The 72015-nt window shown below is 44.9% G+C and overlaps 2 protein-coding genes across 3 annotated transcripts in view; one reads left to right on the top strand and one right to left on the bottom strand.

Annotated features, from left to right (window-relative positions):
* The first annotated feature begins 15641 nt into the window (after positions 1-15641).
* Positions 15642-60700, top strand: VPS26C (VPS26 endosomal protein sorting factor C). 2 transcript variants are annotated; one of them, XM_068270423.1, is made up of 8 exons: positions 15642-15707; positions 32361-32504; positions 40071-40220; positions 44441-44521; positions 45501-45575; positions 49522-49672; positions 53649-53801; positions 57383-60699. In XM_068270423.1, the coding sequence occupies exons 2-8, from the start codon at positions 32388-32390 to the stop codon at positions 57463-57465; spliced, it is 810 nt and encodes a 269-aa protein (XP_068126524.1). In that variant the 5' UTR covers positions 15642-15707; positions 32361-32387; the 3' UTR covers positions 57466-60699. The 2 variants fall into 2 exon arrangements, with proteins under 2 accessions (XP_068126524.1, XP_068126523.1); XM_068270422.1 differs by lacking the exon at positions 15642-15707 and adding an exon at positions 15908-16130 and having other exon boundaries at positions 57383-60700.
* An 8798-nt stretch (positions 60701-69498) lies between these two features.
* The window catches only part of TTC3 (tetratricopeptide repeat domain 3), a 155620-nt gene continuing 153103 nt past the window's right edge, over positions 69499-72015 (bottom strand). Inside the window, 1 exon segment of the mRNA XM_068270424.1 lies at positions 69499-72015. This exon segment is cut by the window's right edge and continues 225 nt beyond it. The gene's annotated coding sequence lies outside the window, so the exon portion shown is untranslated.

Raw genomic sequence — 72015 nt, forward strand, 5'->3', positions numbered from 1 at the left:
TATCAATAGCTGTGAATTAGAGAACCACGATTCTGCCTGTACAGGAAAAGCCTGAGGCTTTAACCCTTTCTGTACTTCTTGAAAGTTAATCCAGTTAAAACTTCAGGTTCTTTTTTAGGATTTTCAGAAACAGAAATCAGGCTGCGTCTAATGCTAGGTACACACCATTCAATTTCCCGGCAGATCGACAGGTTGAAACTATCATTTTCGTCATGTCTGATTAAAAGTTGATTGGAAATAATAATTTCAACCCATCAATCGGCCAGGAAATTGAGTGGTGTGTACCTAGCATATTTTAGAGCAGAGTGGAAGTTCTGAGTTTAGATACACTTTGAAGAGAACCCGAGGTGGGTTTTAAAGGACAACTGAAGAGAGAGGTATATGGAGGCTGCCATGTTTATTTCCTTTTAAGCAATACCAGTTGCCTGGCAGCCCCGATGATCCTCTGCCTCTAATACTATTAGCCATAGCCCTTGAACAAGCATGCAGCTGATCAGGTGTTTCAGACTTTAAAGTCAGATCTAAAAAAGACTATCTGCATGCTTGTGTCTGGTGTAATTCAGATACTACTGCAGAGAAATAGACCAGCAGGGCTGCCAGGCAACTGGTATTGATTAAAAAGAAATAAATATGGCAGCCTCCGTATACCTCTTACTTCAGTTCCCCTTTGAGGAATGCTATTAGGATACAGAGGCTGGTTGTGCATACTATCACCAGCCTCTGTTACTATACTGTGGCCCCCCAGCACTCTGCTGTCCCCCCCCCAAAAAAAACCCGCCGTGCTAGCGACATGCAGCGTGTCGCTAGCAGGCTGTTTGCATCCAGGATGTCACTCTCCGCCACCTCCTCTATAGCGCCGCTCCCCGCCTGCGTCCCTTCCCTCCAATCAGCTTACAGAAGCAGGGAGGGAAGTGACGCAGGCGGGGAGCGGTGCTATAGAGGAGCCGGGGGAAGTGGCAGAGAGGGACATCCTGGATGTTAACAGCCTGCTAGCAACATGCTGCATTTTTTTTTTTGGGGGGGGGGGGGGGACAGCAGAGCGCAGGGGAGGCCTGGGGGAGGGGGGGACGGTATAGTAACAGAGGCTGGTGATAGTATGCACAACCAGCCTCTGTGCCCTACTGGCATTCTTAAAGAGACTCCGTAACAAAAATTGCATCCTGTTTTTTATCATCCTACAAGTTCCAAAAGCTATTCTAATGTGTTCTGGCTAACTGCAGCACTTTATACTATCTTTGTCTCTGTAATAAATCAATGTATCTTTCCCCTGTCAGACTTGTCGGCCTGTGTCTGGAAGGCTGCCAAGTTCTTCAGTGTTGTGGTTCTGATATGAACTCACCCCCAGGCCCCTCTCTGCACACTGCCTGTGTATTATTTAGATTAGAGCAGCTTCTCTCTTCTCTCTTATCTTTTACAAGCTGGATAAATCGTCCTCTGAGCTGGCTGGGCTTTCACATACTGAGTAATTACAAACAAGGGCAAAGCTGTTTGCAGAAAGAAAAGAGCAGCCTGAAACTTCAGTGCATGGGGGAAAGAAACACACAAATGATCTCTTGAGATTCAAAAGGAATGCTGTATACAGCCTGCTTGTGTATGGATGTATTTTTCTATGTGTGGACATACTGTACATCAACCTATTTCCTGTTTTGGTGGCCATTTTGTTTGTTTACAAACAAACTTTTTAAAACTGTTTTTAACCACTTTTAATGCGGCGAGGAGCGGCGAAATTGTGACAGAGGGTAATAGGAGATGTCCCCTAACGCACTGGTATGTTTACTTTTGAGTGATTTTAACAATACAGATTCTCTTTAAAACCCACCTCAGGTTCTCTTTAAATGTGTGCTCTAGTGAGAGTATTGTGTGGTATGACTAAGGAGTGATATGTACTCTGATATACGTGAGCCAATATGCCCAAATTTGCTACAAAATAAAGATTGGACTGTTACTTTCTAGTTCAACAGACTTTCTTCATTTTAGAATCAGTAAAGATTTGGCAACCAACTTAGCACAACTGTTAAACTATTAGGTAGGTAGGCAACTTGCAAAAATCAGCCCTCCATCTTCCATGAAAGAGCAGAGATAGGCCCACAATAGAATGTATCTGAACACCTGTCCCACAATCCCAAACGTCAGATGCCATAGTTCAGACCAAAACTGGCTGCCAGACAACTACAAGATGTCAAACTCAAGAAGTAAATCACTGCACAAAGCCAGTAAATGGCTTGCTTAACCCTCCTGGCGGTTAATTTTTTCTGCCAAATAGGCAGAAATCCATTTTTTTTTGGTTTCATGTAAAGCTACCAGAGTGGTAGCTACATGAAACACCACTAGAGGGCGCATGTGTCCCTCTAGTGCGATCGTCGCTGGCATCAATAGCAAACAGGGGAACACGTATATAACACGTTCCCTTGTTTGGCTTCTCCTGTCGCCATGGCGACGATCGGAATGACGTCATCCGACGTCCTGACGTCAGACGCCTCCGATCCAGCCCATAGCGCTGCCTGGAACTCATTGGTCCGGGCAGCGCAGGGCTCTGACGGGGGCCTCTTCCGCCTCTGCGTGCGGGTGATCGCCGCAGAGCGGTGGCGATCAAGCTGTGCGCGCGGCTAGAAAAGTGCTAGCTGCGTGCACAGCACTTTGAATGGTGCAAATCGCCCCACCAGGGGCTGAGATAGCCTCCTGCGCAGCATAGCTCTAAGCTCAGCTCGGGCTTACCGCCAGGAAGGTTAAAGATGAACTCTAACCAAGGTGTAACGATCGGTGAAGCACAGAGAGGATCTGATTACCAGTGACCTGCAGAATCACTGGGAATACAGATGTATACCAGATTATACGTGATCTGCAGGATCACTGATAATCCGATATACTAGCTAACCTCTGTTCACCTGAGTAGAGTGTAGTGTTAGGTGCAACAATAACACTTAGAGGACTAGGCCTCAGTGCAGCAAGGAGTACTGCACAGATTCCTTCCGCAGACCTGAGCTCTCCAAGACGGGAGGAGTCAGACTGACAGTAGGAAGGACAGACTGAAAGTAACCTTCAGGAGGAAGGATCACTAACAGAGCGAGGAACCGCCTCTAACAGTAAGGTCGGTTCTCGAGGTCGGACAAGCCAGGTCGTACACACACGGACAGATAAAGTACAAGATCAGGAGGCAAAGGCGGAGTCAAAGTACAGGCAGGGTTCAGCAACGGGGTATCAGATATATCGGGGTACAAAATCAGGAGGCAGAAGCAGAGTCAAGGAACGAGCCGGGGTTCGGCAACAGAGTATCAGAAATATCGAGGTACAAGATCAGAGTTCAGGAGGATAGTCAAGGCAGGCAAAAGTCATAACAGATAATCACAATCAAACTAGTACTTTAGCTATCAACAGAATCTAGCTAAGTGTAGGATTACAGCTCCAGCTGGTCCCGGCACACTTGCGGATCTGACTACGGATCTGGGTGCTCCCACATATGTGATCGCACGCCAGACAAAGAGCAAGTGAACAACCAGCAGTATATATACTCTAGGACCTTTCCAGGACCTCCCTAATTGCTGGTCCAATGAGAGCAGTGGAATTTGTCAGCTGACCCAGCTGGTCAGCCGACTCCCTTCTAACTGCTATTTAAACTTTGCCTCTGTGCTCGCGCGCATGTAAGTCTGAATTTTGGTGGACTATCAGTCCCAGCCACACCAGTACTGTCATGCAATGTATCTAGTGCGGGGGCCGCCTCTGATGCGGATTCCGCCGTTACCAATGCGGATTCCGCCGCACTGCCTATGCGGCATGTGGCGTTTTTTCCGCGTTGTGACGCCATGCTGGACGCGGAAACAGCCGCCTCACTTCGAGAGACGGCGGCCTTTCCGCGTTTCCTTACAGTACCCCCCCCCCCCCCCGAGGAGTGGACTCCGGACAACTCCTACCAGGTTTCTCGGGGTGTAAGGCATGAAACTCCCTCCTTAACTCGTCTGCATGCATGCGTGAGCCCGGTACCCATTGCCTCTCTTCAATGCCGTACCCTTTCCAATGTACGAGGTACTGTACCGAGTTTTGTACCGTGCGTGAATCTAACATTTTTTCCACTTCATACTCGGGTTGGGCATCTACCAACACGGGAGGAGGAGGAGTGGGACCCACCTGGACTGCTGGTTTAAGAAGGGACACGTGGAAGGACCTTACCCCCCGCATGCTGGTGGGAAGGTCAACGGTATAAGTGACGTTATTAATCTTTTTTGCTACCGGAAATGGACCGACAAACCTGGGGCCTAATTTATCTGAGAGCTGTTTCAGGGCCAAATGACGTGTGGACACCCAAACCAAGTCTCCTGGCTGGAAGCTCCACTCTACTGAACGTTTTTTGTCAGCTTGACCCTTCTGAGTAAAAAACGCCTTTTGTAAACTATCTCTCACCGTGCGCCAAATGTTTTTAAAAGACCTCTGCCAGGCCTCCAGAGCTGGAAACGGGGTGGAGGCCACTGGCAACGGTGAGAACTTGGGCAATCTTCCAGACACAACCTGAAACGGAGAGAATCCGGTGGAGGAGCTTTTCAAATTGTTTTGTGCGAATTCCGCGAAGGGCAGAAATTTGACCCAATCGCTCTGTGTCTCCGCAACATAGCACCTCAAAAATTGCTCCAATGACTGGTTGATTCTCTCCGTCTGCCCATTGGTCTGTGGGTGGTAGCCCGATGAAAATGACAGCTTCATGCCCATTTGTTGGCAGAATGCCCTCCAGAATCTAGAAACGAACTGGACTCCCCGATCCGACACTATATTTTCCGGAATGCCGTGCAGCCGGAACACGTGTAATAAACAGGTCAGCCAACTCCTGGGCCGAGGGGAGTCCTTTCAAGGGCACGAAATGGGCCATTTTGCTGAAGCGGTCAACTACCACCCAAATGACCGACATACCTTCTGACTTAGGAAGTTCACCCACAAAATCCATGGACAAATGAGTCCATGGTTCACTCGGGGTGGGTAAAGGCTGCAAGGTACCCACAGGTGCCAGCCGGGAGGGTTTACTCTTGGCACAAATTGCACATTCCCTCACGAATTCCTTGCAATCTGCTGCCAAGGACGGCCACCAGGCGCATCTGGCTACCAGATCCTGAGTTCTAGATGCCCCAGGATGCCCAGCATTTTTATGCGCATGGAACATCTCTAGAACCTGGAGACGGAACGGTAGCGGAATGAACAGTACCCCTGCGGGCTTCCCTTCCGGGATGTCTTGTTGAAAGGGAATTAAAGTCCCCTTCAAATCCCCCCAAGTCTCAGTTGCGGCTAGTACCAACCTCTGGGGAATAATAGTCTCTGGAATAGAGGGCTGTGCTGTCTCTGACTCGAAGCACCGGGATAAAGCATCCGCCTTGACATTTTTGCTACCCGGGGTGTACGTAATAATGAAAGAGAACCTGGAGAAAAATAATGACCAACGGGCCTGACGGGGGCTCAACCTCTTAGCCCATCAATGTACTCTAGGTTCTTGTGGTCAGTGTAGACCGTGACCTTATGCTCCGCTCCTTCTAACCAATGTTGCCATTCCTCGAAAGCTAACTTAATGGCTAAAAGCTCTCTGTTGCCAATATCGTAGTTCCTTTCCGCAGGGGAGAACCTACGGGAGAAGTAAGCACACGGGTGCATTCTACCCTGCAAGCCAGTTTGCTGAGACAGCACAGCCCCCACCCCGACCTCCGAGGCATCCACCTCAACAATAAATGGAAAAGACGTATCCACATGTCTGAGGATGGGTGCAGAACAAAATAGGCCCTTCAGGGTGGCAAAAGCCTGTAACGCCTCAGGAGACCAGTGAGTGGTATCTGCCCCTTTCTTGGTGAGACTGGTAAGTGGAGAAATGACCGTAGAGTACCCCTTTATGAATCTCCTATAATAATTGGCGAAGCCAAGAAACCGCTGAAGGGATTTCAAGCCTACCGGCTGAGGCCATTCCAGAACAGCGGAAACCTTGGCAGGATCCATAGACAAGCCTGTGGTGGAAATTATGTACCCCAGGAAGGCGACAGATGTTACTTCAAAGATACACTTTTCTATTTTTGCGTACAATAGGTTCTGCCCTAGCTTGTTCAAAACAAACCTCACATGGGTCCTATGTTCAGAGAGATTGTTGGAGAAGATCAGAATATCGTCTAGGTAGACTAGAACAAATTTCCCCAACACCTCTCTGAAGACCTCGTTGATGAGTTCCTGGAAAACGGCCGGGGCATTACACAACCCGAAGGGCATCACCAGGTACTCGTAATGCCCGTCCGGTGTATTGAAGGCCGTTTTCCACTCATCGCCCTCTCTTATGCGTACCAGGTTGTACGCACCCCATAAATCCAGCTTAGAAAAAATCTGGGCGCTCGTGATCTGAGTGAACAAATCGTCTATCAGGGGTAGCGGATAGCGATTCTTTACTGTAATCTTGTTGAGACCGCGGTAATCGATGCAAGGTCGCAGGCCTCCGTCTTTCTTTTTTACAAAAAAGAAGCCTGCCCCAGCAGGCGACCGGGACGGGCGAATGAAACCTTTGGCCAGATTCTCCCTGATGTACTCTTGCATAGCCAATTTCTCGGGCCCCGACAAATTGTACAAATGGCCCCGAGGAGGTACACAACCAGAACGGAGATCAATGGGACAATCGAAAGGGCGATGTAATTTATCGGCTGCTTTGGGGCAGAATACATCCGAATATTCAGCATACTGGTCTGGTACACCTCCCACCTGAACTCTGGTTTGCCCCAATGTTAATTTCCCCAAACACTGTTGAAAACATTGAGGAGACCAGGAGGTTAACTGACCCGTGGCCCAGTCTATTTGTGGTGAATGGATCTGCAACCACGGCATGCCTAAGATAATGGAAGTTGACATGTGTAACACAAAAAATTGCAACTGTTCCCCATGCAATACCCCTATGGTGAGCTTCACCACCGGAGTCTGCGACAGAGCACGATTCCGTTGCAGAGGGGAATCGTCCACTGCCGTGACCTGAATGGGGGGTGTCACAGGAGTGAGCGGAATACCCAACTCCTGAGCAAACTTAAAGTTCATAAAATTGGCCGCTGAGCCTCAGTCAATGAAAGCCTCAGTGGCCACAGATTTCTTCTCCCATGTAACTGTACAAGGGAGAAGCAATTTCTTTTCTTTAAGGGGTGCAAGTGGCGTGCCTAGGGTGTCACCCCCCACTACTCCTAGGCAAATTCGTTTCCCGACTTGTTCGGGCAATTGATCCGTCATTCTCCGCCTTCGCTCCACCTGGGTCAATTTCGAACAACCAATCTGCATTGGTTCGGGTGGAGGCAAGGCCGGAGGAGATGAGACAGACAGAGATGGCGTTACTAAGGGTGCAGCGGAGGGTGCCACATATGATGTTACCCTGGCACGGTGACTGCCCCGAATCTGCCTCTGATGGCGTAATCGACGGTCGACTCGAATGGCCGATGTGATGGCCTCATCGACTGTCCTGGGCTCGGGCAAGGTTAGCATTAAATCGGAGACCTCCTCCGACAACCCAGACAAGAAGTAATCCATGAGGGCAAAATTATCAAATCTGGCCGTGACTGACCATCTGCGAAATTCTGCCGCGTAATCCTCGACTGAACCCCTGTCTTGCCGCAAAAGTTTGAGCTTCCGCTCAGAGGTTGCCGCAAGGTCAGGGTCGTCGTAAATTACGGCCATGGCCTTAAAGAATTCCTCTACCGAGGTCAGAGCAGTATCGGTAGGAGGCAGGTTGTATGCCCATGACTGGGAGTCACCAGTCAACAAAGTTTTAATAAAGGTGACCCGTTGGGTCTCAGTCCCCGAGGATCAGGGTCTCAACTCGAAGTACGATAACACTCTACTCTTAAAATTCCGGAAGTCAGACTTGTGGCCGGAAAATTTATCTGGTACGGGCATACGTATGTCAGCACTAGGAGGAGATCGCACTGAATCAACTGACGTCTGGAGGGTTCGCACAGAGCCTGATAGGACATCAATCATAGTCTTGTGGCTACCCAGCACTTGGTTGATGTTTTCCACCGAAGTGGCAAGTGCGCCCAGACGGTCAGTGTGTGCGTCCATTTGCATTTTTTGGTCTGGCGTTCTGTAACGATCGGTGAAGCACAGAGAGGATCTGATTACCAGTGATCTGCAGAATCACTGGGAATACAGATGTATACCAGATTATACGTGATCTGCAGTATCACTGATAATCCGATATACTAGCTAACCTCTGTTCACCTGAGTAGAGTGTAGTGTTAGGTGCAACAATAACACTTAGAGGACTAGGCCTCAGTGCAGCAAGGAGTACTGCACAGATTCCTTCCGCAGACCTGAGCTCTCCAAGACGGGAGGAGTCAGACTGACAGTAGGAAGGACAGACTGAAAGTAACCTTCAGGAGGAAGGATCACTAACAGAGCACTAACGCTGAAAAGCTGAAAGCTCTGCCTCCAGGAGCAGTAAAATCTACGACCAAGTTGGTCGTGGATTTTGCAGGGGGGATTTGGGGGGTAAAGACCCCTCGTTCTGCCACGGGAGAGCAGCGTTTTAGCAGGGGCAAACATGCCCATGTAGAATATAAGGTAAAAAGCTGTTTTAAAAGTCGCTTCAGAGTCTCTTTAAGCCCCAATAGAATCAGAATCAGAATCATTTTATTTCGCCAAGTACAACGGGGGTTGTATCCGGAATTATTTTTGGCTCATACAGGGTCGGAGATGGTACAAACACATACATGCAATCCAACACATACAATCAGGTACAGTATCCAAGTAAGCATATACCTATAAATACATACAGCACATAACTGTAGTGAGGGACGCGTGGGGGAGTCTGGGGTGCTATGTAAGGGGAGCAGCCTGCCATCTACGGGTGGCGCTCACTCAGCTCCGTAGCAGTTCCAGGTGCCCCGCAGTGTGTCCTGGAAAAGAGTGGATAGAGAAAGAGAGAGAGAGAAGAGATAGCTAAAGAGAGACTGAGGAAGAAAGAGACAGAGCCAAGGCAAGAGGAGAAAGACAGAGGCAGAGTCCTTTTAGGGCTGCAGATTTAATAAACCCCTGGGTCCGACAATCAGTCCGAGAAGGGTCCATGCCTGTGGTCCGGTTCCGGTGTTGGCAGGTGGGCAGCTGATCTTCAGGGCTGGGTGGTGGTGCAGGCTGGCTCGGTCCTCAGCTGTGGCAGAGTTAGGCACTGGGTGGCCGAGCAGGCTGGAGGCTGCGGATGGTGGTGGAGACCCTCTCTGGAGCTCAGCTGAGGATCTCTTCCACGTGGGAGGTCCCGCAGGAAGCGGTGACTATGCGACCCGCACCACGTGGACGCTGAGCTCTGTGTCGGGAGCTCTCCCGTGAGCCTGCTTAGGTGTGGGGTCCTGCAGTCTCTGAAGCCTCCTGTTGTGGCGGTGGCTGGCTCGGGGCAGTAAACGGGGATCAGTGGCCTGCTGTGTGCGCGTAAAAAGGCAGACGCTGATCCAGGACCCGGCAGCAGCGGTGGAGAGCTGCTAGTGTGGCTCCAGTGTGGTATGAAGCTCCAGCAGGCTCCAGCAGTGGCAGGCTACACAGTTCCCCTCAGCAGTCCGGGCAGCGGCGGTGGAGTTTCAATCAGAGCACGTGGGCCCCGATCAGCTGGCATGCCACTGCCGTCATGCGGCTGATGGTTCGCGCTGTGGAGAGCTCTCCCGTGTCCCCACATCCTCCTCAGTGGACTAGGGAGGGGGGCCTGGGAGGTGTCGCAGATGGTCGCCGATGGTCCGGGGGCAGCGGCGGCAGATCAGCAGAGCTCCGTGCTGCCTCTCCATGCCTGCGCACTGCACGTGGGCCACCCGAGCAGCTGATCCTCTCGCCGTCATGTGCCGGTCCGTGGCGATGCAGAGCCGGACCGGCAGTACCCATGTCCTCCGCCTCCTACCTTAGCAAGAGGTGAAGCTCAGAGGTGAGTGGAGGAGAGATTTCCTCCTAAAAAAGCAAAAAAGGCCAGAGCCCTGTGGCCGAGGCGTCCGAGTCCGGCGCCATCTTGTTGAATAGCATGTTTGTACTGGACATTCATATTCAACCTTCTTTAGGCAACAGTATCATCACAATGGGAGCAGGTAAACTCAGATGGGTGAGGAAGAGCAACCAAAACATCAGGAAACAAATAAACCAGTTCTAAAGACAGAAAAGTAAAACTTTATTGAAAGAGACCAGCAAATGAAAAAGGGGGTTGTCTTGACATAAAGAGTGGGCAGAGCTCCACCTACACATGCTTATAAGTATCGGAAGCAGTGGCGTAGCTAAGGAGCTTTGGGCCCTGATGCAAGTTTTTACAATGGGGCCCCCCAAGCACTCTATATATAACAATTGATACGGTACACTAAAACCTGCCAATGGCATCTACAGTGTCAGAGGTGCAAGAAGGGGATGGGGAACAGTGTGTTAATGATTACCACTATTCAAAGTATCTATAGAAGTGATTATTATGAGCACAGGACCAATAGAGAGCTAATACTGTAGTTGAGGGAGGACTCTTCGGGGCCCCTCTGGCCCAAAGGCCCCGATGCGATTGCAACCTCTGCAACCCCTATTCAGGGCCAGCCTTAGGTTTCACAGCACCCTGAGCATAACCAGATTTTGGTGCCCCCCACATTCATCCTCTTCGTGTGTGAGCGCACCACACACACATACACTATTGGGGAGGGGGGTCGGGGGATCTGCTGCCTAAATACACTAAAAGGGGATCTGCGACTGCAAGACTAGTAGCCTAAGCCTATATACACTAAAGGGGGGATCTACCTACATATACAAGACTAGTAGCCTATATACACTAAGGGGGTGATCTGCCAGATCCCCCCTTTAGTGTATATAGGCTGAGGCTACTAGTCTCGCAGTCGCAGATCCCCTTTTAGTGTATTTAGTCAAGACGATGATGGAGGCTGGCACATCCAGATAAAAGCTCTTTATTATGAAAACATTAAAAGCAGTGGTAATACAGCGACAGCCCGCTGTTTCAGGTGTCAGCCCTTTCTCAAGCTGAGAAAGGGCTGACACCTGAAACAGCGGGCTGTCGCTGTATTACCACTGCTTTTAATGTTTTCATAATAAAGAGCTTTTATCTGGATGTGCCAGCCTCCATCATCCTCTTGACTTCTGGATAGGATTCCTGGATGCGAGGATCCATTGAGGCTTGGGCACCCATTCCTCCAGCCAAGAGTGCCACTCTTTTTACCAGTGTATTGGGCTTTTAGTGTATTTAGGCAGCAGATCCCCCCCCCCCCCATTAGTGTATCTAGCAGCATAAGCATATTCCCCCTTTAGCGTAGGGAGGTTGGGGAGCCTTACTTCTTGCTGGTCAGTCTTCTCTTCTCACTGTCTGCAGAGCAGTCTGCAGACTTAGTGCCAGTGTAGGTGCCAGGATTCTGGGAGCAGGAGAGAAGGACTCGTTGTCACTCAGGACATTGTCACAGGGCTGAGTGGCACACGTGCTGCGCGCTTCTCTGCAGCAGCCTGAGGCTCAGCGCGCCTCCGTCCATCCTGATTCCTGACATATAGCTATAAGTCCCCCCAGTATAGGTTGCCAGGCATAGGTGACCCAGTAAATGTAGCCAGCTATAGATCCCCCAGTATAGGTTAGCCAGGTAGGTGCCCCCAGTATAGGTAGCCAGTATACTTGCCCCAGTATAGGTTAGATAGGCATTTGTCCCAGCTACAGGTTAGATACAGTAGCTTGCAAAAGTATTCGGCCCCCTTGAAGTTTTCCACATTTTTTCACATTACTGCCACAAACATGAATCAATTTTATTGGAATTCCACATGAAAGACCAATACAAAGTGGTGTACACGTGAGAAGTGGAACAAAAATCATACATCATTCCAAACATTTTTTACAAATCAATAACTGCAAAGTGGAGTGTGCGTAATTATTCGGCCCCCTTTGGTCTGAGTGCAGTCAGTTGCCCATAGACATTGCCTGATGAGTGCTAATGACTAAATAGAGTGCACCTGTGTGCAATCTAATGTCAGTACAAATACAGCTGCTCTGTGACGGCCTCAGTGGTTGTCTAAGAGAATCTTGGGAGCAACAACACCATGAAGTCCAAAGAACACACCAGACAGGTCAAGGATAAAGTTATTGAGAAATTTAAAGCAGGCTTAGGCTACAAAAAGATTTCCAAAGCCTTGAACATCCCACGGAGCACTGTTCAAGCGATTATTCAGAAATGGAAGGAGTATGGCACAACTGTAAACCTACCAAGACAAGGCCGTCCACCTAAACTCATAGGCCGAACAAGGAGAGCGCTAATCAGAAATGCAGTCAAGAGGCCCGTGGTGACTCTGGACGACCTGCAGAGATCTACAGCTCAGGTGCAGGAATCTGTTCATAGGACAACTATTAGTCATGCACTGCACAAAGTTGGCTCTTATGGAAGAGTGACAAGAAGAAAGCCATTGTTAACAGAAAAGCATAAGAAGTCTCGTTTGCAGTTTGCCACAAGCCATGTGGGGGACACAGCAAACATGTGGAAGAAGGTGCTCTGGTCGGATTAGACCAAAACTGAACTTTTTGGCCAAAATGCAAAACGCTATGTGTGGCAGAAAACTAACACTGCATATCACTCAGAACACACCATCCCCACTGTCAAATATGGTGGTGGCAGCATCATGCTCTAGCAGGGACAGGGAAGCTGGTCAGAGTTGATGGGAAGATGGATGGAGCCAAATACAAGGCAATCTTGGAAGAAAACCTCTTGGAGTCTGCAAAAGACTTGAGACTGGGGCGGAGATTCACCTTCCAGCAGGACAACAACCGTAAACATAAAGCCAGGGCAACAATGGAATGGTTTAAAACAAAACATATCCATGTGTTAGAATGGCCCAGTCAAAGTCCAGATCTAAATCCAATCGAGAATCGGTGGCAACTGGCAAGATCTGAAAACTGCTGTTCACAAGCGCTGTCCATCTAATCTGACTGAGCTGGAGCTGTTTTGCAAAGAAGAATGGGCAAGGATTTCAGTCTCTAGATGTGCAAAGCTGGTAGACACATACCCTAAAGACTGGCAGCTGTAATTGTAGCAAAAGGTGATTCTACAAAGTATTGACTCAGGGGGCTGAATAATTACGCACACATCAGGTCCTGACGATGCGCCACAGTATATAGAGGCGCGAAACAGCTGTCGACCTCCCCACCAGCCTAGTACCTCTCTCTCAGTATTGTACTGGATGTAATGTATGCCGTTTTAAATTTTGTACATTAAAAGTGAAGTTTTATAAGGGATGTGCAAAGCCCCTTTTTCTCTACCTACTGGATTTGCTACTTGTGTACTGGGAATTTGCACTCCTGCAGTGATAATTTTTCAGCCTTCCTGTGCATGTTTTTTCTTTTTCTTCATATTATCAGCATTACACCCCACTTTGCAGTTATAGATTTGTAAAAAACGTTTGGAATCATGTATGATTATCATTCCACTTCTCACGTGTACACCACTTTGTATTGGTCTTGCACGTGGAATTCCAATAAAATTGATTCATGTTTGTGGCAGTAATGTGACAAAATGTGGAAAACTTCAAGGGGGCCGAATACTTTTGCAAGCCACTGTAGGTAGGTGCCCCCAGTACAGGTTAGATAGGTAGCTGCCCCCAGTGTATAGGTTAGATAGGTAGGTACCTGCAATATAGGTTAGATAGGTAGCTGCCCCAGTATAGGTTAGATAGGTAGGTACCCGCAATATAGGTTAGATAGGTAGCTGCCCCCAGTATAGATTAGATAGGTAGCTGCCCCCAGTATAGGTTAGATAGGTAGGTGCCACCAGTATAGATTAGATAGGTAGCTGCCCCCAGTATAGGTTAGATAGGTAGGTGCCCCCAGTATAGTTAGATAGGTAGGTGCCCCCAGTATAGGTTAGATAGGTAGGTGCCCCCAGTATTGGCTAGATAGGTAGCTGCCCCCCCAGTATAGGTTAGATAGGTAGGTGCCCCCAGTATTGGCTAGATAGGTAGCTGCCCCCAGTATAGATTAGATAGGTAGCTGCCCCCAGTATAGATTAGATAGGTAGCTGCCCCCCATTATAGATTAGATAGGTAGCTGCCCCCTAGTATTGGTTAAATAGGTAGGTGCCCCCAGTATTGGCTAGATAGGTAGCTGCCCCCAGTATAGATTAGGTAGGTACCTCCCCTCATAGTGGATGGGGAGCCGTGGGGAGGGCAGCCCGACCTCTCCGGGCCACCCTCTGTGCTCCCCCCTCTGATGCAGACTGCAGCAATGCAGAGAGAACAACTCACCTCCCTGGTTCAGATCGCCGGCGCCGCTCATATGCCGCTGGTAGCCTCTTCTACATAGTCGCTGATACACACTAAACTTCCTGTTAAGCAGGAAGTTTAGTGTAGTGTGTATCAGCGACTATGTAGAAAAGGCGACCAGTGGCAAGTGAGTGGCACTGGCGATCGGAACCAGGGAGGTGAGTTGTTCTCTCTGCATTGCTGCAATCTGCATCGGAGGGGGGAGCACAGAGGAAGGGAGGGAGAGGTCGGGCTGCCCTCCCCACGGCTCCCCCCTCCATCACGGCGGCCGCACGGGCATGTTTGCCCCCCTTCACCTCCAGCAGCGGCACCAGGGGGCAAAGCGAGACGGACCCAGTCGGGGCCCGCAGCAGCCACATGCAGCCAGGCGGCAGGAGCGCCCCCCTGGAAGCCGGCGCCCTGAGCGATCGCTCTGGTCAAAGGCCGGCCCTGCCCCTATTGCTACGCCCCTGATTGAAAGCTAAGCTGCGACCTAGGGGTACTTTCTGGGTCGCTGCTCAACTTCCGCTTGGAGGAAGCTAGCGGTGAAGATGCTTCTGTGTCCTATTAAGATTTTCAAAAATTCTGCCTAGGGTCGCTTTAACTGTCCCTGCCACCAGTAGAAAAAAAATACGTACGTACTTACGTGTTGCATTGAGGGAGGGCAGAATTTGGGCGACCGGTATATCAGGAGGGACGCCCAAGTTTCCCCTTCTTGCCGCTAATTACAATGGGCCCCTATAGCAGTGTCTAAACTTCCTGCTTCCCCCTCTCCAGAGGTAATTTTTTGTTTGTTGGTTTTTATTTAAGTTATGGATTCGCTTTAAAAACAAACAATCTAATTGACTTTTCTATGAACTGATCTCCTTCTCTTACAACTCCTCTAAATAAATCTGCCCCATTGTTCTCACAATATAGAAATCAAATCCTTTTCCCTCTATTCATAACATCGATGATAGGTACCTATGTGTATCCCTATAGGTTTGATAATGACAAGGAACACTACGTCACTGCTCTAAAGTGTTACTACGTCACAGCGACCGCGTAGCTGGAAGACTCTTCTGAACTCCGACTTCTCTCCAGCATCGATGGAGTTAATCTGTCCAGCGCAAGCTCTACAACAAGCTCCGCCGCGACCACGCCTTCCCGCACTCGGCTCGTCCAATCCTCTCCGACGCTCTCTTCCCCTCGGCCAATAGCCTTCAGAGGGGGGGCGGTGGTTGCCCCCTCAGCCTCACTGGCTTCGCACGAGGCTGTTACATCACAGCACAGTGCCGCGCGCGGACGCCTCGCTTCGGGCTGCTCTTGTTGTTGTATGTAAAGTAATAATAAAGTCGGTGCGGAGGGCGCCATGGTGACAGCGGGCGCTCGTGCTTTGTATCACTGGCGAGCGAGAAAAGGGGGAGGGGCAGAAAGCAAAGCCAGTCTGAGGGGAATAATACACGTGCGTCACACCGCCGCTCTCCACGTCAGCCGGCCTGACCCGCGCGAAGAGCCGCGAGGTGAATTCTCCCCAGTGACAGTTCTATTAACACGCGAAACACGCACAGCACCAGCGCGTGGTAATCCCTGTCATGAGTCAGCGCGCACGGCGCCCCCACCTCTTTTTTTTGTCTCCCGCGCTTTTCTAATTGAACTGCGCCACCACCACAGCCACGTCACCGCCCACTTCTCGTTGCCGTAGCAACCGCAGTGGGCCGGTCCACGCGAGGAGGCCCAGCATGGGGAAGCTGCCGGTGGAGGGCGAGGCATACATTGGGTTAAAAAAAAAAGTAATCCTAATGAGTAGACGGCGTGAGGGCACGTGACTGTGCGCGCGGCGAGTCATGTGACTTTCCATTTCCTCAGCGGGCAGAGAGAGGCGAGCAATGGGGACTGTGCTGGATATCAAGATCAAGAGGGCTAATAAAGTCTACAGGGAGGGGGTAAGGTGGAGGAGAGATACATCCGGTGGGGGAGGGATGCAACAAAGCATATTCTAGGTACATACCATACAATTTTCTGTTAGATATACCTGATAGATAATTTCCAACAAGCTGGAAATTATATTTCTAACCATCTATCTGCCTAGAGATTAGGCATTGTTTTACTCAGCAGGAGATAACCAGAAGACAATGCAGCAGAGATAATGACCAGTCGATACCAGTACTTTACAGAAAATAATCTAACAGAAAATTGTACGGTGTGTACTAGGCATTAAAGGGGCCCATACACCTAACGATTTTCCTGCTGATATATAGCAGATTCGCTCACTGTGATTGAATCTGCTGTGAAATCGTTGCGCAAATGCTGACAGAACGATCGATTTCCAACCGAAATCAATCGTTCCTGTTGATCCGTCCGTGCGGAAGATTTTGCTCGATTGCTGGTGGGTCGGGGGTGCGTCGATAGCGGCGTTCGAATGCCTGACGACCGACGCTAGCTGCAATACATTACCTGCTCCGGCCAGCGCGACTCTCCCGGTCTCCGCTGTCTTCTTCTCCGCGCTGGGCTCTGGGTCCGGCTGGCTTCACTGAACTTCCTGTCCCGGCAGGAAGTTTAAACAGTAGAGCGCCCTCTACTGTTTAAACTTCCCCCGGACAAGAAGTTAAGTGAAGCCAGCCGGACCCGGAGATCGGGGACTCGCTCCGTCCGGAACAGGTAATGTATGCGGGACGGCTACAGCGGCAGCTTCTAACAGATTGTGATCGGTTTCATGCTGAAATCGATTCACAATCTGTTTGCAGTAAAGGCAGCCATACGATCCCTCTCTGATCACATTCGATCAGAGAGGGATCTATCTGTTTGTTGATCTGATGGCAAATCGACCAGTGTATGGCTACCTTAAGTCAGCTGCTTTTCATTTCCATTCTGTTCCTTCAGTTGGCACTGGGATCTTTTGCAATGAGTCATTTTAGAGCCCCACTGGCACTGTTTGTGCAGATTTCTGTTCTTGTTTTTCATGTGTACAAGTTCCTTGATGAGCTCATGTGACATAAATAACTGCTACATGCATAGTGGACTTGCATGGCCATAGGTTAGTTTAAAGGACCGCTATCGTGAAAAAATTAGGCAGTTAAATTCTGACAGAACCGACAGATTTTGGGCCAGCCCATCTCCTCATGGGGGATTCTCAGGGTCTTCTTTTTCAACACCATTTCTTGAACAGCAGTTGCAAAGTCTAACTGCCAAAATAGTGTGCAAGTGAGTAGGGAGGCTTTCTGATATATTACTATTTTGGCAGTTAAACTGCTGTTCAGGAAATTCGGTTGAAAACAAAGAATACCCCGACAATCCCCCATAAGGACATGGACTGGCCCAAAACCTGTCGGTTCTGTCAAATTTTAATTGCTTACTTTTTTTTAGAGATAGTGGTCCTTTAACCAGCGAGCTGGGCTCTAGCATAGTTGAGGGAAGAGACTGGGGCCCCTGGCTGTCGTGCGAACCAGTGTCTGTGTAGTTGAGGGAACTCAGCTCAAAACATCCTAGTCCAGTGGCCACTTTCTGCTGGTGGCAAATTGGCTGTGTCCACTTATTTGTATGAAATGGGGGACAGGAGGAAACGCGCTTAAAGAGAACCTGAACTGGAAATAAAAAGTCAAAATAACCATACACAGGTCATATTTACCTCCTGTGTAGTCTACGCCTCAATCTCCTCTCCTGAATCCCATTTTTTCCACTGTGATCAATGGAATTCTCCGTCCTCCTTTTGAAAAAATGGCCATTACCCCATAACTTCCTGGTCAGCACACTGTTAAACTGTAATATCACCCACTTGAGCCACAGGGAAACATGGACATTACCTTGAACATTCAGTTGTGACTGACAGCTGCTATATATAACTGACAGCAACTGGTATATTTCAGTTCTGACAAAATCTTGTCAGAACTGGAAAGGATCACTGTAAGAAGAAAATGGTGAGCTTCTGAGAGGAACTGATGGTGAGGTTAGTATGTAATATTTATTTGCAGGTACATCATGTGTTTATTTTCAATAATTTTACTCGCTTCAGGTTCCCTTTAAAGGACTTTCGGAGGTGATGAATGCAATCTTATGTTTATTCACCTGGGACTTCTTCCAGTCCCTTGCAGCCGTTTCAGTCCCTTGCCACAGCCCGAGTCCTTCTTGCTGTCCCGCTGGCTGCCTGTAATGGTTGCCGACCTGCCGGTGGTTTGGCTCTTCTGCGCCTGCCTGTTCAACCACATCACTGGCGCTTACTGCACCTGTGCAGTAGTTGTGCGCAGTACGCGTCAGATGTGGACGTACAGGCACGAGTTCCCGCACAGGTACAGAAGAGCCGACCCTGCTGGCGGGTCGCAATCATTAAGAGCGGCCAGAGGGACACTGAAGAGAACCAGATGTAAAAATACAGGGAGTGCAGAATTATTAGGCAAGTTGTATTTTTGAGGAATAATTTTATTATTGAACAACCATGTTCTCAATGAACCCAAAAAACTCATTAATATCAAAGCTGAATATTTTTGAAAGTAGTTTTTAGTTTGTTTTTAGTTTTAGCTATTTTAGGGGGATATCTGTGTGTGCAGGTGACTATTACTGGGCATAATTATTAGGCAACTTAACAAAAAAACAAATATATACCCATTTCAATTATTTATTTTTACCAGTGAAACCAATATAACATCTCAACATTCACAAATATACATTTCTGACATTCAAAAACAAATCAGTGACCAATATAGCCACCTTTCTTTGCAAGGACATTTAAAAGCCTGCCATCCATGGATTCGGTCAGTGGTTTGATCTGTTCACCATCAACATTGCGTGCAGCAGCAGCAACCACAACCTCCCAGACACTGTTCAGAGAGGTGTACTGTTTTCCCTCCTTGTAAATCTCACATTTTCTGATGGGCCACAGGTTCTCAATGGGGTTCAGATCAGGTGGACAAGGAGGCCATGTCATTAGTTTTTCTTCTTTTATACCCTTTCTTGCCAGCCACGCTGTGGAGTACTTGGACGCGTGTGATGGAGCATTGTCCTGCATGAAAATCATGTTTTTCTTGAAGGATGCAGACTTCTTCCTGTACCACTGCTTGAAGAAGGTGTCTTCCAGAAACTGGCAGTAGGACTGGGAGTTGAGCTTGACTCCATCCTCCATCCTCAACCCGAAAAGGCCCCACAAGCTCATCTTTGATGATACCAGCCCAAACCAGTACCAAACCACCTCCACCTTGCTGGCATCTGAGTCGGACTGGAGCTCTCTGCCCTTTACCAATCCAGCCACGGGCTCATCCATCTGGCCCATCAAGACTCACTCATTTCATCAGTCCATAAAACCTTAGAAAAATCAGTCTTGAGATATTTTTTGGCCCAGTCTTGACGTTCCAGCTTGTGTGTCTTGTTTAGTGGTGGTCGTCTTTCAGCCTTTCTTACCTTGGCCATGTCTCTGAATATTGCACACCTTGTGCTTTTGGGCACTCCAGTGATGTTGCAGCTCTGAAATATGGCCAAACTGGTGGCAAGTGGCATCTTGGCAGCTGCACGCTTGACTTTTCTCAGTTCATGGGCAGTTATTTTGCGCCTTGGTTTTTCCACACGCTTCTTGCGACCCTGTTGACTAGTTTGAATGAAACACTTGATTTGTTCAATGATCACGCTTCAGAAGCTTTGCAATTTTAAGAGTGCTGCATCCCTTTGCAAGATATCTCACTATTTTTGACTTTTCTGAGCCTGTCAAGTCTTTCTTTTGACCCATTTTGCCAAAGGAAAGGAAGTTGCCTAAAAATTATGTACACCTGATATAGGGTGTTGTCATTAGACCACACCCCTTCTCATTACAGAGATGCACATCACCTAATATGCTTAATTGGTAGTAGGCTTTCGAGCCTATACAGCTTGGAGTAAGACAACATGCATAAAGAGGATGATGTGGTCAAAATACTCATTTGCCTAATAATTCTGCACTCCGTGTGAGATTGGATTAGTCGCCTTGGAAGTCCTTTAAGTTCTCGGTGTATGCTGAGAATATACTCTGTGCTCCTGTTACAGTATCTGCTGGCTTATTCACATCACTTACCATTATGCATGTGGTTTGCTGCTGCCACCATCATTTGGGTCCATTGCTAACGCTGCCGCTCAGCTCTACTGCACAAGATAAGCACTAGTATACAGATCACAGCCCAGGCAGAAGCATCAAGCTCCAATTGGATTGCGAAATACCAATGGGATTAGTCTCTGAGCACCAGGGAGTATTTTCATTGGTCTTTTGCAATCCAGTGGGATCCTGATGCTTCTGCTGAGGCTCTGATCTGTGTTCTGTCGCTTGTCAGTGGAGCCAAACGGCAGACCCAAAAGCAGAATAAATGCGGAGAATAAAACCTACGGAGAACGGACACTGTCCATTTCCCATAGGCTCTCACTGACTCCGTTGGCAATGCAGCATCTAGTGTCTGGAAAAATCATGCAGGTCAGAATTGTGCATTTCCCATTTTTGGAACAGGGTAAACTGCATCTATTCAAAATGCCACATGCGAATACACATCATAGGATATCAACCTGTCCATTCCTGAATCCTGTGAAGGGGACAACATTTGACCATTTTACAGCAAGTGTGAACTGGCCCTTTACTCTGCCTTTACTGATAGCAAACCAGTTATACAGGTAGTCCCCGACTTACGAACATCTGACTTACAAACGACCTGCTGGTTGGAACATCCCAAAATGGAATTCTGTGGGAACAAGTAAAAACATTTAAAAAGGTATTAGTAAAAATGTAAAGAAAAAACGTTTTTTAAAGCGAACCTTAAGTCACCTAAAAAAAATGAGATGAACTCACCTGGGGCTTCCCTCAGCCCCCAGCAGACGATCGGTGCCCTCGCAGCTCCGCTCCGATGTCCCAGGACCCGCCGGCGACGACTTCCGGTTTCGCCGTCACCGGCCGACAGGCATGGGAACGCGAGTGATTGTTCGCGTTCCCAGCCTGTATATCGCCCCCTATGCTGCTATTGCGGCCTCCTGGCCACAATAGCAGCATAGGGGGCGATATACAGGCTGGGAACGCGAACAATCACTCGCGTTCCCATGCCTGTCGGCCGGTGACGGCGAAACCGGAAGTCGTCGCCGGCGGGTCCTGGGACATCGGAGCGGAGCTGCGAGGGCACCGATCGTCTGCTGGGGGCTGAGGGAAGCCCCAGGTGAGTTCATCTCATTTTTTTTTAGGTGACTTAAGGTTCGCTTTAAACCAGTAAAATGATAGTTTGCTATGGTAAACTGAGGAAACATTGGGGATGGAGGACGACACTGAGGGCACAGGGGGGGCATAGAGGAGGTAAAGGGGACAGAGAAGGTACAGTGTATCGACTTGTAGACAGATTCTGGTTTAAGAGTGAACGTACAGTCCCTATCTCATTCATTAACTGGCAACTACCTGTACTATGTGCAAGATCCTTCTTCTTTAATGTATATTCTGTCATCTCCCACTGCTTCTGCAGACTTCCTTCAGTTTTCTTTTGTTTGCCTGCATTGCTTTTCATCCCTGTTCAGATCTTATCCATATTTCAGCAAACACAGGAGTATGGAATATTGGCTAGTGATGAGTCATTCCTTTCTAGTGATGAGTCATTTGTTTAGCGTCACCAATGTAAGTTACATGCCAGCAGTGTGACAGCCACACTCAGCAATGCAACATTGTTTTTTGTTTTTGTTTTGGTTTATACTTTTTAAACATTTTAACACAGGTACATTAATGGTGCCCATACACGATACAATAAAAACGTTCAATTTTCCCGTTTATTCGATCAAAATGATTTTTATTTTATTTTTTCAATCAAGAAATTCGAACGATAATCCATTTTTTTTTTTAGAGATAAATCTGATCAGACATGCTAGAAAAATCTTTATATTCGATCTAAAAGAATAATCAAGCTAAATTATCTAATCGAAAAAAATGAAAAATTGTAGGTTTTTAGCTGCCAAATTACCATCTCAGCCAATGGATAAAGGGGAAAGAGGCGCCTAGAGAAGATAAAATGCGTTAAAAACAAATAAAATGAAAAAAGTGAGGTGGCTTAGTTCAATGAAGACAAATTCACGTATTAATCCAATATTATTGCACAGGCAACGTGTTTTGTGGGTGCATACCCACTTCCTCAGGCCAAATAGCAGTGCCTAATAGTGCTTGTAGCCATAATTAATGCACCTAATTTGTGGCTACAAGCACTATTAGGCACTGCTATTTGGCCTGAAGAAGGGGGATGCACCCACGAAATGCTTTGTCAGTGCAATATTCGATTAATACGTGAATTTGTCTTCATTGAGGTAGGCCACCTCACTTTTTTCATTTTATTTGTTTTTAACACATTTTATCTTCTCTGGGCGCCTCTTTCCCCTTTATCCTGTGCCTTCACCCTCCTTTTGGAGGGGGCTCAACCCTCTGTGACCAATTTAGGTCATTTGAGGTTTGCTTTTTATCAAGTGTACGAACATTACCAGCTCCGCCTGGTCACCCGAGTGGAGTCGGGGTCATACATCTCCACCTGCTTCTAGTGGTCTGTTGCCCTTCTGCAACCCACCTTTGTGAGTATAATTCATCCACAAATTTTACATACTTCTGGTACTGCGACATTCCGCACCATTTGGGCTCCTGTTGTCTCTGTGTTTTCTTTCTGCAGGGTGCAGTTTTTATTATCCCTACTTTTTTGTCCATCTCAGCCAAACATTATCTGGCATGTGCACGATGCTTTAGGGCTGGTTCAGACGGACGTTTGGAGGCGTTGCGTTTGCTGGCGTCGTGTTCAGCAGCGTTCGTGTGCGTTTGGATGCGGTCGCGTTTTTTCTTCCCCTAGGGGGACATTAGCTGTCGCGGTTAACCTCCCCTGGAAGCTACATGTAGCTTCCAGGGGCTCCTTGAACGCCAGGGAAAATCGGGACCCAAACGCCGCGTTTGTGTAAACGCGCTTGAAAGCTTGGTACAAACGCCCCCATTCACTTGAATGGGAGCGTTTAACACCAAGCCCTGAACGCTGGCAGTAAACGCTCTGCAAGCGTCCGTCTGAACCAGCCCTTAGTCACCTTGATAACATTACCTTTCTCATGCATAACTTTAACGTTGTGACTCCAAGGGCCTGTGCACACTTGTAAGCATCTGTGCATTTTTCAGCATTGAGAATCTTTGCCTTGTGCTGAGAAATGCACAGAAGCATGCAAGTGTGCTCAGGCCCTAAGAACTAAAGCTGACCTCCATTACCCTTAAAGGACACCCAAGGCTTAAATAAATGACTGCATCTATCCTCCTTCTCCTAAAAATGACTTTGTAAGATATGGCTGGAGGAATATATATAATTTTTTTTTTTTTTTTTTATTAACTTATTTATTTATTTTTTTATCCACCCCCATCTCAAGTTCTCTTTAAGGTGCCAATTTACTTGTACATGGGCACCCTGTTAGGCCAAAAGATAGAGGGATTGAGTCCTGACACACACTACATGTAGATTTGTAATAGATTCCAGCACAACATGTATGGAATCACCGCTGATTTAAATATTTATGTCAAGAGGATATAACACTGTTACTTTTTAAACTATGGTCTTGTAATTAGGGATGGACACAAAACTGAAAAAAAAATGCACCTTTATTTCCAAATAAAATTTTGGCGCCAAACATTGTGATAGGGACATAATTTAAACAGTGTAATAACCGGGACAAATGGGCAAATACAATACGTGGGTTTTAATTATGGAGGCATGTATTATTTTAAAACTATAATGGCCGAAAACTGAGAAGTGATTTTTTTTTTCTGTTTTTTTCTTATTCTTTGTGTTAAAATGCATTTGCAGTAAAGTAGCTCTTAGCAAAATGTACCCCCCAAAGAAAGCCTAATTGGTGGTGGAAAAAACAGGATAGAGTTCATTTCATTGCGATAAGTAATGATAAAGTTATAGACGAATGGAAGGAGCGCTGAAAGGTGAAAATTGCTCTGGTGGTTAAGTTCAGTACTCGCCACCCGACAGGTCCTGCAACGTCCCCTTGATGATGGTCATCAAGTGACGCTTCTTCCTGCTGGTGGGTATGCAAGACGTCACGCGATATTACACGTTGGGAGCGAATGAGACTTCAAGCGATTGCGGTACTTTCCGCAGGAGTCGTCGGGGATCTTAGTGATCTGATCTGCTGTGACGGTTGTTATTTCGGCGCCACGCTAAACAACGTTCATGTAGTCGTGTGATGGTACCCACGTCGCGATATCGCTGAAATGATCGCTCTGTGCTCAAAAAATCGTCGGTAAATAAAGATTACAGCCTTCCAGCGCTGATCAGCCGCTGGCAGGCTGGTCGTTGTGTGTCCCGCTGTGTTTTCAGACAGGAGCTTGCGCAAGCCCACATCTAATCTCTTGGCGAGGAAGAACAGAGCCGCTCTGCCACCGTCAGCGTTAGGCAGTCTTCAGTTGAATGCTATGAACAGATTGTGTGTGTCATACTACGTGGAGGTGGTAAAAATGGCCGCTCAAATTTGGAAGTGTGTGCCAGGCTTAGACTTAATGACATGCAAGTTCAAGTTCCTCTAAAGCCAGGTACACACCTTCAATTTTGATTGGCCAATCGCTGACCAATTTTACCACCCCCACGCAGTATGAGAGATTAACTACACAATCTGCTCATAGTATTCAAAATCTGTTGACCCCCGAACTACATGGAGATGGTAAAATTGGCCAAAATTGAAGCTGTGTACCAGGCTTAAAGAGAACCCGAGGTGTGTTTAAAGAATGTTTATCTGCATACAGAGGCTGGATCTGCCTATACAGCCCAGCCTCTGTTGCTATCCCAAACCCCACTAAGTCCCCCTGCACTCTGCAATCCCTCATAAATCACAGCCATGCTGTGAGGCTGTGTTTACATCTGTAGTGTCAGTCTGCTGCTCTCCCCGCCTCCTGCATAGCTCCGGTCCCTGCCCCGTCCCTTCCCTCCAATCAGCAGGGAGGGAAGGGATGCAGGCGGGGACTGGAATTTTGCAAGAGGCGGGGAGAGCAGCAGACTGACACTATAGAGATAAACACAGCCAGCTCTGACAAGCTGTTTGTCAGCAGCGTGGCTGTGATTTATGAGGGATTGCAGAGTGCAGGGGGACCTTAGGGGGGTTTGGGATAGCAACAGAGGCTGGGCTGTATAGGCAGATCCAGCCTCTGTATGCAGATAACATTCTTCAAACCCACCTCGGGTTCTCTTTAAGAATGAATAACTGGGAAACTACTAATCAATATTGGAAGTGTGTACCAGGCTTTAAACCTGGTACTCACTTCCAATTATGATTGGCCGATCGGTGACTAATTTTACCACCTCCATGTAGTAATTTGCCTACACAATCTGCTCATTGTATTCAATATTTGTTGACCCTCATTCTACATGGAGGTGGTAGAAGTGGTCAGTGAGTGGCCAATCATAATTGAAAGTGCGTACCAGGCTTTATACTTCAAGACATGCAAGTTCAAATTCATCTAAGAATTATGATAATACCTGGGAAGATACTAATTGGCACCACCTGGTGGCTAAAAGTAGGATTACATTTCTGCAGTACAGCAGAAAACATGGGTGACCAGTTTGAAAAGAAACTGAAGTGAGAGGAGTTTGGTACTGTTGAGTGGCAAAGTATCTAGCACTTCCTTGCGTGCTTCAAGTTCCAGGTTCAAATATCAGCCAGAACATGGTCTGCATGGATTTGTATACTCATTTTGGGTAGATTTCCTCTAGACACGCTTGCTTCCTCCTGCACCCCAAAAATATACTGGTAGGTTCATTCACTTATCCTTAAAACTGACCCCAGAGACATTTATAAGCTTAACCAGGGGACAACGAGTAATGTGAATTAGTGTTCTCTGTAAATGATCGTAATGATCCGCACCACCTTTAGAAATGTATCTTCATGTATTTAGTAAAAAAGACAAACCTATTAAAATAAAGAAGTGTAAGGCAAGACAGTCCACTGCTCCTGTCCATCCTCAAGTTGCCCAGTTCACTGGATGGGGAGTAGCCTGAAACATTGGACTGTCTTGCCTAACAGTTCTTTATTTTAATGTTCGTCTTTTTTTACTAAACACATTAAGATACATTTCTAAAGGTGGTGCGGATAATTACATCTACATTGAAACTTTGATCCTGTGGTGTCCGGGATAGGATCTTCTGTACACCTTACCATTCCTGATTGGATGGTTAGCCAGTGAGTGCGGTTTCACAAAGAGAGCTATTAGTGTTCTCTGGGCCAGATTTATCAAAGCATTACCGACATTTTTTTCTTCTAAAACTGTTCTAACCAGCAGAAGAACAGTTCTGCATGTTAGTAAGAAACTTCCCAAAGCCTATGTAATAGCGGCAGTTTATCGATTTCTAGAGCTACACTACAGTTAAAGAGTAACTGTCAGGCTGCAGAAGCTAATTTAAACCTCTATTCTCCTGTGTTAAACAGTTTAGACAGAAGCCAAAAAGGCATTACTAAAGATAAAAATCTCTCTTACATTTGATGTGTGCTTATCAGCAAAGCTAAGCTCCTAAGGAGGACGCAAGCCGCATTCCATACTGCAAAGCATTCTGGGGCCCTCCCCTCGGCTGTTAAGGAGAAGACGGGATCAAGTTTCAGCAGCTTCTAACTCAGTCCAGCCACAGCACAGATAAATCTCCGGGCAGAGTACACTGCAGGAGTCCGCTATTGTTCCTAGCCACATGGCTCATTAATATTCACTGCACACTGTGTTATTCTGTACGAGCTCCTCTGTGATCAGGAAGCAGGCAGGACATGACGACACATTTGGCTTCACAAACATGGAACCTGCCATGGGCTGTCAGGAGCATCATTCTCTGCATATACTATATAAAAATTCTGTGAAATCCAAACGTGGACAGTGAAATGCATATGTAATGTAAGTACAGCCAATCTTTAGCTACTGATATATGTGTTTATTTTCTCTGAGACCTTATACCTAACAGCTCCTCTTTAAGAAAAGTGCAAATCCATTCCTTAACTGCTGCAGATTAAGAAGTGCTCATTAGCAGTTCTACAGATAGTGCAGGCTAGATGTGATTTGTGAAGAGCTCCTCCCCAACTCAGAGCGTGCTGACAGCAGGTGTGTTGGTTACCTCAGCAACAGCAATTCCCCTCACACACTGTACTGTCTGGGAGACCTTCCTAGCTCCTTCTATTCCTTACAGTTTAAGAAGGAATCTGCACTATTTAGTGATTTCTTAGGGTGTCTGAGACAGTTCTGCACAGATTTCTAAAAACCTACTAATATTTTGTCTCAGACACACGTGATAAATCTGTCCTTCTGTAAGGCATTGTAGAGAAGGTGTCGGTGCCAACAGAAGCCGGTAGAGGGGGAGAGTGCAAAGCTGCTTCCAGTCAGTGGATTGTTGAAAATGAGTAACAATGGTGCCAGTTCTGTGCAGCTAGTTACCAGTGCTAAAAAGTTGCCAGCTTTACAGTTTCCAGTTCAATCTGACCCAGTATAAAGGTGCCCATTGACGGTACAATTTTTTCATCCATGGCAATCTTTCAATGCAGTTTTTTCAGTCAAAAGTAATCGAAAGGTAATTATTGATCCCATACACAGATCAACCAGGGCATTTTCTCTGTTTCAATTCAATTGTGAAATCCAACATTTGGATTGATTTCATTTTCTGTTCCAATCAACCATAGAATAGTTTTACATCAATTTTTCTCTACACACTACACAGTATTCTCTACAATTCGAATGTAAGAATTGTCTAAAGATCGCTACTGATGAAAACATTGTACCGTTAATGGGCACCTTAAAGAGAACCCGAGGTGGGATTTAATGATGTTAGTGGGGCACAGAGGCTGGTTGTGCACACTAACACCAGCCTCCGTTGCCCCATGGTGTGCCTCCAGGACCCCCCTGCGCGGCGCTATACCCCCCGCAGTGCTAGCGACACGCAGCGTGTTGCCAGCACAATGTTTACATATACGCTGTCTGTTAGCGCCGCTCCCCCGCCTCCTCTGTATTGGCGCTACCTGCCCGCGTCCCTTCCCTCCCACTGATTCGAGGGAAGGAACGCGATCAGCCTAATTGCTTCAGTCGCGTGAGTCTGGGTCTTCTGCATGCGCGGGAGGCCGTGCATGCGCAGAAGACCCGGACTAGACCCAACTGAAGCAATTACCGCGGCTGAACGGCAGACTACGGTAGGACAGCAAGGGACTCGCACGTGCTTATGGGGCTGGAGGAAGCCCTGGGTAAGTATGTATTCTTTATACAGGATCTTCTCAAAAATTAGCATATTGTGATAAAGTTCATTATTTTCTGTAATGTACTGATAAACATTCGACTTTCATATATTTTAGATTCATTACACACAACTGAAGTAGTTCAAGCCTTTTATTGTTTTAATCTTGATGATTTTGGCATACAGCTCATGAAAACCCCAAATTCCTATCTCAAAAAATTACCATATTTCATCCGACCAATAAAAGAAAAGTGTTTTTAAAACAAAAAAAAAGTCAACCTTCAAATAATTATGTTCAGTTATGCACTCAATACTTGGTCGGGAATCCTTTTGCAGAAATGACTGCTTCAATGCAGCGTGGCATGGAGGCAATCAGTCTGTGGCACTGCTCAGGTGTTATGGAGGCCCAGGATGCTTCCATAGCGGCCTTAAGCTCATCCAGAGTGTTGGGTCTTGCGTCTCAACTTTCTCTTCACAATATCCCACAGATTCTCTATGAGGTTCAGGTCAGGAGAGTTGGCAGGCCAATTGAGCACAGTACTACCATGGTCAGTAAACCATTTACCAGTGGTTTTGGCAATGTGAGCAGGTGCCAGGTTGTGCTGAAAAATGAAATCTTCATCTCCATAAAGCTTTTCAGCAGATGGAAGCACTTTTGAACCAGAAACAGTGGCAGATGCCCCTGACCTGGGCTACAGAGAAGCAGCACTGGACTGTTGCTCAGTGGTCCAAAGTACTTTTTTCGCATGAAAGCAACTTTGTCATTCGGAAATCAAGGTGCCAGAGTCTGGAGGAAGACTGGGGAGAGGGAAATGCCAAAATGCCTGAAGTCCAGTGTCAAATACCCACAGTCAGTGATGATCTGGGGTGCCATGTCAGCTGCTGGTGTTGGACCACTGTGTTTTATCAAGGGCAGGGTCAATGCAGCTAGCTATCAGGAGATTTTGGAGCACTTCATGCTTCCATCTGCTGACAAGCTTTGTGGAGATGAAGATTTTATTTTTCAGCATGACCTGGCACCTGCTCAGTGCCAAAACCACTGGTAAATGGTTTACTGACCATGGTATTACTGTGCTCAAATGGCCTGCCAACTCTCCTGACCTGAACCCCATAGAGAATCTGTGGGATATTGTGAAGAGACAGTTGAGAGACGCAAGACCCAACACTCTGGATGAGCTTAAGGCCGCTATGGAAGCATCCTGGGCCTTCATAACACCTGAGCAGTGCCACAGACTGCCTCCATGCCACGCCGCATTGAAGCAGTCATTTCTGCAAAAGGATTCCCGACCAAGTATTGAGTGCATAACTGAACATAATTATTTGAAGGTTGACTTTTTTTTTTTGTTTTAAAAACACTTTTCTTTTATTGGTCGGATGAAATATGCTAATTTTTTGCGATAGGAAATTTGGGTTTTCATGAGCTTTATGCCAAAATCATCAATATTAAAACAATAAAAGGCTTGAACTACTTCAGTTGTGTGTATTTGAATCTAAAATATATGAAAGTCTAATGTTTATCAGTACATTACAGAAAATAATGAACTTTATCACAATATGTTAATTTTTTGAGAAGATCCTGTATATTGTCATCTCTGGTACACTTTAAAGATAACCTGAGGTGGGTTCTAAGAATGCTAACAGCACACAGAGGCTGGGTCTGCATATACTGCCCAGCCTCTGTTGCTATGCCCCCATAAATCACCCAGCCATGCTGTCGGCACACAGCGTGTCGCACAGCTGTTTACTTCTGTGTCATTCTCGCCGCTCCCCCGCCTCCTCCATAGCTCCGGTCCCCGCCCGCGTTCCTTCCCTCCAATTAGCAGGGAGGGAAGGGACGCAGGCGGGTACCGGCGCTATGGAGGAGGCGGGGGAGCGGCGAGACTGACACAAGTAAACAGCCGGCTGCGACACGCTGTGTGCCGACAGCATGGCTGGGTGATTTATGGGGGCATAGCAGAGCGCAGGGGGGCTTAGGGGGGACCGGATAGCAGCAGGGGTGTAACTAGAAGTCCCCCCCCCCCCGCAAGAATTTGAGCCCCCCGGGGCCCGCTCATGGGTGTTTTGGGGGGACAGGAGGGGTCGCAGCATGAGGGGAAAGCTTTGCATATCAGCGCAGAGGGGGGACAGTCGAAGTCTAAATCTAAGTGGCAGCAGCTATAAATACCTCCATTCCCCACCAGAGGTCTCCGATCTGCAAGGGCTTCACATAACAGATAACACATAACTGCTGGCACTTAAATCGATGCAGAGGGGAGAGCCCGAGGTGAGGGGGGGACCCCCTCCTGCCCCCTCAAAATGGCCATGAGCAGGCCCCAGGCCCCCCCCCCCCCCCCCCCCCAGGCTGCTTCCCCTATTCTTACGCCAGTGCTGGGCAGTATATGCAGACCCAGCCTCTGTTTGCTGTTAGCATTCTTAGAACCCACCTCAGGTTCTCTTTAAGGCCCAGTGCAAATCAAAAACCTCTAGCAGATCTGCAAAACGCTAGAGGTTTTAGAAGCAGATTTCAGAGCGATTCTAGGCATGTATAGAGAGGTTTTCTAAACATGCCTAGCGTTTTTTGGAGTGTTTTTGTGTAGCAAATTTCATATATTGTTACAGTAAAGCTGTTACTGAACAGCTTCTGTAACAATAACACCTGGAAAACCGCTCTGATCTAGCGTTTTTCAGAGCAGTTTGAGCTTTTGCTATACTTTACATTAAGGCAGAAACACATCTGCAAAACGCAAAAATGCTGCAGGAGCTACGTTTGCGGTTTGCTAAAAACCTCAAACCGCTGGTGTGCACCATCCCATTAGCCTAGTGTTTTCACAAGCGGCAGCGTTTTTTAAAACGCTACCAAAAACGCTTGGTGTGCACTGGGCATAACTCGTGACTTATTTCTGCCTATATGTTTATCTCATGTAATAACTCTCCTTACAGTTAAGGTGAAAAAGAAGTAAACTTTGTGAGTCAATCCCATTAACAGCCAGCATCTGAGGTTTGAGAACTGTCTCAAAAAGCAGAAAACTATCCTCCAGAAAGTGATTCTGGGTACTAGGATGGCCATGTCTAGAAGAACTCATAGAGAAGCATGTGGTTTGTTTGATCAGCTGATAGATTTGCAAAGCTCTGATCTGCTGTCATCACATCCTGCTTCAGCACCTGATCATGACTAGCAAATCAGAGACTTGTGTATCTATCACCTGACCAAACTGATCACATGCTTCTTCATGAGTTCTCCTAGACATGGCCATCGATGGGGAGTACCTTTTCCCAGCATACCACACTACATTTTCTCTTCCCTCCTGCTACTCTGGACATTCATGGTGTTCAAGCTATAGTTGTGTGAGGTTAGGGACAGTTTTCATAATGACTGTGGGCACACATAGCATAAGTGAACATTGTCATTCATGCATTTTATACCAATGTTGGTTCTCCTTTGATATGTTCAGTTGAGTTTGCCTTATTTCCATAATCCATTTGTTCCACACCATAATCTGGGAACAAATGATTTCCTTCTTTGACAAATACTGAAGTCCTGTAATAAAAATTTAAAGTGGACCAGAACTTATGCACAGGACAAAAGGAAAACCTAAATGCACCCTGTATGTATTTAGATGGTTTGGCCTGTTTAATTCCTCTGCAAATTTGTCTAATCACAAATTGTAATCTGATCTCTCTCCTGTGTCACATGACTGCCACGGCAGAGATAGCAGATGAGCTCATTTGAAAGCGCAGGATATTAACAATATGTCTGCTTCCATGAATCACAAAGTAGAAATAATGCAGATTTATTTTAGGATTTGTACCAGGTGTAAAAAAGATTTTTTGTTTGTTGAAAGGTCATTATGCTGTTGCTTATCTTTTAGAGCAGAGAGGAAGTTTTGAGTTCAGGTCCGCTTTAAAAATGCATTATGCATCTGTCAGTGGAAGGTTTTACAGAATACCTGTTCTCATCTTTATGTTTCTGGATTGTATTATTGTGCAGTTGTCATTCCTCTCTGATTTCTGCAGGAGGTCTTGTCGGGGGTAGTGGTGATAATGAGTAAGGACTCTGTTCAGCATCAAGGCATCAACCTTACAATGGAGGGTTCTGTCAATTTGCAGCTTAGTGCGAAGAGTGTTGGTGTGTTTGAAGCCTTCTACAATTCTGTGAAGGTAAGTGGACTCTTTCAGACTGCAATGTACATTCACACACACTTTTTGTAGTTTCAAAAGTTATTTTATTAAAAATTAAAGGTAAAGTATGCACATTAAAACTTCACGCATATATTTTTTGTGGTCATAGGATGAGTAAATATATTAATTACAGAGCAGGGAGGAAGTAGACAGGTATTGCTGTTAAAACTGCAGAACTATAGCTGCAGTGCAAGCCACAAAGAGTTTATATTTCAGTAGCAGCACAGATAAGGTGGGCAATGTTTCTGTGTTTAGTGAGGCTAATTTCACACCAGGACGTTGCGTTAGAGGGGGCGTTAAGGTCGCATAACGTCCCCCTAACTCAACGCCTGGTGGTGCTGGATCTGGACGTCAGAGTGAGCCGCGTTGTGCAGCTCACTCTGGCGTCAGTGATGCCGTGATGCGCACTCTTGTGCGCATGCGGCATCACGTGGTCCCGCCGGCCAATCGCCGCACAGAGCGGCTGCTCCAGGAAGTAAACGCTGCACGTCATAACGTGCAGTGCATATTAATTAGCCATGTGCCTGGCCGCTCTCCGCTCCTCCCCAACATTACTGAGCATGTGCAAGCAGTCTAACGCGGCTCAGCCGCGTCCAAAGTACTGCATGCAGTACGTTGCCTTGTGACGCAGTGTTACAATGTAACGCAACGTCCGCACTGTGAACAGCTCCATTGATTTTTCATTACTGTGCGGTGGGCTGCGTTACAGGCTGCTCTAACGTCCCACTGTGAAACCAGCCTGAAAGATCTCTCTCTCTCTTCATGTTTACCACATGTGGGTGATGATTGGATGTGGAGGAGTTTTATGCAGCTGCTATTTAGGCTAACCAATCTGCATCTGAGAATCACATAGGAAGTACAGTGGGTTGCAAAAGTATTCGGCCCCCTTGACGTTTTCCACATTTTCTCATATTACTGCCACAAACATGCATCAATTTTATTGGAATTCCGTGTGAAAGACCAATACAAAGTGTTGTACATGTGAAAAGTGGATCGAAAATCATACATCATTCCAAACATTTTTTTACAAATAAATAACTGCAAAGTGGGCTGTGTGTAATTATTCTGCCCCCTGAGTCAATATTTTGTAGAACCACCTTTTGCTGCAATTACAGCTGCCAGTCTTTTAGGGTATGTCTCTACCAGCTTTGCACATCTAGAGACTGAAATCCTTGCCCATTCTTCTTTGCAAAAAAGCTCCAGCTCAGTCAGATTAGATGGACAGTGTTTGTGAGCAACTTATGAAAAAACAAATGAGACCGAGAGCCCGATATGGTGTAGTATGTCAAAATAATTGGAAATAACAGTAGTTAATAATTAATATACTCACAAAATTGGGTTACCACACAGGCAACTACTAGGAAGGCAGGTGGGGAGAATTATAACCTGACCCCACTCAGGTATTAAAATGTCGCTCTCTGTAGGTAGGAAAGAAAGATGGGGATGCACCCCTCCACCCAGGGTGGACTCAATCAATATAATCGTCGAACAGCAGAGGCGCCAGAAAGTGTAAAAGAATTCCTTTTGGAAAACGTTTAAAATCGGAGGGATGTGGGTGGATTCACCTCCCTTAAGCAAAGACCAGCCAATGAGCTGTTAACAAACAATAGTGTTGTTTATTGGGGATTCTCCAGGTAATGCAACGCGTTTCACGGGCAAAGCTCCCGCTTCATCAGGCAATCAAAACGGAGAAAAACTGGGGAAAAGAACAAGGGGACAAAACAAACAGGGGGACTAAGCTAGAGGACACTCCACAGTATAGACATAATATATGTTACATAATTTAAATATTGGACATGATTAAAGGTTTTTTTTCATCAATCATAAGGAACAATAAAATAAACAATACATCCCTGTATACAATAGTAGTAATACTAAGCAGCAGCTTAATAGACAGTCTATATAATATGTAGGATAAGAAAGAAGATCTGACACAATTAACAGTTTTTTTTCTGCATTAATCAATAAAGTGCCAATGCATCAATAATAGTAAACAATAAACGGCTTGATAAACAATCTATGTAGTGTGTGAGAGGAGAGAAGAACTCTGACCCATAGCCAATGTTTATACGTATATATACTGAAATGAGCCCTCCATAAAAATGTGCAGCAGAAATCACCTAAAGATTTTCAAAGTACATGTGTGGCATAAAGAAGGGGAATCATATAGCTTACCATTAGTAGGTCTTGTCCAGGTTAGAGCGCCTCTATAGAGGTCTGCTGTGAGCGGAGCGGAGACCTGACGTGAGCATGCTTTGCATTGCTCTGAGTGGCCCCATGTAACACAGTGCTACCGGAAGTCGTCCGGGTATGTCGTACCCGGTACGCATATCCGCCCTTCATCCCCGCTTGGCGCCAAGGGGATCATTTAAATTAGACTCCGCTCACAGCAGACCTCTATAGAGGCGCTCTAACCTGGACAAGACCTACTAATGGTAAGCTATATGATTCCCCTTCTTTATGCCACACATGTACTTTGAAAATCTTTAGGTGATTTCTGCTGCACATTTTTATGGAGGGCTCATTTCAGTATATATACGTATAAACATTGGCTATGGGTCAGAGTTCTTCTCCTCTCCTCTCACACACTACATAGATTGTTTATCAAGCCGTTTATTGTTTACTATTATTGATGCATTGGCACTTTATTGATTCATGCAGAAAAAAACTGTTAATTGTGTCAGATCTTCTTTCTTATCCTACATATTATATAGACTGTCTATTAAGCTGCTGCTTAGTATTACTACTATTGTATACAGGGATGTATTGTTTATTTTATTGTTCCTTATGATTGATGAAAAAAACCTTTAATCATGTCCAATATTTAAATTATGTAACATATATTATGTCTATACTGTGGAGTGTCCTCTAGCTTAGTCCCCCTGTTTGTTTTGTCCCCTTGTTCTTTTCCCCAGTTTTTCTCCGTTTTGATTGCCTGATGAAGCGGGAGCTTTGCCCGTGAAACGCGTTGCATTACCTGGAGAATCCCCAATAAACAACACTATTGTTTAACAGCTCATTGGCTGGTCTTTGCTTAAGGGAGGTGAATCCACCCACATCCCTCCGATTTTAAACGTTTTCCAAAAGGAATTCTTTTACACTTTCTGGCGCCTCTGCTGTTTGACGATTATAGTGTTTGTGAGCAGCAGTTTTCAGATCTTACCACAGATTCTCAATTGGATTTAGATCTGGACTTTGACTGGGTCATTCTAACACATAGATATGTTTTGTTTTACACCATTCCATTGTTGCTCTGGCTTTATGTTTAGGGTCCTTGTCCTGCTGAAAGGTGAACCTCCGCCCCAGTCTCAAGTCTTTTGCAGTCTCCAAGAGGTTTTCTTCCAAGTTTGCCCTGTATTTGGCTCCATCCATCTTCCCATCAACTCTGACCAGCTTCCCTGTCCGGCCTGGTGCACACCAAAAAACGCTAGCAGATCCGCAATATGCTAGCAGATTTTGAAACTTTTTCTTCTTTTTCTGTAGCGTTTCAGCTAGCAATTTGCGGTTTTGTGAAGCGTTTTTGGTGTAGTAGATTTCATGTATTGTTACAGTAAAGCTGTTACTGAACAGCTACTGTAACAAAAAACGCCTGGCAAACTGCTCTGAAGTGCAGTTTTTCAGAGCGGTTTGCGTTTTTCCTATACTTAACATTGAGGCAGAAACGCATCCGCAATCCAAAATCTGCAGCAGCCCGGGAGTATGCGTTTCTGCAAAACGCCTCCCGCTCTGGTGTGCACCAGCCCATTGAAATACATTACGCTAGCGGATCCGCACCCGCAAGCGGATCGCAAACCACAGCAGGACCGCTCTGGTGTGCACTAGGCCTCCCTGCTGAAGAGATGCACCCCCCGAGCATGATGCTGCCACCACCATATTTGACAGTGGGGATGGTGTGTTCAGAGTGATGTGCAGTGTTAGTTTTCTGCTACACATAGCGTTTTGCATTTTGGCCAAAAAGTTCCATTTTGGTCTCATCTGACCAGAGCACCTTCTTCCACATGTTTGCTGTGTCCCCCACATGGCTTGTGGCAAACTGCAAACGGGACTTCTTATGCTTTTCTGTTAACAATGGCTTTCTTCTTGTCACTCTTCCATAAAGGCCAACTTTGTACAGTGCATGACTAATAGTTGTCCTATGGACAGAGTCTCCCACCTGAGCTGTAGATCTCTGCAGCTCGTCCAGAGTCACCATGGGCCTCTTGATTGCATTTCTGATCAGCGCTCTCCTTGTTCGGCCTGTGAGTTTAGGTGGACGGCCTTGTCTTGGTAGGTTTACAGTTGTGCCATACTCCTTCCATTTCTGAATGATCGCTTGAACAGTGCTGCGTGGGATGTTCAAGGCTTTGGAAATCTTTTTGTAGCCTAAGCCTGCTTTAAATTTCTCAATAACTTGATCCCTGTCTTGTGTGTTCTTTGGACTTCACGGTGTTGTTGCTCCCAATATTCTCTTAGACAACCTCTGAGGCCCTCACAGAGCAACTGTATTTGTACTGACATTAGATTACACACAGGTGCACTCTAGTCATTAGCACTCATCAGGCAATGTCTATAGGCAACTGACTGCATGCAGATCAAAGGGGGCCGAATAATTATGCACACACCACTTTGCAGTTATTTATTTGTAAAAAATGTTTGGAATGATGTATGATTTTCGATCCACTTCTCACATGTACATCACTTTGTGTTGGTCTTTCATGTGGAATTCCAATAAAATTGATTCATGTTTGTGGCAGTAATATGACAAAATGTGGAAAATTTTCAAGGGGGCCGAATACTTTTGCAACCCACTGTAAGTTTAACAAACTCAACAAGCTAGGTAATAAAAGAGGAATATTGCAGGAATGGTTTATTTGCAATACAGGAAACATGCCTTACAAATAGTAATATATTGCACACACTGTGCTTTAAAAAAAAAGTCACAAATCTGAGGCTTTAAACCACACCTGAACGGGGAAAAAAAGTGGACTTTTACTTACCCAGGGCTTCCTCCAGAATTTGGTAGTCATTTAGGTTCCCTTTAGGGAGTTCGAGGTCCCTTCCATTGTGCCATTGTCCCACTCAGACAAATTCCTGACCCGGTCTTGTCGCGGGCTACTGCGCATGCGTGGTGCCATGAATTTTGTGGGATTTTTCTGGAAATATTGGCTACTATTTTTAATGATTTCTACTTGTCAACACTATGCCGGGTTGACAACGTGGATGGATTGGCTTGGCAACGTTGAGGGTCACAGTAAATCTAATGTACTGTCTGCTGAGTGCATCTATATGCCCATATCCATTGTTTGGACGATGGTCCTGAAGCCCACCATGATGAAGAGCCCTCACAACTGTGTTCCTTGAAACATGAACTCCAGAAGAGGCCAGGTCAGCAACAATCATCTTTGGAGATGTCCGTGGCTCCTTGCTGTCATCTCTGACTATTTTCCTCTCCAGTTTTTTTTAGAAATCTTGTGCTTACGGCCACGGCTAGGTTTGTCTCCTTGTACTTGCCAATGATGCAACGTACAGCAGTTCTAAACACTGAATTGCTTGAAAATGACAATGTAGTCTTCCCCCTTAAAGAGACTCTGTAGTCTCAAAAAATGTCTTTTTATTTAACAAATATGTTTAATATGTTAGCCCTAACTAAACCGCCGCATTCCTGACGCTGTACACTATCTAAATCCACCCAAACTCCCCGGGGGTAATCCGGGCATCGCTTCTGTGAGACGCAGAGCTATGAGCCGCAGCTCTGCCTCTCAGCGCGTCTGTCAGCCCGGATCGCTGCCTCTCCCCGCCCCTCTGTCTTCCTTCACTGATAGGAGCTGGGGATAGGCGGAGATCCGCCGCTGACAGATGCGTGTGAGGCAGGGCTGCAGCTCATAGCTTTGCCTCACACAGAAGCGCTCAGGGCAGCAAAATCCACGACCAAGAAAGTCGTGGATTTTGCAAGGAAGAGGGAGGGCTAGTTGGGGGGGATTTAGATAGTTTACAGCGGCAGGAATGCAGCGGTTTTGTTAGGGCTAATATTTCAATCACATTTGTTAAATTTTTTTATTTTTTTTTAAACTTTAGTGTCTCTTTAAAGCGGAATATAACCCTGCATTTCAACTTTGCGCTAAAACATTATTTACAGCATATTATATGCAAAAAGCATTTTTTTTTTACTAGACCAGCATTGGAAGGGTTAAACACAGAGGTTTAAAGTTCCATGGAGAGATATGCAGGAGTTCAGATTGTTACATTCTTTTTAGTTAAATGTATCTATTGATAAATGTTACACACTCTTTGGCTGTCCTCCAGCTCCTTCTCAGTCAGAAACAGTGAGTCACATTCAACACTTAAGATACATTTATGTAAACAAAATGTATCTATGTCAGCTTCGGATGCGTCTGCTGAAATCTCCAGGAACTTTAAAGCTCTGTGTAACCCTTCCAATGCTGGTCTAGTAAAAAAAAAAATGCTGGTTGCATATAATATACTGTAAATAATGTTTTAGAGCAAAGTTGAAATGCAGGGTTCTATTCCGCTTTAAGTAACCCATACGCTGGGTCGAATTCTCGCTGATACACAGCAGATTTGATCACTGTGGTTGAATCTGCTGTGAATTTAACGCTGACTGATCGATTTGCCATCTGACATCAGTCGATCGGTCCTGAGGGAAAATTTAGCACGATCGTTGGGGGGTCGGGTGTGCGCTGCTAGCGGCGTTCGATTCAGTGACGACCTATGCAGCATAGCAGCAGCAATAACATCACCTGTCCAGCCGGCGCAAGTCCCCAGGGGTCCATGCTGTCTCACTTGCTTCCCGTGACTAGCCGAAATTCAAAGAGCGCCCTCTACTGTATGAACTTCTGCTAGTCACAGGACGGGAAGAGAGGAAGAAGTGAGGCGGCACAGATCCCAGAGACTTGCGCCGGCCATACAGGTGATGTTATTTCTGCTGGCCAGGGGAGCCTGAATGGGGGGAGGCCTGGGGTGGCAAGGCAAGCCGTGGCTCCACAGTATGTGCAAAACTTGATCCCTCTTTGATCATATATTAGATCAGAGAGGGATCTAACTTTTGGTCGATCTGGTGGCCATCTATTAGTGTATGGCCACATCTATTATAAACCTCTACTAGCCTTTTTCTGAGCTCCAGACTGATTTCCTTTGTCTTTGGCATGGTTAATAACAGAAGTACCTCTCGTGTTCAGGTGCCTTGTTCCTTGGAGTCTTTTTATGCTGATTGAATGTTGTTAGGACTTAGGAAGCCAATTGATGCATTTGTTATGAAGCCAGTTGACTTCATGTGAGGTTTCAAAGTTGATTTACCATGTTTGATATAAAGCAAGCCTAAACATGCATTTTATATTACAAAATGTACCAAAAGCTACTACCGTAAATAGAACTGGTGAATGTTTTGAGTATATCAAATTTCATCAATGCTGCAAACATTGGGAAGAAGTTAAGGAAAATGTTCCACAATTCCTGGAGGGAGGGGCTTATAATTTTAGCCTCAACTGTATATAAGGTTGGCCGCCTCCAGATTTCCTTTAACATTTTGTTATGATTGATTTATTTCAGCCAATTCAGATAATGAGCAACACCATTGAAATGGTAAAGCCGGGAAAAGTGCCCAGCGGTAAAACAGAAATTCCTTTTGAATTCCCGCTGATTATAAAGAACAACAAGACCCTTTTCGAGACCTACCATGGAGTGTTTGTCAACATCCAGGTGAGCGAGATGTCCACATCTTCTGTATCCTGAATCTTGCATGCATGGGACTTTATCCCTTGGGGGACATTTCAGGGCCGAGTGTTGTGCAGGCTAGCAAGCTAGAAGATGACACATGGCGGAGTGGGAGGGGTAAGGAGGAGAATAGTGGGTTCTGTGTGCGCAAAAGCCAAAATGATCCAGCACTCTGATGCATTGAGCTGCTGTAGACAAGCTAGACTTTCACCAGAGGCATGTGTATGAAGCCTTATGGTGCCCATACATGGTACAATTTTTTATTTTTTGATAATGTAATTTCATTCGATTAGTCCGTAAGATTGAATTTAACCACTTGAGGACCCACCCTTTACCCCCCCTTAAGGACCAGCGCTGTTTGTTGTGATCTGTGCTGGGTGGGCTCTGCAGCCCCCAGCACAGATCAGGGTGCACGCAGAGCGATCAGATCGCCCCCCTTTTTTACCCCCCTATGGGGATGATGTGCAGGGGGGGTCTGATCGCTCCTGCCTGCAGGCATGTTGCGGGGAGGGGCACCTCAAAGCCCCCCTCCGCGGCGAAATTCCCCCCCTCCCTCTCCTACCTGTCATGCCCAGTGATCCGGGCTGCACAGGACGCTATCCGTCCTGTGCAGCCAGTGACAGGACGTCCTCTGTCACATGGCGGCGATCATCGCCGATCTGCCTTACGGCGCTGCTGCGCAGCAGCGCCGTACAATGTAAACAAAGTGGATTATTTCCGCTTGTGTTTACATTTAGCCTGCGAGCCGCCATCGGCGGCCCGCAGGCTATTCACGGAGCCCCCCGCCGTGAATTGACAGGAAGCGGCTGCTTCCTGATTAATCAGCCTGCAGCTGGCGACGCAGTACTGCGTCGCTGGTCCTGCAGCTGCCACTTTGCCGACGCACGGTATAAGCGTGCGGTCGGCAAGTGGTTAAAGATTTTTTTTTTTCCCAACATGTCTGATCGGATTTTTATTGAAGAAACTGGATAATTGTTAATTTTTTTTTTTATTTTGATTGAAAAAAAAAAAAAAGATGATTGATCCGATCGTTTTGGTAAAAGAAAACTAGGAAATCGAACGTTTTTATTGTACCGTATATGGGCACCCTTAGTGTGACTGGGATATTTTTGGAAGAGCATGAAGTATATCGGCAATAGCACAGCGGTGCCTGTAGCCAGAATCATCTGTAAATGATTTACAAATGCAGAACTTAAGAGGAACGCTTTCCGTTAATGCATTATACCGTAACAGGATTAAATAGGAAGTTTAGTGAAAAGGGGAAAAAAAAAAAAAAACCCAATACTTTGCAAAGTGAGAAGTTAAAAAATGGAAGAGAGATCAAGAAATGATTGATATTCGCCATGTAATTTGTACATATTGTTTGATTCACAGTCAGCATGCACTTCCTCATCTTTACTACTGGCAGATGTGAAGAAAACTAGACAGCACCAACTGCCATTATCTATAACCCCACCTCCTAACACTGCGATGGGCCAAAAGGTTGTTTTTCTATAGATATGCATATGCACTGATGGAGATACTGGCTGCTTGGCAGTTGGAAACAGCTGTTATTTCCCACAATTCAATAAGGCTCACAGACAGGAAACTGCCACGACCTAGGTCCTGACATCACACCATGGGAGGGGTTTCACCACAATATCAGCCATACAGAGCCCCATGATGATCTATTTGAGAAAAGGTAAAGATTTCCCATGAGAAAGGGGGTATCAGCTACTGATTGTGATGCAGTTCCTCTTTAACTGTAGGATAGAGAAGAAAAAAAATCCACACAATATTCAAAATTTGAAGTCCTTAATATGGACGTATCCAATAAAATTACCAGCATTCACAATCAGCTTGCATGTTTTGGACTGGTGTGGTCCTTAGTCATAGCTGTAAAGTAATGGCACAAATCCCCAATACATACACTCCCCCTATGGGGCGGATGGCCCACCCACATGGGACATCCACCAAAAAAGGTGGAGTTGATATAAAAAAAATCCCACGGGACCACTCCTCCAACCACAGGTGAAATAAGCATACAGTCATCTAAAACCAAGATGTAGATAAAAGGAAAAAACACAAAAGTACATACAAAATATATAAAAAATGTATAATCCACTGACACTGCTACTATATAATAAATATAAGTACAAACAGCGACATATCCACGACATACGAGAGCAATGCTTATAAATAAGTCATAGGACAGCAAGAGGGGGGGGGGGCGTAAATATACGTACGAGAGTTCAGACCGTGGGGGGCCCTTGTGCCAATTCTAAAAATCCACAAAGCCTCCTGATCGGTCACCATCCCTCTGGGAGGGGCGAATACGCTCTAGATCAGAGGTGCCCACGCTGTTTTGGCCTGTGAGCTACTTAAACATTTTCAGAGTCCAGGAGATCTAACAACATTTACAGTATAGGTAGCTAGGTATAGGTGCCTTCAGTATAGGTAGTTGGGTATAGGTAGCCAGGTATAGGTGCCTTCAGTATAGATAGCTAGGTATAGGGGCCTCCAGTATAGGTAGCCAGGTATAGTATAGTTAGGTATAGGTGCCTTCAGTATAGATAGCTAGGTATAGGGGCTTCAGTATAGGTAGCCAAGTATAGTATAGTTAGGTATAGATGCCTTCAGTATAGATAGCTAGGTGTAGGTGCCACTTACCTCCTTCCAGCTCCAGCGGAGGTGTCTGGGGCTTGTCCTGGTCTCCCCTCCTTCAGCTGCGACTGGCTGGAGGACAGATGAGCAGCGTTGGCTGAGGGAACTCTTCGGGGGCAGCGTACATGGATACGTTATGCCCGGCACTGTCCCCAGCCACAAAGTAGCGGCCTCTCCTCTTCAGCCGCGCCACCTCTCTCCTCCCCTGCTTTCCGCGTTATACAGCTGCCTGCCGCAACATTTTATGTGACGCGGCCATATGGCCAAGATCTACCAAATAGGCAGTTGCAAACTACTGGTAGATGGGCACCCCGGCTGTAGACCATGGAAAAAAAAAAGTTGACCTGTCGTCCTGGTATACCCCGCGGAAATGCTTGGCCACATTAGATATATTTGTACTGAAACAGGAGGGTCCTCTGTAGTTTTCCCTTATCCTCACTTATGTGGCATGCATGCACACTGGCTACATGTAATCTAATAGACCACATAAGTTGTTACAATTTTAAAAACTGTTTGATAGGGAAACTTCGACCATTCAAAGTAGAGACTACACAGTGTGTTTTCATGTGGAGAAAACAGTAATTGCATGTCTTTACCCCAATTTAAAAGAGCGCACTAAATTAAGCCAAGTCGACGTTTAACTCAAAAGGTCTCGGGGATAAAGATTGAGTCAAGGTTGGCGCTCTCCTGCTAACAAAATGGACCCCTTGCCAGAGAATCCTATGCAAGCCAGCCTTCAAAACTGTCAGTCAATAAAAAGTGCAAATACTTGCACCTCTGCCTGCAATACTAAATCTAGTGCTTAAATGCACTTGCCAGTATATATGTCCCGCTTATATTGCTCACATTCTGTGGTCAGTGTTCTGCAAGTATTGCTGTGATATGTAAGCAAGCATGGATAACTTACAAATGTAAAAGTTCTAATGAATATCATGTGATTACCTACCAATCCCTCCCTTATAGCATAAGGACTTGATGATAGTCAGGTGGGAGACAACGTTATTTGTGGGTATAGCTCAGCCAACCTTTTCCATGCTGTCAGTCCCAGGCTGCAGATGAGAAGATTCTTTCATATTAATGAAAAGGGTTTTTAAACAAACTGCAAAGAAAAAGGAAAAAAAATCCTTTAAAATTTTGAGTGTAACTTTTATATAAAAGCATCCTTCGCTGCCCTAACTCTCTCTGCCGATAACCTCTCGATGTATCTCCCCTTCTTTCGTGTCACCACCCCCCTCCCTCTAGATTGGAAGTCTTTGGGCAGGGCCCTCCCTCCTTGCGTATCATACTTGATTGTACACCCTACCCAGAATATGTGAACCTGTATTGTTGGAACAACCACTCCAGTGTATGATCTGGCATTGTATGATTACCTGTATTGTGTTGTACAGTATCTTATGGTTGTTTACCTGTTTTGTGTTGTCTGTCACCCCTGTTATCATGGTCTCTAATCTTGTGTATTGTACAGCGCTGCATAATATGTTAGCGTTATACAAATCCAATAAATAATAATAATAATAATAATCACCATTGGTATGAGAATCTTCTGTTTTTTTTCCCCCCAGTATACACTCCGCTGTGATATGAAGCGATCTCTGCTGGCGAAAGACTTGACAAAAACTTGTGAATTTATCATTCATTCGCAGGTAAGTGCCAGGAGATGGCATGACCGGTTCACTCTAATAGAATACATTGTGGCGATCCTCATGACAGCTGTTCTTGGCTGGGAAAGGTCGCTATCAGAGCATAGTGAGAAAGTACTGATCCCTGCATGCTCTCACTGGATGGTAACTCTGCCCTTCCCCTCCCCCCTCCCTCCTTCTTCCTAACTAGCAGATAAATGGTCACAGAATATAAAAGTATAAATCTGTTCCTTTTCAAAAACTCTGCTGCAGTCATATGACTACGGATGGACTCTTGCACCTTTGGGAGTCTGGGCACTTTGCCATCACATCACTCCCATCACCTCTCACAATGCCATGGAATAGGGATTTCTTCCATACTCCCTATTATTCATTGGATAGGCAATTTTTATGGTATTTTAATATAACCCAGGTAAGGGAATGCCACTTTTGCCTTGTAATTAGACCGTTTTTAAAATCATTAAGAATGTTCTTGAGATACACCCTTCTGTATCCCCCCCCCATCCCCAATTAGTTGTTGCCTCACTGCTGCATTTATGCACATTTTTGGTGTAGGCCACACCTCGCCTCTCTGGTATTCGGCAACTCTTCCATGACTCTGGTCTTTCCCCAGCACACCTCCAGAATATAAACAGATGTTGCCAATAGTGCACAAAATTACCTTTTTAGTCAGGTTAAAAAAAACTCGTAAAAATTACAAAAACCTTCCATGCATTGAACTAGGCTATGTAATGAGAAAAAGATGGTACAAAGCCCTGCAGCTAGGGGTCTTCTCATTAGAGGGTCCCCTCTCCTTTCCAATCTGCCATAATCTTAGTAATCAGTTGCAGATATTTTCCACCAAAAACTGTGATGGCAAAAAATCCACGTAGGGTTTTCTTGCATTGCCTTGTCATACCCAGATTGACCCTGCCCATGTACAACCTTACAGGAGTGAACCTGTCTGGATCCTCATAAACCCTCTTGTATGCCTCCTTTGTAGCCACAGAAGACAAAGCTGACCCCCAGCCCCGTGGACTTCACAATCACACCGGATACCCTGCAGAATGTAAAAGAGGTGAGTTCTGATTCCTGCTGAAATGCACTGATATAGTCTTATGGGGCAGTGTAACATGCTGGTAGGTATGTTCTCATCTGGCATGCCATGCCTGCCATGTGCTGGAATTGTTCATATTTCTCAAACTGTTGTGGACTTAACCTTGACCCACTATATTGCCTCTTAATATAACCCAGTGATGAATAACACCGTATACTCACATAATTCATTTTAGCCCTGTTTTTATAATACTGGCTTGTCAAATCCAGTATTTGCCGGACCTCAAAGATTGCCATACATCATTTGATGAGCCACCAGATCAACAATTAGAATCTGATCAGAGAGGTACCTGTTGCCTACCCTGCACATTGATTTCCAATATGTTTTGGTATAAAATCTATTGGAAACCATCCTGCTGCAGCCCCCCAAGTTGTATATGTGTTGTCTCTTCCCTTCCCCCCGGCGCTATTGTGTGCAGCATTGAAGGCTCATCTGTCACATGCCGACACCAGTCCTGGCTTCCTATGTTGCCCGGTGTCACTGTGAGCACATATACCACATTCCAAAAGAATAGCTCTTTTTCCAGCTGGAACTCAGCCCCATATGCTGTGCATCTATTTTTATGGATTTTAATCTTTTTTTTGAATAAAGAGCTATGTTTTATATGTAAAAGAGCTATGCTTTTGGAGGTGCTTACCACTTTCTTTTGGAACGTTTGCTGCCGTCCAAGGGGTACTCAGTGACGGATGGTCATAGCACTCCATCCTAACTCCTGTTTGAAGCCGTGGGTGCTGATCACATATCTATCTATCTATCTATCTATCTATCTATCTATCCTATATATATATATATATATATATATATATATATATATATTATATAATATATATTACACACACCACATGACAGTGGTGCATGTAGTGACGTTGCGTGACAAGTGAGCCTTCACCACTGCACAGGGGGACACATATACACGGGGGGGGGAGACCCTTAGATGTTACAATATCTAGCCCCGTTACCACTGCACAGCCAATCAAGCCCTTACGTCTAGTATACAAACTGCGCCTGCCCGATCACAACATACACCTCTGCAACTTGTTAAATAGTCAGAGTTTTCTCTATCAACAAAGTCCAATGGTCACCAAAATTAATATAAAATGACAGCACTCCTCTTCATCACTATTGCACAATCTGTAAAATTAAGAGCTCAACATAGTGCATTACTGTTGGAATGAGAACATTTAGGCAAACACCCTAAGTGAATAGTGCTTCACCCTGTGCAGAAGTCCATACATGTCGTCCTCCTTTAAAATATCAGTTCACCACTGAACCTCACATCCAGGTGGGTCTAGCCTTTGGTTTCAGTGAGTCAACCTGAGGCATCCCAGTAGTAGACAATTCAAATATTTAATCCAGTATCCTCATAAAAATATAATAAAACAATCATAGCATAAAACTATTTAAATATTCAGCACTGCCCTGTGCTACATAGCGCAGTCGCGTGGTCAGTAGCACGGGTGAAGCACTATTCACTTGGGATATTTGCCTAAATGTTTTCATTCTAACAGTAATGCACTATGTTGAGCTCTTTTAACTTTACAGATTGTGCAATCGAGCCCTTACGGCTGAGATTTACCATCATTTCCAGTCAATTCTTTTGACCGGTTTCAACAGGAAATCGATGGAGTGGTCATGTCGCTGTACCGATTCTCTTGCGACACAATAAAATTATCGGATCGAAAGTTTGATCGGCCGGCAGAATTTGTATACTATAAGCTGCTGATCATACTGATAGTAAACTCTCTGCATTGTGTGCATCTTCCTGTTTGAATGAAATTTTCTAACATGTTCCCATGGCTTCCGAAGTATCTACTTTTTAGGCAGAGAGAATATACAAAAATGTAAAACACAATATGAGCATAGTGCACCATGGGTTTGCCAAAAGTTACCTAGTAGTTGCATAATACATGATCTAGATGAGGAGGAAGCATGTGGAACAGTAAAGGCACAATGGAGCAGTAAGGCAAAAGTATAGCCAATCCTTAGAAGTGGAGTAGGTACGAGAGGCCTGCAACGTCAGCGCAATCTGTCCAGGGTGACCATGTTGGTGAATTGTACCATGCAACCATGAGTTATGAATAGCATTCGTTCATAGATCATAACCTAATGGGTCCGAGAGATAACAGGCCCTAAATCTAGATAAGTATCTTTTCACTTGGAAGCTAAATAAGATCTGGCTGAATTGTTTGTTGCCCAGAAGCAGCATAAAAAGGTCCTTCTGAAGGGCCATATTAAGGACTTCATCTATGAGTCCATTTACCTTGGACCAAAACCTTGATTCAAGGGGACAATCCCATCACAGACCATACCCCTGAATCCACATTGCCGAAAAAAAGGTCTGAAGTTTTGGGGTGGATATTTGCTTGATCTGAATTGCTTTTAGTGTAAACAGGCCCTTCCACTGTACGTTTAAATGGGCAAAACACTTCTTATGTATCCTGGTAATTGCTGTTACTTGCTGTCCTTTCTATTTGTACATTTTTTAAAAATCTATTTTTCCATGTACGATACTATGTTTGTGTTCTCACTCACTCTCTCACACACTCACACTCACTCACTCACTCACTCACTCACTCACTCACTCACTCACTGTCGCTGTGGATTCCACTTCTCCCAGTAGAATGTAGAGTTTTCTCTCACCTTCTGTGTCAAAGTCTGGAAACCGTTTCATCAATTTTTTTAAAAGAAGGTGTCCCTGGTTGCAGTATATTTGGGGCAATGCAGCAGGAAGTGATTCTCATCCTCAAGGGTCTTCTGCTCACAGTGTTGGCATAGTGTATTCTCCCTGGGATTGTATGTCTGTCAATGTCTCCCAGACTCTATTTCGAGGTTGTGGGCACTCTGTAGGCACTCAGGATTTTCCTCTTTTGAGAGTTTTGTAGATTTTCCAGCTATGGGGCCATTTTATATTTGCTCTGTAGGGACTGTATATGGTTACCTTTTGTTTTAATTCACACCTTCTCTTTCTCTCTCACAAACACACACTCTCACACTCCCTCTCTGTGGTGCAGCAGTGTCAGAGTACAAGCATGAGCCCTGGTATAGTTTGTTGAGGAGGACCTAGATGTCAGCGCCACAGAAGATGACACTATGTAAATCATTAATAATAATCTATGCGGCTACTAGAAGTGGTTGTAGCCCTGCAGTGTCTGTGCCCCTCTTTCCATGACTGAAGACACATAGCACAACCCCCCCCCCCACTTCCAACTAGATAACTGGAAATTTTTTTCCATCTTTCTAAATGTATCTCCTTCATATCCGGGATGTGAGCTGTGCTGGAAACATAATGGGCTCTCTGGCTGTCCTCTGTGTCTGGAGAGTTTGTTCTTATTGCAGCTCAGAGAAATGGTTACTGATGTAAATGCCCTGCTGGAAGTGCCCAGTGCTGCCTGTCAGTGTGTGCTGCCCGCCCCCTCCCCAGACACTCATCCAGGGTGACGGCTGGCGCTCTGTGACTAGCCGGAGATCATTAGTCTTCATCTACCCGCAAAACTCTACCGGAAGAGAGAGAAGTTTATAGCACAGCCCATCAGCCCAGTACAGGGAGCACCTTCTAAATGATCATAGTGTACAAAATGGCAGAATGTGAGGAATTTGGCTGCTTACTTATTGCCGTGGAATTGCGGTCGATTGGAACAAAGTGTACTGTACACATTAAAGTGCCAGTTTATACAGCCTGCTGATCCGTGTGGACTGCTGAAGGGAATTTGATGGTACAGATTAAATATTTATTGATGTGTAATGTGAGCCTGGATATTTAAAGCACAGCTCTACTTTTAGAATAATGTTAAAGTGAACTAGTCACAAAATGTTTGTTTGTATTTTTCTTCTAACCTGTGTCCCGACTCTGAAGCAGATCTAACAGGAAGTTTTATCCAACTGGAAATTTGTTGTGCTTGTTTTCCAGAGAGCCTCTCTGCCCAGGTTTCTCATCCGAGGACACCTGGACTCCACCAACTGCCTCATCACTCAGCCCCTGACGGGGGAGCTGCTGGTAGAGACCTCAGAGGTGGCCATTAAGAGTATTGAGCTGCAGCTGTTGCGGGTGGAGACATGTGGTAAGTTGATGGGTAGATAATCTGAGGAAAGATTTATAGATATAGATATAGATATAGATATATAGATATATATAGATATAGATAGATATATATATATATATATATATATATATATATATGTATATATATATATATATATATATATATATATATATATATATATATGTATATGTATGTATGTATATATATATATATATGTATATGTATGTATATATATATGTATATATATATATATATATATATGTATATATATATATATATATATATATATATATATATATATATATATATATATATATATATATATATATATATATATATATATATATATATATATATATATATATATATATATATATATATATATATATATATATATATATATATGTATATATATATATGTGTGTGTATATATATATATATATATATATGTATATGTATATATATATATATATATGTATATATATATATATATGTATATATATATATATGTATATATATATATATATATATATATATATGTATATATATATATATATATGTATATATATATGTATATATATATATATATATGTATATATATATATATATATATATATATATGTATATATATATATATATGTATATATATATATATGTATATATGTATATTCCATATGTCCTCACCGTTTGTAGAGTTACCCTGCACTGAGGTGCTGATTCCCTGTTAAGCTCAGGGCAGGATTTACCATAAGGCACTGTAGGCACATGCTTACAGGTGCCTGATGATGGAAAGACTTCCCGAGTGCCTCCTTCCCTATGCAGAGTCCTAATGGGCGTGTAAATGAGAGATTACTCACGCTCTCTCTATGCTCTTGGCATTCCACTGACAAGATCTCCCCCTCAATCAGAGGCACCTCTAGCTACGAAATACTGAGGTTCCTCTAGCTACCTAATACTTGGGGGCACCTCTAGCTACTTAATATTGAAGGTACTTCTGGCTGCCTAATACTAAGGGGCACCTGTAGATACCCTTGACGGGCAAAGGAAGTAAGGGAGAGGCGACAGCTGGGCCTGCAGTTTGGGGGAGGTTGGTAGGTTAATGGAGGGTGAAGTCTACAGTGCCAGGGCATCTGTGCCTATAGGCTTCTGTGAGGTAAATGTGAGCCTGGTTATGTTCTATTCTATACAGCTGTACTACCTCAGCACTGTCTGCTGCTACTAACAAGGCTTTACTGGGTCACAAGTACCCACAGGACTCAACTGCTATCTGGCTACTTCACTGTCCCCTTGTGGTCACTGCTTGACTTTGTAGTTGTGCTGTGCTGAGACCAGGCAATGATGTCACCAGGGGCCATCAGGGGGTGTGCCAAAGTCATCAGAGCTTTCGGAACCTGGAAGTCTAGCCAGGCACTCACTAGGGTTCAGCAGATCCTGGTTAGTGGAAACAATCGCCGATGATGATGATGTCGCAAGGCTGCATGCTAAGCTAATGCTAAGAAAATATTTAATGACATTTTATTTAAAGGGGCTCTATTCACAAAGCATTGCCACATATGGTAAAGCAGAAAACCACTGATTTTACAAAGGCTGTTACCGCATGGAAAAAAAAAATACTGACTTGGTAAATTACCAAACTTATGAAGTACCGTATATTCCGGCGTATAAGACGACTGGGCATATAAGACGACCCCCCAACTTTTCCAGTTAAAATATAGAGTTTGAAATATACTTGCCATATAAGACTACCCCTTTTCCAACACACCAAATAAAAATTTTTAAAAATCGTATACTGGTGCTATGTATGAACAGATACTGGTGTTGTACTGACTGTGGTACCCAGTATATAACAGTATATAGTCAATTGGCTGGTTGGATTGGTCAACTCTCCCTCTCCCTAAGTGGATTGGTCAGCTCTCCTTGTCTACCTGTTTATCAGAAGGTTATGCAAGAATAGATCGTGCTGTGCCCATAAAACACGCCTCTTTCACCTGTCTGGCCCTCCCTCGTATCCTATTTACCTCCTTCTCTGCCTCTCAGATCTCACACATGTGCGCCTGCGCCGCTTCACTGCAGTCCTCAGCAGCGAGTTCTGAGAGGCGGTAACAGGATATGGAATATCCCCCAGCATCAATGACACCTGGCGTACAAGACGACCCCCAACTTTTCAGAAGATTTTCAAGGGTTAAAAAGTAGTCTTATACGCAGGAATATACAGTAAATACATCATAATTGTCAATTCACAAAATAACACATGCGGTGAAGTGAGACGTTTGTTATCTTATCGGCAGCTCCAGACTGGGGATAAAATACTGAACAGCCATTTTTGAGGTTATACAAGGGAGGAAACCAAGCGAAGGGGAAAACAGAGGGTCAAAAAACAGGCAAGTTAAATGGCACCTGAGAGGGCATCAATGGAAGAAATGATACATACCTGGGGCCTCCTCCAGGCTGATCGGTCACTTGCTGTCCTTCTGTGCTGCCTGGATCCTCCGCAATTTGCCCCGAAAAATCCTCCAGTTGGCACAGGCGCCGTGGCCGAGAGCGTACTGTGCAGGGCATGTGTGGCTGGGTTTCACATGCGCAGTATGCCCCGGACCGAAGGACTTTCTGGGACAAATTTCAGAGTATCCAGGCAGCGCAGGAGGATGGCGAGGGACCGATCAACCTGGAGGAAGCCCCAGGTATGTATCATTTCTATGTTTTATTCCATCTCTTTAAATTATTCAAGGAAGTAAGAAGCTTGATGGAACCTTTTTTTTTTTTTTTTTTTTTTTTTTAATTTTTGTTTTTTTTATTTCACGGTTTACAAATCTTCAATATTATTGTGTAGTAATTAAATGGTTACTAAGATGCCAATGTTTTTTCAGTTGATACAAAGGGCCTGATTCATCAAGCTGTGCTGCTATAGCAGCGTAGCTTAATGTGCAATACTACTCTAATCCATGCTTTACATAGCAGCGCTTGCTTTCAAGTAAAGATCAAATCCAAGCTGTATAAAACGAACATAAATATTGAGCCTCATTTATTAAGCTGCCCTGCTAAAGCAACGTAGCTTAATGTTCAGTAGTGTGCTCTAATCCATGCTTACATGGCAGCACTCAATGCTATGCAGGAGTGTGCCTTCACTTAATTACGCGCATTGATTCCTTTGCAACGCGTGAACTTTTAATGCGGGCAGTTCTGGATTAGCGTGCACTACTGAACATTAAGCTATGTTGCTTTAGCAGGGCAGCTTGATGAATGAGGCCCAATATTTATGTTCATTTTATACAGCTTGGACTTGCTCTTTACTTGTCAGTATAATAAAAAATATATTTTTTGTCTGAGTCCTAACTACCAGTTTCCATGCACTGCAATAAGCCAGCAAATACCACATGATTCTTTAAAATACCACGAGGTAAAAAACTTGTGAATGGTCATCAATTTGTTTGATAATCTAGCGAACTATTAGGGCTCGTTCACATTGCGTCCCGCTCAAGTTAGTGCTAGCGCTAGGGTTTTTTTTTGTCAGGATTTTTTTTCGATTCCAGGCGCGGGAGTGGGAATTCAGTTTTTGTGAAAATCGCTTTTCTAAGTGCTTTTCCCGAGCGTTTTTTTTTTTTTTTATTCGCAAGCCAGGAAGCCAACCGCAAAGCAGGTGCGACGCGCTGATAGGAACCTTCTCATTGGAGATTCATTGCACAAGTGTTTTGAGGGGGATTTTGAAAATCGCTTGCGCAAAAAAAAAAAAAAAAAAGCCCCAAAACACCTCAAGTGGGAACGAGCCGCCCTTACTACATGTGTGAAAATCTTAGTGAATCCTCCCCCCATATTTTATTTTTTACCGCACAAGGTAATTTACCTCACATGAAATTTTCACTAAACCGTTCTTGGAGTATTGAGCCCAAAATCACATAGAGAAATATGTTATATAGTTGTGGTTTTTTTTTTTTGGTTTTTTTTCCCCTTAAGCTAAAGTGCGGTTTTGAACAGCAGTTTTTCTTGCTCCCTTCAGGCTGTGCAGAGGGTTATGCCAGAGATGCCACAGAGATACAGAATATCCAGATTGCAGAGGGAGATGTATGCAGAGGCCTCCCCATACCCATCTACATGGTATTTCCCAGACTGTTCACCTGCCCAACACTGGAAACTACCAACTTCAAAATAGGTATACCCCCCTTCTAAATGTCACTGCTTCTAGCTCTGTTTCTAAGCTTAATGTTTGTTCAGATTCACTGTGGGCTAAAGTGAAAATGCTAGAAAATGAACGTTATGTTGCGCTGTTACTCTGAGAATAGTGCCTCTTTTTTGTCATGAATAGCAATATCAGTTCCTTAGCTTGGATTTGCTCTGAGCCAAAGCTGAAGAGGAAGTTATACAAGGACGTTGTCTGCCATATTTATTACCGTTTAAACAATACCAGTTGCCTGGCAGTCCTGCTGATCTCATTGGCTGCAGTAGTGTCTGAATCACACCAGAAACAAGCATGTGGATAATGCAGTCAGAGTTCAGAAACATCTGATCCAGAAGCTTTTTCAGGGTCTGTGGCTTATAGTATTAGAGAGGATTAGCAGGACAGCCAGGCAATGTGCATTGGTTGAAGGGAAATATATGCTTTTATATTCCTGTATCTTCAGGTGTCCTTAACCACTTGAGGACCGTGGGCTTTACCCCCCTTAAGGACCAGCCACTTTTTCTCCATTCAGACCACTGCAGCTTTCACGGTTTATTGCTCTCTCATACAACCTACCACCTAAATGGATTTTGGCTCCTTTTCTTGTCACTAATAAAGCTTTCTTTTGGTGCTATTTGATTGCTGCTGCGATTTTTACTTTTTATTATATTCATCAAAAAAGACATGAATTTTGGCAAAAAAATGATTTTTTTTTTAACTTTCTGTGCTGACATCTTTCAAATAAAGTAAAATTTCTGTATACATGCAGCGCGAAAAATGTGGACAAACATGTTTTTGATTAAAAAAAAAAAGCCATTTAGTGTATATTTATTGGTTTGGGTAAAAGTTATAGCGTTTACAAACTATGGTGCAAAAAGTGAATTTTCCCATTTTCAAGCATCTCTGACTTTTCTGACCACCTGACATGTTTCATGAGGGGCTAGAATTCCAGGATAGTATAAATACTCCCCAAATGACCCCATTTTAAAAAGACATCCCAAAGTATTCACTGAGAGGCATAGTGAGTTCATAGAAGATATTATTTTTTGTCACAAGTAAGCGGAAAATGACACTTTGTGACCAAAAAAAAAAAGTTTCCATTTCTTCTAACTTGCGACAAAAAAAAAATGAAATCTGCCACGGACTCACTATGCTCCTCTCGGAATACCTTGAAGTGTCTACTTTCCAAAATGGGGTCATTTGTGGGGTGTGCTTACTTTCCTGAAATTTTGGGGGGTGCTAAATTGTAAGCACCCCTGTAAAGCCTAAAGGTGCTCATTGGACTTTGGGCCCCTTAGCGCAGTTAGGCTGCAAAAAAGTGCCACACATGTGGTATTGCCGTACTCATGGACAATTGTGTGTAAAAAATATCAAACAATTGTCATTTATAGAGATATTTCTCCCACTCAGCATGGCTATGTGTAAAAATACACCCCAAAACACATTATACTACTTCTCCTGAGTACGGCAATACCACATGTGTGGCACTTTTTTGCACCCTAACTGCGCTAAGGGGCCCAAAGTCCAATGAGTACCTTTAGGATTTCACAGGTCATTTCGCGACATTTGGTTTTAAGACTACTCCTCACGGTTTAGGGCCCCTAAAATGCCAGGGCAGTATAGGAACCCCACTAATGACCCCATTTTAGAAAGAAGACACCCCAAGGTATTCCGTTAGGAGTATGGCGAGTTCATAGAAGATTTTATTTTTTGTCGAAAGTTAGCGGAAATTGATTTTAATTGGTTTTTTTCACAAAGTGTCATTTTTCGCTAATTTGTGACAAAATGTAAAATCTTCTATGAACTCACCATACTCCTAACGGAATACCTTTGGGTGTCTTCTTTCTAGAATGGAGTCATTTGTGGGGTTCCTATACTGCCCTGGCATTTTAGGGGCATTTTAGATTACCCGCAAGGGGCAGGTTAGGGGCTGATTGATGGGTGGCAGTGACAGGGGGTGATTGATGGGTGATTGATAGGTGATCAGGGGGATAGATGCATACAGTACACACGGGGGGGGGGGGTCTGGGGAGAATCTGAGGGGTGGGGGCGTGATCAGGAGGGAGCAGGGGGCAGTTTAGGGCATTAAAAAAAAATAGCGTTGACAGATAGTGACAGGGAGTGATTGATGGGTGATTGGGTGCAAACAGTGGTCTTAGGGGGGGGGGTGTCCTGAAGGGTGCTGTGGGCGATCACGGAGGGGGGGGGGGAATCAGTGTGCTTGGGTGCAGACTAGGGTGGCTGCAGCCTGCCCTGGTGGTCCCTCGGACACTGGGACCACCAGGGCAGGAGGCAGCCTGTATAATACACTTTGTATACATTACAAAGTGTATTATACACTTAGTATGCGGCGATCCGGGTGCTAGTAACCCGCCGGAAAGCGCCGGCGGGTTACAGGGCGAGGTGGGCGGAGCCAGTCCCCGGCGGCCGATCGCGTCACGGATTGACACGATCGCGCCGCCCATGCCCGTACAAGGACCGCCGCCTCTGTGCATGCGGCGGTCCTTGCGGGATCCACTTTCCGGCCGCCCCTGTGCGTTGGGCGGTTGGGAAGTGGTTAAAGTGGACCTGAACTCTTACACAGGAGAGAAGGAAAACAGAGAAATGCTCCCTGTGTGTATTCAGAGAGTTTAGCCTGTGTAATTGGCTGCCTCCGCAGAGCAGCTAAATTGTAAACAGGATATGAACCCTATGTCTGCTTCTATGAAAGCAGGAAGTAGGATTTATTGCAGGATTTGTATCCGCTGTAATAAAGAAATGTTTTTTATTTAAAGGTTATGCTGTTGCTTATCTTTTAGATAGAGAGCAGAGAGGAAGTTCTGAGTTCAGGTCCACTTTAAGTCTGATAGATCCTGTCTCAGGAAGATAAAAGAATAGAGCTGATTTAATCAGATAGGTGCCTAAAAAATGGGAGCAAAACCCCATTTTACTGAACAGGCGAGGTGTCCCCTGCAGCTGACGTAGAACTTGTATAGGAAGAGGCTCCCATGAGAGGAGTCTCTATAAGGGCTGGTTCACACGGGCGTCTGCTGAGCTTTTGCTTGGCATTGCGTTCAAACGCCAGCGTTTAAAAGCTAGCTTTTGAAAAGCGTTCAAGGCTAGCAGTTCTGGTCTCTGCTATTGTTTCCTCGCGTTTACTGCCTCTGAAAGCAGCATGTTGCTTTTGAGACTAGACGCAACGCTGGGATCTACTGCCAGGCTTTCATGAAAGCCTGCAAAAGCCAGCTCTAAACGCTCCCATTCACTTGCATGGGATGGCAGTAGATCCAAAAAAACGCTGCGTTAAACGCCACAAAAACGCCCGTCTGAACCAGCCCTAAAGCTTCAGCAATAGATGCCTAAAGAGATTATGTAGGTACAAATCACCCTGGAACAAAAACAAATGGTGTGTGTGGTACATCCCACAGCAGAGGTCCAGCAGCGCATCCTGCCTCCAATACACACAGCTGAAGGCTATACTTTCATTTTTGTTAAACTGTTTAATCTCTTTTTCTATTTTCTTCAACTGCTGATCTCTCACATTTTGGGTTACATTTTATGTGTGTTGAGTGAATGTATTTTCTTTGTTCCTCCAGAGTTTGAGGTGAACATTGTGGTGATTCTGCAGGACGATCATCTCATCACAGAGAACTTCCCCCTCAAGCTGTGCCGGGTGTGACTGAGGATTCTGCCTTCCCAGGAAGGAGTATAATTATCAGACTGGGGGCGGAGCTAAGGGGCAGTCCCTGTATTGGTTATATAACCATGGCGCTCCTCCTGCATGAGCATTTTCAGCACAATCTTCAGTGACGGATGCTCAGTCTCTTTTTGTTTCTATCACATAGCATGGAAATTGTCTTAATGTGTCCAGGTGCGGTCACGACTTCTGTCACTGGAGATGCACGCAGCCCCTGTGTCTTCATAGAAGGCTGATCCATGAAGTCAGTGACTAAAGGTGTAAACAGTGTAAACAGTTACTGTAGTCCACAGGGATTGGAACTTGATGCCTCGGGTGACTGTTCAGGGCTGAGTTTTGTACAGACACGTAGCTAGCCTTCAGGCTAGAGATGTGTTGTTGCTATGGGAGGGGGTGGAGGGATGACACATGGCATGCACCATGCACCATGCACCATTCTCCAGAGAGCCATCTAGTGTGTGTACAGATAAAGCAATGTAAGAGCTGCTGCTGTGTATTTGTTATAGTGGGAAAAAAAGCCGATCTTTATGGCACAACAATCATTGTTTCAGTTTTCCCCACAGTGCACCAAACAAGTACTGATTGCAGAGTTGGGGGGGAAAAAAAAAAGAGTGTTTATTTAATCACGAAGCCACCCTGGTATTCCATTTCCCCAGGATTTCCGTGCAAAAATTATTTTCCAATAATTTTCAACCAATTTTTTTTTTTTATATTGAATGCATTACAGGTTATTGTATTGAATTCAATTAAAAAAAAATGTGTGCTGCAAGATGTTGATGCTGTGTGACCCTGGTGTCATCAACGCCGATCGGTGGGGGACATGTCATCGCCGAGGGAGAAGCAAAATCCGCCAAGGGACATGGAAGAAGGCACTGGGTAAGCAATCAGAGGTACGTGACGAGGGATCAGCACGCCAATGGTGAGTATAAGACCCAGATGTGTAGCCAGGTATATAGGGAGCCAGATGTATAGGGAGCCAGATGTGTAGCCAGTAATAAGTAGCCAGATGTGTCGTTCCCCCCCCCCCCCCCCTCGATTCCCTGCTCCCCCGTCTGAAGCCTCTCTATGCGGTGGGCAGGGGTCCCCTCTGTACGGGCTGGTGGCCGGGCAGGGACTCCGCCCTCTATGGGGGGGGGGGGGGGGGGAAGGTCCCCTTCTATGCGGGCGGGCTGTGGGTGGCCTCTCCCTCCTGATCCCCTCTTCTTCAAAGTCTCGTTCATTGTGTAGTTACAGTATGAGGCTTGGTGACGTCACCAAGCCTCGTTCTGTAACAACACAGACCGGGACTTCGGCGATGGAGGAGGAATTGCTGCTGCCGCCGCTGGAGAGAGAACTCTGATCTGCTGCCCAGGGATTCCCCAGGGTGGCTGGATGCTAGTTCTGCACACTGGGGGTAGCACAGATCGCTACCTGCAGCGTGCAGTCAGGCATCCAGCCAACCTGGGGAATCTCTCTGATGAGGGAAAAGTGAAGCTGGTGGGGCAGACAAGCAGGAAATCTCCCTTGCAGTATTGACGAGTTCAGCATGTTTCTGCTGGATGAGCCAGGCTTGTCAATACCGCCAGGAAGGTTAACAGCAGTCTCTGACCGCTGGTACAAGAATCAGGGCAGCGTAATATGTTTGCGCTTTATAAACACAATAAATAACGACAAATACAGCTGAATTGGCGCACATACCTGCCGCAATTGCTGTCCACGCCGCGAACCTCAGCCACCTACTTTGTCGTCTCTCATGGCAGAGTTCCTGTGAGCTGGTCAGGAGCTGGTTTCATTGGCTCCTGACCCTGCCTATTAATGTACACCATGTGCTTACGTTGATAGACAAGGTCAGGAGCCAATGAAATCTGCTCCTGACCCGCTCACAGGGCTCTGCTGTTATTGAGACAACAGAGCGAGTGAGCTGGTGGCGTTGATGTATTGAAATCTATTCCCTGTCAGCCAGATAGCCATCAAAACTGCATAGATTTCAATTAGTGCGGTCCTTAACTAGTTAAGACATTCCTTGAAGTAGAAAGACGATTTTTAATAATACAGGCAGTCCCCTACTTACAAACGACTGGCGTTACAATGTTTCAGAGATACAAAGTTGTCTCCGTGTACAAAATATACATTACTTTTTCATTATACAATACTGTAACATTTAACATCAAAAATATATAAACTGTTTGTAAGATATTTAAAACACTTTACAAGCACATTGAAAAGAACTAATAAACATGGTTTATAATATAAATAAATGTTTTGATTCTTGATGGTTACCGGTAACCTCCAAGTATCTGTGGAATGAGAGGGACCAGGAGCCCAATGGTGCAGTATCGTTGAACAAGAAGGTACCTAAAAGAAATTGTATAAGTAATACTGGATACTTACAAGGGTGGGCTGCAGCCACCGCCTGAGCCTGCGGGAATCTAACCATCCCCGCTCGGTATTCCAGGTCTGTTGGTGCAGATGCTAGTTGGTTGCTCTCCTTTATTAGTTGTGGGAACTACAAGGTCTGTGTGGCTATGAACCCCTTGGGGTGTGGACTATGCTAATAACACTGGTGGATGTGCCATTAATGACCATCAACTATGAACTGTTATATAGATGAGAAGTGTAACATCTTACCTTCTCAGATGGACAAACCAAGTGCTACTAAGCGGGTTTAAAAAAAATTAAACACCATTTTTACTTACCTGGGGCTTTCTCCAGCCCACTGTAGGCCACGAGGTCCCCTGCTGTCGTCTTGGTTCCTCTATTTGTCCTGCTGGCAGCTCCGTTAATTGGTGACTTCAGCCTGAAGTCACCAGTATGAATCCCTGCTGCGCACGTTACTACGCCGGCCGGGGTGAGAGTCCTGCGCATGTTTGGTTCTCTAACATTGAACCGCGCATGTGCAGGACTCACCGGCTGGAGTGATGACGCATAACATGCGCGGTGGGGGACTTGTACTGGTGACTTCAGGCCTAAGTCGCCAATTAACCTCCCTGGTGGTAAGCCCGACAGTGTCGGGCTAACTGCCACAGGGGATCGCATGGCCCCAGGAGGATTTTTTTAAAATAAAATTTGTTTTATATTCTTCAGCTAGCACATGGCTAGCTACCTATGCCCCACAAGTGCCTCCGCTCTCCCCCCGATCCCCGCCGCAATACATACCCCCCAGGGATCCTGCGATGGCGCAGCCTCCCAATCACCTCCAGGCTTTGCTATGGGGAGGATCGGGACTGTGCATGAGGTCGATGACGTCATGTCCGACTGTTGCCATAGCGATGAATGAAGCTAACTGGGAAGCTGCGGCTCCCACAGGATTACGGATGGGTAAATATTACTGGCGGAGATCGGGGGGGGGGGGGGTCAGAGAGGTGCTGGGGGCCTTGCCACACATAGTTGGCTAGCTTAGTGCTAGCTAACTAATACAAAACATTTTTTTATAATAAACAATTGCTCCCGCTGATGCGGCCACTGCATCTGCATACTGCCAGGGAGGTTAACAGAGCCGCCAGGAGGATGCTGGGAGACCTCGCAGCCTATAGTGGGATGGAGAAAGCCCTGGGTAAGTACAAATGTATTTTTTTTTTTAAACCTGCTTGTATCACTTTAATGGAAAAGGTATTTTTTCATGTACAATAGGCAACATGTTTCACCTGTCTTTGCCCACTTCCTCAGGTCAATAAAAGTGCGCCTTCATCAGTGTTTTTAGCATTGTTTATAATATGCCCATATTTTCACTATGCTTAAAGGGAATGTCCAAGCAAAATAAAAAATGAGTTTCACTTACCTGGGGCTTCTACCAGCTGCTCCAGTCCCCCGCTGGCAGTTTACATTCCTGATAGTGCAGGAACATTAACACATACATTTTTACGCATTACTGGTTCAATGCGTAAAAATGTACGCATTGAACCAGTAACGCGTAAAAATGTATGTGTTAATGTTCCTGCACTAGCTGGAATGTGTAAAAATGTACGCAATGCGGCCCGCCGACCTCCGAAGTCGGCAAGCTGCCAGCAAGGGACTGGAGCAGCAGTGAGTGACTACGAGGGCACAGGATGGCTGCATGGGGCTGGTAGAAGCCCCAGGTAAGTGAAACTCATTTTTTTATTTTGCTTGAACCTTCCCTTTATAACAGGAATCAACTTAGTCTGCAGGAACAGAACCTGTAGGTAGGGGACCTGCCTGTTTTACAAAATGACAAGTGTAAGGGCGCGAGTCCACTAGAGCGGCGCGCGTCTGCGAAACGCGAATCGGGTCTGTGGGGAAAGCAGACTAAGCCCATCAGCCGTGCTATGCTCAGCTATGGGATCCGCAGGCTCCCGTGCCGATTCAGATGGAAAAGCCGGCCAAATCGCTAGCGGTAGCGATTCGGCTGGCGGTACTATTGCACCCTATAGCAGTTTCCCCGCACTATTCGCCTGCAGGAAAACTGCGGATTCGCGGTGGTTTCCGCTTAAGTGGAAACACGCCCTAACACTGATACAGGTCACTGCAACTTTTTTTTTTTCCTTTTTAAACATGGGTAGAAATTTCTCTAGGAGTACTGCAGTGGCTGCTGCCATGTCTCTCAATAATAAAGTAGGTTCAGAAATTCTGCTTCTTTAGAAATGTCTGAGCCAGTTGTACATCAGTTTCTACAGACTTTAAAACCTTCTAGTTTGTTGGTCATAATGCATTTCATACGTTCCAAGCTGATATTGCCAGCAAAACTGCTATACAAGCCATTCTCTCGTGTTATTAAACTGTAGCTTCCTATTTCACTATATAGTACTGAAAGTTGTGCAGTCAGTATAACTGAAATGTTGCCATAGCAGCAGAACTCTGTGTTCGCTCTCTCTCTCCTTGTAGTCCCAGGTGTGACCCTCCATATGAAGTTTGTATGTTTTCTCTGTGGTTGCTTAGTTTTCATCCAGGTTATCTTGTTTCCTCCCACATCCTTAAAACATTCTGTTTGGAGGGGGAGCAGAACCAATAAACCTAATGGCTCAGACACACTATAAGCACTTTTCTGAGAGATTTTTGGCCTCCAAAGCTTTTTTTTTAAAAAAAAACACTCCCATTGACTTACATTAAAATCATGGTAAAGGAGAGGCGTTTGCTTATATTTGAGTCATAAGCACAGAGTGGCCCCCACGACAATATAAAAAATGAAGGTGCACGGCTGTGTCCCCCCTCCCTGCAATGTGCTTCTGTGGGTACATTGTGGTTTCTGTATTGCATTTATGGCAGATTTCTGCACCCCCCCCCCCCCCCCCCAACAGGTGGCTGAGTGTTCCCACTGGCATAAGTAGTGGCCACCAGAGCATATTTTGTAGAAGACTTCTGTTCTGTCTCAGACTGCCACTGGAATCCTCATCCACTCCTCCATTATAAAGCTAGTGGATGAATATCAGGGATGATCAATGAGATGCCAATATTTCTGACTTGATTGGTCCATTTTCAAGCTACACATTTGTATAGAAATGTACATAATTCTGCACAAACTCATATTTGCATTTCATTGATCATTTGTAGTGGTTGTCTGGTTTTCCCTTTACTGGTGTCACGTCTGGCTGGTTTGGCTATACAGGAGAGAGGCATAGAGTGGAACTTGCTGAGCGCAAGGCTGGTATAGTCCAGGGACTGAGTGATCAGGTAAGCTGCAGTATCAGGTGCCCCAGGGCACTTATGTATTGGGAAGTGGAGAAGAGCATCATTGTAGTACTCTCACATGCAAAGTGTAGAATCAAAGATTTTTGACTAAGTGGCAGGACTAGAACAGAATTTTACTTTTGGTAAAAGTTTCTGTTGCAAAGAAATCCTTCCCAGTTCTGTCACTAGGACTGGAGGTAAGTTATGTTAGTAAGAGGCTTTAATAATACCTGACCTTGGAGTTCTTCTAATCTGACTCATGCTGGTAATTTGCAGCCCACCAGCAGATGTTGGATGAAATAGGATCAGTGGAGTGTGGGAATCCCACACAGATGTGACACAGAACACCCAATATAACTGCTCCTCATCTGAGATCAGGAGTCCTGAGCCACCTACATGTCTCATCACAGGGAACAGAGGGGAGGGGTCACTGCAGACCTTTCTAGTTACAAGTGCTGAAGCTGCTGTTCCACTTTATCACGCTGCTGAACCTGCCCAAATCAGGCTACCAATAAAGTTTCTGATATTGGAATATCAAAATCATGCTTTTTCTTAAAGAGCCTGATTTCACTAAAACCGTTGCTGATCTCCAGCCTTCTGTGGTGCTGCCAAAACAGCCCTGACACCCCCCCCCCAATAATCCATGCCCTGCAATATCTGTCACCAAGGTTAGCTGATCACAGGTACATTTTAAGGGAGCTGCAGCTAATAAGCATATTTATACTTACCTGGGGCTTCCTCACCATCCTAGAATCAGCCCCTGTAATCTGCCCTGTGGTGGACTTCTGCACATGCCCAGCCATACTCCCTCTCCCCTGTATTCTGAGATTCTAGTACTTCTGAAAGCTGCCTGAAGAGTTATTCAGTTGGATAACTTGTTGAAAGATGGTGCTGGAACAACTGTATCCAGAGCTTCCTTCCACATGTGTAAACAACCTCTCCCCCTCCCCGTTCAGTTTAGGTTGTGAGGTATGGTCTCCATGAATGTTAAATGCAACTAAGATCTAGACAAGTCTCATCCTAAAGAAAATTGTAATAATTGAAACCATGTCACTTTCCCACATTGCTTTGTGGTCCAGGTGTGATGTTTTTGAGCAAATTGTAAACGTTTCCAGAGGTGGGTACAGGTCAGCACGGGGTTTTGTGGCTATGGAGCCTCATACACAGCTAATGTTCTGCATATTTTTTCTGACTTTTTGGTCAGCATTCTGGTTTATGCCCTAGATTGTCAACGTGTGGTACCCATTCCCCAGGGGGTACTTGGATTTGATATACTTAACCCAGTACAAGTTTAGAGTTTTAGAAAAATGATAAATCTTAAACACCAAATTAGTATTTTAGTATATGCTTGGAAATTGTTTAAAACCAATTATGTACTACAATTACATATATACTGTATTTGTCAAGGGCTACTTGTGATGTTTACTATGCTAGAGGGTACTTAGCGAGTAGGGTTTTAAAAGGAGCACATGCCAATAAAATGTTGAGAGAGGGGTTTATGTATTGGAGATGCTGATCAAAATGTTGAGAGAGGGGTTTATGTATTGGAGATGCTGATCAGAGTATCAAGTAATATTACACGGCTGAGGTGTTAGATAAGTGTCAATAGTGAAGAGTTGTGTTGCTGGCTGACACAGCGGTGCAGCTATGACATGTGGTAGTCAGGTGAGCAGGGAGAACAATACTTGCAACCAATATGATACTCCAGGCTAATCGCCGGCAGAGGGGCTCAATGTATTATTGGCAGAGGCAGTAGTCATTGGCCCCCTTTCATCTGGAATGTGTACACAGCTTAACTCTAATGTGGGATTGGACCAGATGGGCTTGCATTTGTTTCCAATCAGTATTAATGAGGTTTTGCCACTTATGACCTCTGTCACTGGTTGTCTTTCCATGGACCACTAGTGGTAAACACCAATCCCTGCATACTAGGAAAAACCCACAAGACCTGCCATTCAAGTCAATTAAGGGAGACATTTAACGTGTACAAGATGTTGGATTGAGGTGATCCCCATCTACTCCCCACGGTAGACAAAATTTTTATCAGGATCTAATTGTATACTATCCATATAGGGGTGTTACTATCCATATACATAGATAGTAAAGCTTTCAAAAACACTCCGTTCTCTTCCTCAGACAAGTTACCAAAACTGTGCTCCAGTTGCGGAAGAGAAGAAAGTTTTCCGAGGCAATAGAGGCCTCTTCCTACAGATTGGTAGATATGGGGCAAAGGATGTCAGAGCTAAAATATTGCACCAAAAAAAAAAAAAAAGCCACATAAAAACACATTAAACAAGAGCTTTATTTATCTTTTCAGTAAGCAAAGAAACTTTTTTTTCTGAACTACAAATAGGAATGAAAAGCGTAACAAAAACTTTAAAAAAACATTTATATTTTAAAACAAAGAATTTTGCTACTGGGATATAATATGTCCTTGCAGCACTGTGCAGTCACTCTGCAGCTATCCAACCCATACAAGCTACCAGCATCAGTCAAAGCTAAACACAAATTCAGAGTTGATGCAGGCTTATGCAAATTGTGTATGCACAGAATGTTAATATGTCCGTTTCCATGGAAGCAGGAATTAGACAATGCAGATTAATTACAGGCTTTGTATCAGCTGTAACAAAAATGTTTTTCTTTAAAAGGTTATTATGAAGTTGCTTATATTTTTAGAGTAGAGTGGAAGTTCTGAGATTAGGTCCACTTTAACGGTCAACTGTAGCATGAGGGCTAAAGAGATTGCCATTTTTAATGCATTTCCTCTTAAACAATACCATTTGCCTGGCTGTTCTGCTGATTCCCTGCCTCTAATTATTTTAGCCATAGACCCTGAACAAGCATGTAGCAGATCAGGCGTTTGACATTGTCACATCTGAGACGATAAATTGCATGCTTATTTCTGGTGTTACACTACTGCAGGCAAATAGATTAGCAGGGCTGGCAGGCAATCTGTATTGTTTAACAGAAAATGAATATAGCAACCTCCATATTCTGTTCAGTTGTCCTTTGAAAAATGTACCAATTGAATTCTACCTTGGTGTTTAATTGGTCCATTTTTAAGATGTGTAAAATCTGCCTACAAAGTTTGCATAATCCTGCATCAAATTATTTGCATTTGATTGACCAGCCTGCAGACAGCTATGCTTTTCCAGAGAGGGCAGGCAATTCAAAACCTGCTTTGTTACAGTTGGGACAATATTTAGAAACTCTCAAGAGCTACATGCGCCCAAGGGGGCAACTTAATACCAGCTGGGAATTTCTGCTCCTGTGGATCGCATCAGAGGGTATGTTAATGCCAGTTTTCCACTAAATTATAACAAAACACATAACTTGTTGCAGCACAGAAGCCATCCATTTAACTGAATGACAACACATCTGCTATGTGCTAAAACTCAGACACTGGACAACACATTTCATGGGTATCCACCTGCTTCCTCAGGTCAATAAAACATGTTCAGATTGAAATTCACTCTTACTTTGAGACAGTTATTGACCTGAGGAAGCAGGTGGATACCCGTGAAATGCATTGCCCAGTGTTTTTAAAAATATTTTATTATCTCACATTAATCCTTGTCTTTAGGTATTTTTCCTTGCCTTGTAAACGGTTTTTCATCATTTTATGCATCCTTTGGGATGCCTCCCCCTAAAAAAAGGACAAGGCTTTATAATTTTAGTTTGCACATCTTTTTCCATTCTACTATGCATTTTTTTAGAGGGAGTACAAGCTTACCACGCAGAAGGCAAGTCAACCCTCTTTCTTCCAACCATTCTCAAGCTGAAATATGTGGTTGCCATTCTGCAGCCCAGTTTCCGGAACACCCCATTAGTTATCTTTTCTTTCTGCATGACTTTACACACTTCACCAAAAGGGGCTCCCAATTCTCTACTGTTTTTTTTGCTTCCCTTGAAAGCACAATAGGTATTCCAGACCCCCATTATTTGCTAAAAATACACAAGGCAGAGCGCTGTACGCCAATCTAAAACATGCACGGGTCTGTTCTGCTGTGCTTGTATTTAAATACAACACAGCTCTGAAACAGGCATGCTGTAAACTGGCCCAGCAGCCTGCAACTTGCTTCACCTAAATACATATACCGATAGGGTACATGGGATGTTATCAAAAGGTACTTACATTTGTCATATTCTTCAGTCTATCATAGCAGTGTTTGATAACATTTTAAAAAAGCCTGAGTATGTATTTTTAGTTCATTAAAAGCATAAAGTAGTATTTGAAAAGCTTTTATGCATAAGTATGGAGTACTCCACACGACCATATATATGTATCCAGGGGTACTGCAAATGTTCCACACTAGGGAGTACTCAGCAAACAGTCTTTAATAAGCAAACATGCAAGCAGTAGTAATGTTGATACACAGTGGCACAGGGAACACAAACAAATATACAGAGGAATGACTTTTATATGTGACTAACAAATCAGCTTCTGCTTTCTCAACTTCCAGAGGCTGATCCAGCTGGGCACATAACATTCCTCAGCTACAGCATTCAGCAAATTTTAATCACAGCAAAGTCTGCAGTCAAGTTTACTAGAAGCAGCCAGTGCTGCGACTCCTGCCATTGGCAAGTTCAGCTCAGGCACATTTCTGCATGTCACACCTCCATCCAATGCCTTCAGCAAGTTAAGTGACCAAACATTGGCTTCTTCTTTCATCAAGCCTGCTGTCTGCAGCTTATTTTAGCCATTTTAAAAAGGTACATCACCTAAAGCAGTTATCAGGCTGTCAGCAGGTCACCTGTGTAATGCCATCCTACTGTTCAGACTGCATGGGAGAAAGATAAAGGAGAGCTCAGAAGATCACAGCCTGCAGCTCTGTTGTCTGCAGCAAGAGGCGGCCATTGCAGGGGCTCCTGATCTTTAATATTTCAAATAAACTGCATATAATAATTGGGATTCTACACAGATTGGGGAAGGAAAAAAAAAACCTTATCCCCATGCCACATGAAACTCATGCTGGATTCTTGGCAAAGGGAATTATCAGCAGTGTACAACAGACCCCAATGCCAGCATTCTGTCCAGGCAGATAACTGTTCTCCCCACTTACCCCAGATGGCGTCACTCCTGTGCCGCTCCACCCCCCCCCCCCCCCCTGCACAGCCCCAGCCCCGCAATGTTGCCCGAGGGATCAAGTCCTGATCCCATCACACGACGTAAATGAAGTGTGTGTACTCTCATCCATGCAAGTGCCGGCAATGCTCATGCTGGCTCAATGGACACCAGCCCTGATATTAACAAAGAGGTCATCATATAACCTGGCTGCCATTTTTACAAATATGACTGGCGGATGTCTAGAAAAGTGACGTTGTGTCTGGAGAAAAATTCTATGGACCTGAATATTGCTACCTTTATGCAGAAATCTTAGTGGCTTAAAGTGAAACTAACGAATTCCTAAACATTAAAAAAAAAAAAAAACTAAGATTCTTAAAAACATAAGGAATTTTACACACAGCATTAAACAGGGGAAACAGTGAGGAATAAACACCACTTATCTAGTTTCATAAACTTGAACCTTTATAGATCCGTGCATTACTGGCAACGTTATTTAGTGAGTTTGGGGGTATTTTTGAGTACCCTACTCCCTACTGAAAAGGAGGGAGAACTAAACACTGTTTTTCCTTAAGAAAGGGTCAGCTTGGCCCTGAAACAGGAGCCCAGCCACCACTTGTGCATGTGTGTAACAGTTGTGACATCAGCAGAGGCAAATCATGCCTTGCAGCCAGCAGAGTGCAAAGGAGGGGTAGCTGTGACCTGTATAGCCCCAGTAGCTGTCTATAGCCAACACTGGAGCTGAACAAGGACAGACAATGGCCAGGGGAGATACCCTGTGGAGAAACTTCCTGCTAACTGGTCCATCAGGAGGTCCTGAAGCCCAACTCTAGGAAAACATTTTCTTGGTCTGTATCGGGCTCCCTGACAAACCTGGTTTATAAGTAGATATAATATAATTTGAAATTGCTAATCCATAAGCTTCTAAAGTCCCTGGACAGAAGCTCCAGCACCTTCCAGCAGTACAGACTATCAGAGCTGCAGGTTATCCTCCCTTCAGACAACCTAGGGTACCCCAATTTCTTGCCATATGCACAACATGAGGATGCAGTGCCCAGTGCCTGCTGTTAACGATCAGCTGCAACCCTTATGCCTGGTACACACAAGGCAATCTCCCATCAGATTGACATCAAATCGATCATTTCCAACAGGTCCGGTCTGATTTCCGATCGTTTTTCCTGATCGATTTTTCTATTACTTCTATATGAAATCTATCAGAAATCAGATATGACCTCTCAGAAATGATCTATTCGTCCATCAGTCTGACAGGAAATTGCATCGCATGTACCGAGCATTGTCAGGTGACCAAACTAATGCATGGTACAGGCAGTCCGTCCCCCCCCCCCCCCCCCTAATTACAAACAACTCAAAGTTACATTTTTTTTTATACAAACAAAATTGTCAGGCATAGAATATACATTACTGTTTATACATCACAGTAACATGTAACAGAATAAGTAATAAACAGTTTAAATATAGTATTTATAATATATAGTAATAGTTTAAAACAAATTAAAAGAACATTGAAAACAACCCAAAAACAGTTTATACTGTATGTCCAAATCCAGCGTTGTGCGAAATTAAATCAACTATCCACGTTTCCCCATGTATAACACAGGACTCAACTTACAAACAACTCCCGGAACGTAACCTGTTTGTAAGTAGGGGACCACCTGTATTTACCTGCAAGTTAACCTTTAAAGAAAAAAAATATTTGGGTACTCGTTTCACGCGAAGGCGAGCATTAAAACCTTACTAAGATTAAAAGAAAAAACCGCCAATCACACACTAGTTCAACAATGCCCTGCATCTCTGTTTCCGGATACCATTTTTCATCTATGGGCTAATCGATGGCCCTTCCAGCCACTGGAGACACCCAGGCATCAGAGGTGAGAGGTTGCACACCCCATTGCCTATGGAAAACAAGTGTCACGAAAAGAAAGCAGGGAAGTGTTGAATTAGTCGGCACTAGTCTGTTTAGCAGGTATAGGAGGCCTTTAAATAATACAATTTTGACTGTTCCATTCTATAAAATATGCCTGAATAATTGTATCATAACACAAAAAGTTTCAACAAACCAAAAACATGGCCCTTATCCAGCGCAGTGGCATGTAAACATGAATAAGCACACAACAATGAATGCGGAGGGACGAAAAAGGTGGATGGGAACAGTTCTGTTACATGTAAGGCTTAGTGCAATGCACATCCACCGATCAGGCATCACCTGATTTTACCATGGCTCAGTCTGCTCACTACACAGCTTTACAGAGCAAGGCCTCGTTCACACTATTCGCGTTGCCGTGTGAATTTCGGCAATGTGCGACATGCAAGATCATCAGAGGTGCATAGATTGCAGTGTCTGATGTCAAGACTACATGCACTGCACAGCAGTGAGATACGCCATCCCACTGCTGCACGCATTTTTCGGAAAACGCAGCACTGACCCATTCACTGTAGTAAATGGGATCAACAACGCAGGTGGCGTGAGCAGTGTTCCAATCACACTGCTATCTGCACTTAGAAGTGTAAACTAGGCCCAAAGCTAAAAAGGCCTTGTTCCCACTACAAATTACAAAGCGCACAGGACAAAATGCATGCTTTATTCTGTGCGCTTTTAAAACCCATTCCATTGTACTGAATGGAAAAACGCTTATGCACCAAAAATATAGCGTGCACCGCGAGTGTGCTTCAGCAATGACCTGGTACCAATGGGAATGAAGCACCGCAACTAGCATAGCTGCAAATTGCAAGTGCTCACTGTATCACTGTGTGTAGTGGGAAGCGGCCAAACAAGGCACAATATGGATCCAATATACAGGGGGACAAGTGATGGGAGAACAGAACTCTCCTCCTACACCAGCTCTGCACAGCTGTACAGTTTCTTCAGTCTGGTTAGAGTAAATAGATAGAAACTCTGACAGGTTTGTATTGCTATATGGGAAACACTTGGGGATGTTTTCCTTCACTCCATGAGTCATCAAAAGGCAAGTAAGGGGAGATCAGTACAAAGGGAACACACAGAACAGAATAACCCAATTTGCTTTAGGGGAAAAAAAAAAAAGCAGAAAAAGAATTTGCTATACTTGCAATAATCAAGTCCATGATTGGTGACTGATAATTAATGGACTATACAGTGTAAAGCAAACATTTGTTTAGATCCTCTTCTCAGAGAGCGTTATAATTACCTCCAGGGTCGGTTTCCTGTAACGTACTCAGAGTTCCTGCACATGCCGACTTCCGGAGCCTAGCCCTGCCCCCTTTCAGACGAGTGCAATGGCCTTCGAAATAGAGAGCACCACAGCATCTCTGAAAGAGGGCGTGGCCATGGGCTAGAAGCCGGCACATACCGGAACTTAGAGTGAGTTACAGGAAATAAACGCTGGAGGTAATTATACCCTTCTCTGAGAAGAGGATCTGAACAATGTTTAGTTAACACTGTATTGTCTCTTTAAGCCCCCACCCATTGTTGCGGTGGCAGCTTTAAAAAAAATAATCAAAAAATAAATAAATCATGAAATCAAATACACAACACAAGAAAAGCCATACATTTTTGTAACGAATTCCAGGCAGGTGGGTGTGAGAAAAGTTCTGTAGATATTCTGTGATGTGACCCCAGAGAGAGAGGAGGCGACAGACGCCGGATTTATTCTGGCTCCACACGCAGCAATCTGATTTAATAATTTCTGGTAACATAAGTGAATGAACAGCCATCAAACAGAAGCACACAAATGCAGCAATCTTTTCCCCATTTCCTTTTTTTAATCAATTGATTCATTATTAAAACTTTCAGTTCCCAGTCGGTTTGAGAAGACTATTTTTTGATTGCTACGTGTGTGAGCATCAGAGATGTGAGAAAGAAATCATCA

Source organism: Hyperolius riggenbachi, chromosome 2 (assembly GCF_040937935.1).
Source record: "Hyperolius riggenbachi isolate aHypRig1 chromosome 2, aHypRig1.pri, whole genome shotgun sequence".
NCBI lineage: Eukaryota > Metazoa > Chordata > Amphibia > Anura > Hyperoliidae > Hyperolius > Hyperolius riggenbachi.

Excerpts from the sequence above, each read along its gene's own strand:
- VPS26C (XM_068270422.1), top strand. The coding sequence starts at position 16,074 with ATGGGGACTGTGCTGGATATCAAGATCAAGAGGGCTAATAAAGTCTAC. Across the intron at positions 45,576-49,521 it reads CCCTGCAGAATGTAAAAGAG|AGAGCCTCTCTGCCCAGGTT; the intron begins GTGAGTTCTGAT and ends CTTGTTTTCCAG. Across the intron at positions 53,802-57,382 it reads AACTACCAACTTCAAAATAG|AGTTTGAGGTGAACATTGTG; the intron begins GTATACCCCCCT and ends TTGTTCCTCCAG.